Genomic DNA, 71,358 nt, shown 5'->3' with positions numbered 1-71,358 from the left:
ATTGTTAGCATTAATTATGCAATTTCCAACTAAAAGCTACTCCAAAATCAACTAGGCAAAGCAGTATGTTTGAGTCCCACATGATATGGGAGTTTAACACAACAGCGTGTAACTTGGATTTCTCAGAACTTCCAGCAGAACCAGCTTAACTATTCACCCCAGGTGGCATCAGGAATAAACCAATGGGAATACAACAAATTCATCCAATCTTATTTGGATGAAGCATGATTATCAGTTACTCACCTGCCAAAGACACAAGGCACCTGGAAAAACATATCTCAAAGTGGTATCCAAAGGCTGCTTCAGAGTTCCCTGCCTTAGCTAGTCTTTCATAACTTCTTCAAAACATTTAGATCACAGTGTCTTTGCTGTGACATCACTTGGATAACTTTCAATAAACTTCTAATGTCAAAGCTGTCCAGACTCAAGTTGTCCATCCTCTCCTCCCATTTCGAGAAGCAGAAACTGTCAACTAGATTTCCACATTGCGCCTAAAAGACTGCTTTCAAATTAATCATTAGCTATTGAGCATTGTATTACAATTATTCACGGTGAGTGCAATCAAATCATGGGATTGCAATTAGCTTGATTACATCCTGGGGTACACAGCCCACGAATCCAGGGTCACACAGTCCAATTCTCAGTAACCACATATGTCATGTGGTTTTATAGTCAGGGACATCAGTTGAGCATCTTTTGCCGATGAATGCAACCACTTTATCACGAAGCTCTTTGGTTTTGACCCCGTACACGATAGGGTTGAGCATGGGGGGCATGAGGTAAGTGAGGTTGGCTAAAATGATGTGCACATAAGGTGTGATGCCTTCACTGAACCGGTGTGCCAGAATGTAGAAGAGGCCAGGGGGATAAGCCATGAGTATCACAAGGATGTGGGCGGTACAGGTGCTGAGGGCTTTCTGGTGGGCTTTCTTGGAGGAGATTTGGAGGACGGCCCTGGCGATTAGCATATAGGACGTGGCAATGACCGTCAAGTCAAACCCAGTGACTACAAATGCCAATGCCAAACCGTACATTTTGCTTCCTGTGATGTCCCCACAGGACAACTTTGCCACAACCATGGTGTCGCAGTATGTGTGGGGCATAATGCGATTGGCACAGAACGGCAGCCGGCTTAGGAGCACAGGCTCAGGCAGAATGAAGAGAACAGCTCTTACCACACACACTAGCCCTAGCTTAGCAATTCGTGCATTAGTGAGGATGCTGGTGTATCTCAGAGGGTTACATATGGCCACATAGCGATCAATGGCCATTATCATTAGAACACCTGAGTGCACAGTAGCACTTGCCAAAAAGAAGAAGACCTGGGTGAGGCAGCCAGCCAGAGTGATGCTTTTCAGATTGAACCAAAATATACCCAGGGCCTTTGGGATGAAGGAGGTAGATGTGACAATGTCTGAGAGCGCCAGCATGCAGATCAGCAGATACATCGGTTTGTGCAAGCTCTGCTCTTTGGCCACAATAGACAGTACTGTGAAATTTGCCAACAGAGCTGTCATGTAGAATGCAGCAAAAGGGATGGAAATCCAGATATGGGCATCTTCCAGGCCAGGGATGCCCGTCAGGATGAATGTTGGTGAGTCATCTTGGGTGAAGTTGGAAGCTGCCATGAAAGAGTTGATGCATCAGTGGGGCACAGAGATGCACAAGGTTTCTGTGAAGGGACAGAAACACAGAAAAGTGGATTAGACACTTTTTAAAATAGTATGCTAAATATGGTAGCGCTATTAACAGTCTCCAAAGGGGAATGGCAATTGAGGTGATATTTACAGCCATTTTTAGATTTTGTAGGTCATAGTCAAGTTGAGAGAATTCCTCAGCAAGGCCACGTCCACACTCAGGGGTCCTTTCGAAAAAAGTACCCTTTTTTCGAAAGAACTTCCCCTGCATCCAGACTCAAGCCGCGTTCTTTCGAAATTATTTCGAAAGAACGCGGCTTTTCTTTCGATGGCGGTAAACCTCGTTTCACGAGGAAGAACGCCTTCCTTCGAAAGTTCCTCTTTCGAAGGAAGGCGTTCTTCAATGTAAAGAGGCCGTCTTCGAAAGAGAGCATCCAGACTCGCTGGGTGCTCTGTTTCGAAAAAGCGGATTTCCTCTATCGAAAGATCCGCCTGCAGTCTAGACGCGATCTTTCGAAAGAGGCTCTTTCGAAAGATGCTTTCGAAAGAGCCTCTTTCGAAAGAAGCCTGCAGTCTAGACACAGCCCAAGCTAGGTGAATGGGCAGTAGGCTGGCAGAGGAATTTCAATCTCAGTAAGTTTAATGTGTCAGATCTTGTGATGGAAAAGCATGAACTCAAATGCCTCAGCAAGGTTCCAATTTATGTGTATAAACTCAGGACAGGGACTTGGGCATCACGGTGGGAAACCCAGGTCACAGTGCCAACATGGACCCAAACTAAGCAAAACCTTGCAATCCAGGAGGAGAGGGATTGTAAATCTGACTTTTATGTTTAAGGTAGAGTTCTCACAAATTCTCCTGTCAATTCTTCTTTGGGCCAAAGAAGTATATAAGGTTCATGCTGAGTGTCAATCAATTCTATTATATAGTCCCCTACAGGTGGGTTTGGGATGATCTCATTGCGGCCAGACCTTTCCTCTTTAACCTCCAGTTCTGGATACTTGCCCATGTGTAACCCCACACACTGCGAAATGCCCAGTCCTGCCACACAGTGGTCCCCACACCCAGATCTAAAACTGAACCCAGGGGCCAGACTTCACAGTGAGAGCTCATAGAAACAACTCACGAGTCTGGGTGAAACTCAGTGTATGCCTGCACTGGGAAAATAAATACATATATGGAGATGTACCTAACTCATAGAATTGGAAGGGATGAATCCAGTCCCCTGCCCTCACAGCAGGACCAGGTACCATCCCTGATAAATTTTTGCCCCAGATCCCTAAAAGATCTCTCAAGGATTAAACTCACAACCCTGGGTCCAGCAGGCCACAGCTCAAACCACTGAGCTATCCTTCCCCTGTAAAAACCAGCCTGAACTATTTCTCTGGGGTCAAAGGGAACCTCAGCAGCTGCTCAGCATGGGCAGGAACGGTGAGAGGGGCAGATGCAGGGGGAAGGAGAGAGGATGCAGAGACTTAAAGGAGCCAGTATGACTCACTTTCCTCACAAGGACACACAGCTTTCATGTACTGCAGCCTGTCAGACACCCGACAGAGCTTCCTGAGGCTGCTTCTCCGTGCTGGGAATTGCTGCCATGGCTACGAGCCTCTAGTGGGGTTGTTCGTGGAAGGGGGACGGTCAGCTTGGGAGATAGTGTCAGAGACAGTCTGCTACAGTGTTGTAAATGTACCATTACAGTCTCAGACACTGCCTTGTGGCAGGAGGAAATGGCGTGTCTCTTTGGTTGGTACGAAAAGCAGGATGCCCGTTCTCTAGCTCACCCTCTCTCACAGCTCCGTGCTATGGTGATCCAGAAATTTTATTCCTCTCCTTCCCCCCTATGCTAGCACACACCCTGTGTACCCCTGGATTCCACCCCAATCCCCAGTTGAGATTCCAACGCTGCTTGTGCCCCAGTCACCATAATTTGTAACCTTGAGTGGACTAGACTTCACTGGCCTTCTCCAGTGTCTAAAAGAAACCCCCATTCCCACAGCAGTACTGGAGACCCAGGCTACGTCTAGACTGGCCCCTTCTCCGGAAGAGGCATGCAAAGCAGGCAAGTCAGAATAGGGAAATCCGCGGGGGATTTAAATACCCCCCGTGGGATTTAAATAAACATGGCCACCGCTTTTTTTACAGCTTGGGGAAAAGCCGGAAGAGAGCGTCTAGACTGGCGCGATCCTCCGGAATAAAGCCCTTTTCCGGAGGATCTCTTATTCCTACTTGCAAGTAGTCAACCGAAAGTGCTGCCACAGCAAAAAGCGGTGGTCATTTTTATGCAAATGAAGCGTGAGATATTTAAATACCCGCTTCATCTGCAAAGTCAACCTGCCTAATCTGCATCCCTCTGCCGACAGAGGGATACAGTCTAGACATACCCTCACTGATTAACTGGTCAGTTAGCTCACAAGTGAACAGATTTAAAGAAAATCTGCTGCAAAGTGAGGAACAGCAGCCAAGTGCGGAACAGTTCTCTGCTCCTGGCTTAGCTCCTTCCAGCGCACACAGGCCTTAGAAAAGTCTCTGCCCTACCCGCTTGCTCACAAAGTCTGACCCCAAACTACTGGACCCAACTCCAGAAGCTTCTGGGGGAAGTGCCAAATCTCCCAGCAACAGTAACACTCAACTCAGTCCTACCTCCCCCACAGGGGTCTCTTAAAGAGATCGCTCCCTATTAAGTGCCTGGGTTACACTTGCTTTCCTGGAAGCTAGAAATATGGTTTTATTTGTACTGACTTTTGGATTTTTTTTGTAGCAGAAGGATTTTTCTTTTCAGAAGCAGAGATTCAGGGGCACAGAGAGCAAACCCCCTCCCTCCATTGAAATGTTTTATCCTAATAATTTTGAATCTTTAAACTCTAAATTTGATATTTAAGTAATTTCCCAGACAACTCTACTTTGGTCCAAACAAGTTTAAATCTCCTAAGAGGTCACAGCATGTCCCCAGCTGAAGTCACAGGAGGCTCGTGGTAAGTGTAAACCAAAACATTTACATAAGCCCCGGCAGATGGTTTTAGGGTGATCTCAATGTGGTTTATCCTTAGAGTTTTTATTTTGACTCCACATTTCTCAAATCCCAGCTTTTGCTCCTGCTACTCAGAGCGCTGTTCAGGCAGAGTGCTGAGGGAGTGTGAGGAAAACTCCCAGTGTACATGGCATTTTGACACAGGCACAAAAAATGGGGATCTCAAGGCACCAGGACCCTGATTTTGCTCTTAGGAAGGCCAACGACCATTTTGAGTGGCCCACAGCAAGTAGAGTGGGAGAGCAGAAACCGGCCAGTGTGGGTCCCATGCTTGTTGTGAGCCCTCTGGTCACACAGAGACTCACTGTAGCAGCTTTGGCTGCAAATCCTAACAGAGCAGTGAGATTGCTGAATGGGAACATTTCAGCGAACAAAAGTAAAAGCCATGCTCCCTCTTTCTCCCAGGAAAGAAGTGACTGAGACCGATCGAAGGACAGAGTAAGAGACACGGAACTGATCTTAAAACCAATTTCCCCCCAACTATTTCCAATACACTTGTACTCCCAATCTGAGTGGGGCAATCCCTTCATTTTCTGACAAGACTAAAGAGTTCAAATCTCTCTGCTGGAAAATCCCTGTTCAGATTGGTCATGACCGGAGCTGCGGAACCACTCCTGAGCCCTTAGCACTAACCGCAACGCAGAAAAAGGCAACTTACCGAACTCCCACTTGGCAGAGAGAGGAGATTCCCTTCCTGCTACAGAGCCCCCGGAGTCAGCGTCTGAGTCACACATGTCTGACACTCCCCAAACTGGACAGTCCCATTTATCATTCCTGTGAACCGTCTCTGTGGACCCTCAGGTTGGCAGGACTCCCAGACAATTCTCTCAGGTCCATGAGCAGCAGGATAGAAGAAAATAGACCCTAGAGATCTGCAGCTTGAGAGCATCCCCTGGGAGTGAAGAAATAATTTGCTGAGACCAGAGCACAGATTCTCAGGGGAACAGGAATTATCCAGGCTTCTCAGTCTAGTAATTGATGATGGTTGGTTTTCTCTGTGCAGTGCACTTCCAGGCGCACTGTGTGGAATTGTTGGCACCAGACAGGGCTGAAAAAAATCATCCTTTTTTGATTGACCATAGCAGCTTAAGTATCAGAGGGGTAGCCATGCTATTCTGAATCTGAAGAACAACGAGAAGTCCTGTGGCAACTTACAGACTAACAGATATATTGGAGCACAAGCTTTCATGGGCAAAGACCCACTTCGTCAAATGCATTTAGGGAATTTCCATGACATGCATCTGACGAAGTGGGTCTTTGCCTATGAAAGCTTATGCTCCAATACATCTGTTAGTCTATAAGGTACCACGGGACTTCTTGTTGATTTTTCATAGCAGCTTAAGGCTACACACCTCCATCGAGTCTCGAATCTCCAGTCCCTTGATCTCTGTACCGTCATTTCTGCCCTGTGGGGGTGAAATGACATGATCCTGAACTGATGCAAAACCAACAGTGCAGGAAGGGTTTTCGTCTCCCTCTGATCAATCCCCCTGTTGCTGGCTCACAGTCTCTAGGCACATGCCAGAATGTGGTTTTGCCTTCCTCTCCTCTTGTTTAACAGTAGAATTGCTGAAATGGTAGAATGTTTTGAACCTCAGAGTCTCAGTGTCAGCTTTCTGGCTGTTGCTAGCATGTTCAGGGTGTTATGCGCAATGTGGGAGTTCTCCGGTGAGATATTTTCATTTAAAAAAAATGGAGTCTGTGCCGAGGCAGGAGCATGTTGGCCTGTAACAAGTCAAAATCGGTCTTTATGACCCCTTGGTGTTATGTGAGGTGAAAGGGTTGGTTTTTGGAAGCTGATCCGCAGGTCCAGTTCTATGAAGGAGTCTGCTGGAGTCTGGAAGCAGCCTGAGAGGCCTTCTTGAAGGAGCAAGCTATGAGGAGACAAATCATCTAGGCAGCAGTAAGTCGTGACTCCCTGAAGTCATAGGTGAACCTGGGAGAGTACAAGGAAATGGGTGGATCTAGCTAACATCAGAAGGTGGTGATCTGATACATCAAGAGTGATGTACAACTTGTTTATACCTGTGTATAAAGTGAGGTCCAAAGAATACTCTTTGACTGGCCTGGGGGCAGCCTCTCATCCTTGGCACTGCCCGAGTCAATTATTCATAGAATCATAGAATAATAGGACTGGAAGGGACCTCGAGAGGTCATCGAGTCCAGCCCCCCGCCCTCAAGGCAGGATCAAGCTCCGTCTACACCATCCCTGACAGATGTCTATCTAACCTGTTCTTAAATATCTCCAGAGAGGGAGATTCCACCACCTCCCTTGGCAATTTATTCCAATATTTGACCACCCTGACAGTTAGGAATTTTTTCCTAATGTCCAATCTAAACCTCCCCTGCTGCACTTTAAGCCCATTACTCCTTGTCCTGTCCTCAGAAACCAAGAGGAACAAATTTTCGCCTTCCTCCTTGTGACACCCTTTTAGATATTTGAAAACCGCTATCATGTCCCCCCTTAATCTTCTTTTTTCCAAACTAAACAAGCCCAGTTCATGAAGCCTGGCTTCATAGGTCATGTTCTCTAAACCTTTAATCATTCTTGTCGCTCTTCTCTGTACCCTTTCCAATTTCTCCACATCTTTCTTGAAATGTGGCGCCCAGAACTGGACACAGTACTCCAGCTGAGGCCTAACTAGTGCAGAATAGAGCGGCAGAATGACTTCACGAGTTTTGCTTACAACACACCTGTTGATACAACCTAGAATCATATTTGCTTTTTTTGCAACAGCATCACACTGTTGACTCATATTCAACTTGTGGTCCACTATGACCCCTAGATCCCTTTCCGCCATGCTCCTTCCCAGACAGTCGCTTCCCATCTTGTATGTATGGAACTGATTGTTCCTTCCTAAGTGGAGCACTCTGCATTTCTCCTTATTAAACCTCATCCTGTTTACCTCTGACCATTTCTCTAACTTGCTAAGGTCATTTTGAATTATGTCCCTATCCTCCAAAGAAGTTGCAACCCCACCCAGTTTGGTATCATCTGCAAACTTAATAAGAGTACTCTCTATCCCAATATCTACATCATTGATGAAGATATTGAATAGTACGGGTCCCAAAACAGACCCTTGAGGAACTCCACTTGTTATCCCTTTCCAGCAGGATTTAGAACCGTTAACAACAACTCTCTGACTACGGTTATCCAGCCAATTATGCACCCACCTTATCGTGGCCCTATCTAAGTTATATTTGCCTAGTTTATCAATAAGAATATCATGCGAGACCGTATCAAATGCCTTACTAAAGTCTAGATATATGACATCCACCGCTTCTCCCTTATCCACAAGGCTCGTTATCTTTTCAAAGAAAGCTATCAGATTAGTTTGGCATGACTTGTTCTTCACAAACCCATGCTGGCTATTCCCTATCACTTTATTACTTTCCAAGTGTTTGCATACGATTTCCTTAATTACCTGCTCCATTATCTTCCCTGGGACAGACGTTAAACTGACCGGTCTATAATTTCCTGGGTTGTTCTTATTCCCCTTTTTATAGATGGGCACAATATTTGCCCTTTTCCAGTCTTCTGGAATCTCCCCTGTCTGCCATGATTTTTCAAAGATCATAGCTAAAGGCTCAGATACCTCCTCTATCAGCTCCTTGAGTATCCTGGGATGCATTTCATCAGGACCTGGTGACTTGCTGACATCTAACTTTCCTAAGTGATTTTTAACTTGTTCTTTGTGTATCCTATCTTCTAAACTTACCCTCTCTCTGCTTGTATTCACTACGTTAGGCACACCTCCAGACTTCTCGGTGAAGACCGAAACAAAGAAGTCATATATTGTAATGGGCATATATGTGTTAGCCTAATTGTTTACTCTTTGGTCTGTGGAAGCTAGGATCAAGCCTCATCTACAATATACCTGGCTGCGTGCCTTCAATCCTTATCTGGTAGTGTGTTTATTTGGGGGCCCTCTCAGAGTCTGCTGTGTTGGCTTATTTTACATGGTCTGCTCTACTCTGCACTGATTAGGCCTCAGTTGGCATATTGTGTCCAATTCTGGGCACCACATTTCAAGAAAGATGCGGAAAAACGAGAAGGTCCAGAGAAGAGCAAGAAACGTGATTAAAGGTCTAGAAAACACGATGGAAGACTGAAATAATTGGGCTTCGTTAGCTTAGAAAAGAGAAGACTGAAAGGGGACATGATAGCAGTTTTCAAATATCTAAAAGGGTGTTGCAGGGAGGAGGGAGAAAAATTATTCTCCTTGGCCTCTGAGTATAGGACAAGAAGCAATGGGCTTAAATCGCAGTAAGGGAGGTTTAGGTTGGACATTAGGAAAAACTTCCTACCTGTCAGGGTGGTTACACACTGGAATAAATTACCTACGGAAGTTGTGGAATCTCCATCACTGGAAATATTTAAGAGCAGGAAAGACAGACACCTGTCAGGGATGAGCTAGGGGTCAGGACTTGATGACATCTTGAGGTCCCTTCCAGTTCTATGATTATATGGCCAACTTAATAAAACAGTGAAGCAAACTCATGAACACACATAGCCGAATGGTTATCATCATAGATGGAGCAGAGGACCTGTCAGGATGCCACCCCAATGAGTCCTGACGACTACATCTGGCACCTTTTAAGGACTATATCTCCCTACCGCCTCTTGGCTGGGATGCCACTTTCATAATATGTTACACTGACATTGTTATATCTGACGCATTTTCAGTAGGGAATGTTTCCCTTTCTATTTATTTATTTCTCCTCTTATTAATGGTGAATTGTCTTTTTCTTACAGGTCAGTATTATTACTGATCTTAACTTATTATCGTATGTGCCAATTTATGACCATGGTCCCTTTTATGGTTCTGTATTACATTGGTTATTTCTGTCCTACCTGATTATTCTATCTGGTTTTAGCCAGTTAGTTTGGGTTTTTTTCTCCAAATTATGGTACCTGTTCAGTTTGAAGGTATTTGTGGAAGTGCCCTAAGCTATTCAAGGTTCCATTATCTTATCCCAATCGATCTAGGTAAAAGGGCCCAAATATATGCAAATTGACTTTGCTATCTAAATCAAGGAGCCCAGACATGGGTTGGCTAACTTTGCCTTAGCTCAGCATACAGGGTGTGGCCTATAGGTCCCTCATATTACAGCCAAACTACTTCAATATAAATCTCTTGCAATCTATTATAATTTACTATGTATTTTAGAGAGTTTGTTTGTCTGATTAAGAACTCCTAAAAGGTAAGAGCTAGGACCACCAAATTCAGTATACAGCTTCCTCTTATTATAACTTAAAATGACACAAGGGTTTGATTGTGCCAGGAAAATGTGCCTGGGTTGGGATGGTTTCTCATAAAGCCAAACAGAAAAGGCACAGAAACACCACATTAAGTACAGTCCTCAAAATCGACATAATTGCGTGAATGTGGACAGAGACCTAAACAAGATGAGCCAGAAACATAGGATGCTTCTGGAATAGGATTGCTTTTCAATAAACTGGGCAGAAAAGAGATCAAATGGAGAAGTGTGGCACAGGGCTCAGTTTTGACACAGCTAAATCAATACATAAGGCCTGAAAATTAGCAGGCAATGTTATTAGAAGCCAAATTGACTCTAGCCCTTTTTTGTTAAAATATACTGAATGATGCGGGTTTACAGACATGAAGAAAACATGCATTTGATGTAATTTTAATTTTTTTTTTAATTACTAAGAAAATGAAATGGTCAAATTTTTCTCATCCTGTTTATAAGAAACCCAAAATGAAATTTCGTTTTATAAAAATAACACTGTAATTTTTAAATATACAATCATTTAACTAAAATGTGTACATTTTCCAAAAAAAATACCCCGTGTTTTGGACCTGAGCAATGCCAAGTAAATCTGCGAGTAATTATATCATCAAACCTTAAGTGAATAAGAAATCTATGAGGAAATATACATATATAGTCAAGCAAACCTGTTAGCCCTATAGGCTGTAAGATATTGTGGTGAAAAAGGAATTACTGCTTTAAGAGCCCAATATGTTAAATCACAAAACACAAGATTCCACCAATAACCAAAAGTCTGTAATTGACATTTGTGAATATCTGTGCTGTAGTTCATCTGGGAAAACAGTCTATCTGCAGCAGCATTGCTAAAAGAACAGAAACAAAAGAGGTAGGAAGACAAGCTCACTACTGTCTTTTCCCCAGCAGCATCCATGGTTTTGGGACCTTTAACACAAAACTGCTCAATTTGGCTCGCCTGAGTGGAAGGCCAGCAAGCCAGATCCAAAACTCCCCAGTGTTGTTCCAATGGTCCAAGGTCTTCACAAAGTAAGGCAACAATGAGGTATCGAGCGATGTAGGTCACGCAGGCCTGAGAGCAGCAGAAGGACTTAGTACCACAAACAAGTCAATCATCTGGATATTTGGGGGAAAACTTTGTTTCACAAACACCAACACACAATCTCAACATCTATTCTGACGACTTTGACAATGTAGTAAGAGGAGGGCCTGAAACATAAGCCAACATTTTACAGGCTAGGTGTGAGGCCTGAGGCCTAGACTGCAGTAGTCAAAACTGCTCCTGTAAAGCAAAGTAAAGCTGTGAGCCAGAGACAGGGCCCTGTTCACAGAAGTTGGCAAGAACAGGACTGATAATACAGAAACATTCAGACCTCTAAGGTACTAGGCACAGGCCGTGAGCACATTCCAGAGATAACAGAGCAACCTTGATTAATGAGGAGACATCCTTTCTCATTCTTGTCATGCAAGATTCCAATTAATGTTTCCAGGTGATCACCTCCTGCACATGTATTTCCTCACTTTGTCTCGAAGCTCTTTTGTTTTGACCCCATAAATAATAGGGTTGAGCATGGGGGGGAGGAGGAAACAGAGGTTGGCCAAAATGATGTGAACATGTGGAGCGATTCCCTGGCCAAACCGATGTGTTAGAGAGGAGAAGAGTGAGGGTGTATAAGACGTCAGTATCACACATAGGTGGGCTGTGCAGGTGTTGAGGGCTTTCTGGTGGGCTGTCTTGGAGGAGAGACTGAGGACTGCCCTGAGGATCAGACCATAGGAAAAGGCAATGAGAATAAGGTCTAACCCATTGACTACAATTGCTATCACCAAACCATACATCCTGTTCACTGTTGTGTCTCCATTTGACATCTTTATCACAGCCATGTGGTCACAGAAACTATGGTGGATAATGCAGTTGGTACAAAATGTCTGCCTACTCAGGAGCAGGGGCATGGGCAGGATGAAGAGAACAGCTCTTATCAAACCCACTAGCCCTAGCTTGGCTATTCGTGCATTGCTGAGGATGGTGCCATAATTCAGAGGGTTACATATGGCCACGTAGCGATCAAAGGCCATTATCACAAGGACAGCTGAGTGCATCACGGAAGCCGAATGAAGGAAGAACATCTGGGTGAGGCAGCCATCCACTGCAATGCCTTTCAATTTGAACCAAAATATACTGAGTGCCTTCGGCACGATGGAGGTAGACGTCCCAATATCTGTTACTGCCAACATGCAAAGCAGCAGGTACATCGGCTTGTGCAGGGTCTGCTCTTTGCTCACAACAAAGAGAACTGTGAAATTTCCCAACAGGCCAATAATGTAGAACACAGAAAAAGGGATGGAAATCCAGACATGGGCATGTTCCAGACCAGGGATGCCCATAAGGATGAATGTTGAAGGTCCTGAGAAGGTGAGGTTGAGAGGTGCCAGGAAGTGGTCCATTTGTCTATTGATGCTCCACGTATCTGTGAAAGGAGACAGGCACAGTGAGGGGAATGACACAATTTATAACAAAACATATGAAATGTATATATAGAAAGAGGGTGAGCTTTGAGGTGGTAACAAAACAGAAGGCACCATCTCGTTAAATTCATTGTTAAGTCCAGAGTACTCCATACAGGGAGCAAACCAAGTCAGGTGAATGGACACAATGGGCACGTCTACACAGCAGAGCAAAGCTCAAGGTGTGTAGCTTAATTTGATTTATGTCAATTGAGTAGCTTGAGTTGAAATGGCTTATTTCAGCTTTTGGCGCTGTCTCCACAGCAGGAAGTCTGAGAAAGAGCACTCTTCCTCCGACTTCTTTTACTCTTCATAAAATGAGGGTTACAGGAGTCAGAGTAAGCAACTCTCCAGCTCGACATTATTTTGACATCATGTCGAAATAACTGCTTGTAGTGTAGTCATGGACTATTTTATTTCGGAATAACGCCACTTATTCTGAAATAACGCCGTTGTGTAGAAGTACCCCATGAGAGTAGATGAAATTCAGTGTCAATAACTGAAGTGGGTTGTAATATTGGATGGAAAATCTTGAATTCCTCACACACCTAATAAGGCCCTAATTTAACTATATGAATTTGGGACAGGGACCTCGGGATCATGGTACACAGCTTCTGAAACCTTGGAGACTATGGAAGCAGAGAAAGAAACTAAGAAAAAAATTGGATCCAGGAGGAGTGGGATGGGGAATCATAAAAAAATAACCATGCCATAAGATTCATCAGTCAGTGTTCCACCCTTCTTGGGATTCCTCCATGAAGTGCTTGGCATCATTCTCACTGCAGATATTGAAGAACTAGAGTGGTTCAAGCAAATGGAATGGGAATAATCCAGAGGCCAGGAAACTCTCAAGTAGAAAGAGACTGGAAGGATTGGGATTATGAATGTACAAATGAGATAAACAAGGGTATGTCTACACTACAACGTTAATTCTAACTAACTTAGTTCAAATTAGTTAATTCGAATTAATCTAATTCGAACTAACGGATCCAGACTAAAAAACTAGTTCGAATTAGCGTTTTGCTAATTCGAACTAGCATGTCCACATTAAGTGGACCCTGAAGTGGGGTTAAGGATGGCCAGAAGCAGTGCCGGCAGGGCATCAGAGGAGGACTTAGAGCGTGGAGATGCTGTCTCAGGCTAGCTGATGGCTGTGCTTAAAGGGTCCCGACCCCCACCCCGGACAGACAGTTCTCAGGGGTGCCCCGCTTGCAAAGCAGTCCTGGCTTGGATTGCCCGGACTACCCACACTGGGCACATCACACCACTCAGCCATCAGCCCGGCTGCACTTGCCGCAGGCTGCCATCTGGGGAGAGGGGTCAATTGGGGGGCTGCAGGAGAGCTTCCACCCCCAGAAGCCCGCAGAGCCAGCCCAGTCCTCCTCATCGGGGGCTCGTGCCCCATTCCTCCCTCACCTCCTTCCACTTACCCTTCCCTAGCCCCTCTTCTTGATGTACAAAATAAAGATAACGTGTCTTCCAAAATGGAATCTGTCTTTATTGAACAAAACTGGGGGAGACTGGGAAAAGGAGGTGGGAGAGGGGAAGAGAGAGGGTGGAAGAGGGGAGGGCAACTAAAATGATCAGGGGTTGGGAACAGGTCCCATATGAAGAGAGGCTAAAGAGACTGGGACTTCTCAGCTTAGAAAAGAGGAGATGGAGGGGGGAAAGGATAGAGGTCTCTAAAAGCAGGAGTTGGGTGGAGAGGGTGCATACAGAAAAGTTCTTCATTAGAATCATAGAATCATAGAATAATAGGACTGGAAGGGACCTCGAGAGGTCATCGAGTCCAGCCTCCCGCCCTCAAGGCAGGATCAAGCTCCGTCTACACCATCCCTGACAGATGTCTATCTAACCTGTTCTTAAATATCTCTAGCGAGATTCCACCATCTCCCTTGCCAATTTATTCCGATATTTGACCACCCTGACAGTTAGGAATTTTTTCCTAATGTCCAATCTAAACCTCCCCTGCTGCACTTTAAGCCCATTACTCCTTGTCCTGTCCACAGAAACCAAGAGAAACAAATTTTCTCCTTCCTCCTTGTGACACCCTTTTAGATATTTGAAAACCGCTATCATGTCCCCACTTAATCTTCTTTTTTCCAAACTAAACAAGCCCAGTTCATGAAGCCTGGCTTCATAGGTCATATTCTCTAAACCTTTAATCATTCTTGTCGCTCTTCTCTGTACCCTTTCCAATTTCTCCACATCTTTCTTGAAATGTGGTGCCCAGAACTGGACACAGTACTCCAGCTGAGGCCTAACTAGTGCAGAGTAGAGCGGCAGAATGACTTCACGAGTTTTGCTTACAACACACCTGTTGATACAACCTAGAATCATATTTGCTTTTTTTGCAACAGTATCACACTGTTGACTCATATTCAACTTATGGTCCACTATGACCCCTAGATCCCTTTCCGCCATGCTCCTTCCTAGACAGTCGCTTCCCATCTTGTACGTATGGAACTGATTGTTCCTTCCTAAGTGGAGCACTTTGCATTTCTCTTTATTAAACCTCATCCTGTTTACCTCTGACCATTTCTCTAACTTGCTAAGGTCATTTTGAATTATGTCCCTATCCTCCAAAGAAGTTGCAACCCCACCCAGTTTGGTATCATCTGCAAACTTAATAAGCGTACTCTCTATCCCAATATCTACATCATCGATGAAGATATTGAACAGTACGGGTCCCAGCAGGATTTAGAACCGTTAACAACAACTCTCTGACTACGGTTATCCAGCCAATTATGCACCCACCTTATCGTGGCCCTATCTAAGTTATATTTGCCTAGTTTATCAATAAGAATATCATGCGAGACCGTATCAAATGCCTTACTAAAGTCTAGGTATATGACATCCACCGCTTCTCCCTTATCCACAAGGCTCGTTATCCTATCAAAGAAAGCTATCAGATTAGTTTGGCATGACTTGTTCTTCACAAACCCATGCTGGCTATTTCCTATCACTTTATTACCTTCCAAGTGTTTGCATATGATTTCCTTAATTACCTGCTCCATTATCTTCCCTGGGACAGATGTTAAACTGACCGGTCTGTAGTTTCCTGGGTTGTTCTTATTCCCCTTTTTATAGATGGGCACAATATTTGCCCTTTTCCAGTCTTCTGGAATCTCCCCTGTCTGCCATGATTTTTCAAAAATCAAAGCTAAAGGCTCAGATACCTCCTCTATCAGCTCCTTGAGTATCCTGGGATGCATTTCATCAGGACCTGGTGACTTGCTGACATCTAACTTTCCTAAGTGATTTTTAACTTTTTCTTTGTGTATCCTATCTTCTAAACTTACCCTCTCTCTGCTTGTATTCACTACGTTAGGCACACCTCCAGACTTCTCGGTGAAGACCGAAACAAAGAAGTCATTGAGCATCTCCGCCATTTCCAAGTTTCCTGTTACTGCTTCTCTCTCCTCACTAAGCAGTGGGCGTACCCTGTCCTTGGTCTTCCTCTTGCTTTTAATGTATTTATAAAAGGTCTTCTTGTTTCCCTTTATGCCTGTAGCTAGTTTGATCTCATTTTGTACCTTTGCCTTTCTAATCTTGCCCCTGCATTCCCGTGTTGCTTGCCTATATTCATCCTTTGTTATTTGTCCTAGTTTCCATTTTTATATGACTCCTTTTTATTTTGAGATCATGCATGAGATCATTAGTTCCCATAAAGAAGGACTAGAGGACACCAAAGGAAAGGAATGGGTAGCAGGCTTCAAACTAGTAACAGAAAGTTGTTCTTCACAAAGCAAAGAGTCAACCTGTGGAACTCCTTGCTGCAGGAGGCTGTGAAGGCTAGAACTAGAACAGAGTTTAAAGGGAAGTGAGATCAAGTCATGGAGGTTGGGTCCATGGAGTGGTATTAGCCAGGGGGTAGGAGTGGTGTCCCTGCCCAAGGTTTGTGGAAGGCTGGAGAGGGATGGCACGAGACAAATGGCTTGGTCACTGTCTTCGGTCCATCCACTCCAGGGACCCTAGGGTTGGCCGCTGTCGGCAGACAGGCTACTGGGCTAGATGGACCTTTGTTCTGACCTAGGACGGCCATTGTAAGCTCAGGGCTCAGGGTCGGAGGTCTCAGTGGACCCCCTTGATTCTCTTGCACACCTGCTCCTGGGTGTCCAGGCTGGCAGCTCTCCTGCCCTAACCGGCCACTTTCCTGTGCCTAATGCGGAGATTGTGGACGAGGTCTACGAAGTCCGCACTAGCCCAGGCGGGTGCCCGCCTCTTGCGTTCCTGGGTAAACTCCCGAGAGCCACCAGTCTGGTCATGGGAAGAGGGGGAGGGCTGGGGGGCATCGGGTGGGTGGCTCGAGCCGTGCCAGGTGTAGGGTCTGCTGGCTGGGTGCTGGCAGGCTTGCACCTGGCACGGGCACCGTAGCCAGCCCGTGCCCCTTTAAGGGGTCCGGGGCCGGGAGGGGGGCAATAGAGTTTCCCTGGTGTTGGCCAGAGTGGCCACCAGGGAAAGCTGGGGAGAGCTAGCCTCCCACTAGTTCGAATTAAGGGGCTACACAGCCCTTAATTCAAACTAGCTAGTTCGAACTAGGCTTAATCCTCGTGGAATGAGGTTTACCTAGTTCGAACTAAACGCTCCACTAGTTCGAATTAAGTTCAAACTAGCGGAGCGCTAGTGTAGTGCCTATCAAAGTTAATTCAAACTAACATCCGTTAGTTCGAATTAACTTTGTAGTGTAGACATACCCTAAGAGAGCAGTGAAACTGCTGAATTTGAAACTGAAGAAACTTGTTGTGAAACCTCTGATGACACGGAAACTCTACTGTGGAAGCTGCACTTCAGAACAGCAGAATGAAATTGCTGATTTGGAAGATAAAGCAGAGCAAAAAACACACAGCCCCCAGAAAGGAAGCTACTAAGATGGGGAGAAGAACAGAGAAAGAGATAAAGAACTGATCATGAACCCTTTCGATATATTTGTAGTTCCAATGTTAACCATACAAATCCCTTATTGTTTCTGTCAATGCTTAACAGATGAAGGGTCTGCACTGGTGAATTCCTGCCCAAACTCTATTTGACTTGAGCCCTGGAACCTTTCCTCAGCCCTCAGCACTAACATTATTGCAGGAAGAGGCAACTCACCACAATCCTGCTCAGCAGAGAGAAGAAATCTCCTTCCTATGACAGGAACACAGAGCCCTGAGAAGCAACGTCTGGATCTCACAGGTATGGCATCCACTGTGCTGGGCAGTGACATATATGCTTCCTGATGACAGACCCCATGGTCTCACAGATTGGTCAGAATGCCCAGACAATTCCCTCTGTTATGTGAGCAGCTGGAAGAGCAGAAAAATGGACCCTGGAGATGTACAGCTTGAGAGGCTTCTCCTAGGAGTGAAGAAATGATTCACCAACACCAGGGGCTCAGAGAGTCAGGGAAAACTGAGTCTTGGGGGATGACTAGACTACATCCTTCTGTTGCCAGAGGGATGTAAATTAGACATACCAAAATTGCTAATGAAGCGGGGATTTAAATATCCCGCACTTCATTAGAATAAAAATGGCCACCGCTTTTTGCCAATGCGGCACTTTGCCGGCAAAAAGCGGCAGTCTAGACGGGGATCAGTTGACAAGGAAAGCCTTTTCCGACTGATCCCCTATGGCTCTGCAAAGGATACTGTCCTGATATTCAAGAAATTGATTCAGAAACAGGTTCTGTTGTCCTGCATCAGTGCTAGTACCACAGGACTTCTCCCTCTTACTGAGGGTCCGTCTACACTGGTCTGTAGGTCGAAAGAAGATACGCAATTTGAGCTACGCAAATTGCATAGCTTATTCTGATCTTATTTCAAAATAGCTTATTTCGAAATTTGGCACTGTCTACACAGCACTAATTTCAAAATAAACTGCTATTCCGAAACGTCCCTTACTTCTTGTGGAATGAGGTTTACAGAGATGTCAGAATAATGAGCCCGTTATATTTCAAAATAACAGGCACACTCAAAAGACACAGAATATCTATTTTGAGATACCTCCGGTGTCCCAAAATAGCGCTGCAGTGTGGATGGAGCCCGAGTGGTTCCTTCTCCATTCCCAGGACCAAAAATGACCAGGATTTCATATCACATGGTATTCCCCATTTTACGAGAATCAACCAACTGCTCCATCTGGAGCTTTTCATCTGGTGACCGTTGCTCCCTCATGCTTTTGTCACAGGAGCCTCTGGGCCTAATTTGGGCTCCAGAGGCTGTGAGTTTGATGGGTTGTCACCCTCATGGTGAAGTCCTAGATCCATGGAATGGCTGCACCCCGTAAACGCCAAGATGTGTTTGCCCTTCTCCACGCTGCTGTGTTGGAGATACAGCCTCTCCTGGGGTTGCCGCTCAACATGACAGCAGATGGTGCTACACACCCAAGCCCTGGTCTACACAAAGGAGTTATTTCCCTTATTTTGAAATGACAAGCCGAGTGCCTTCAGTACCAAGCCTGTTATTTTGAAATTACAGGCCTGGTTATTTCAGAATAACCGAATAAGCCTGTTTTTTTCCCGAAATTATTACTCCTGCTTTTCACGAGGAATAACTCTTATTTCGAAACAGTGATAGTCTGGATGTTCCACAGTGGTTTCAAAATAACTACTCCCCCGAGTCATTCAAAGTAATTACCCCCAATGCTTCCTGGAGCTCTTAGTCGTGGTAGCACATCCAAACTCAGGAGCCTGCCTTGGACTAATTTTGAGGCTTCTCTGTAGAGTGGAGACACTATTTCAAAATTGTTCTTTTGGGAGTCATTTCAAAATAAACTATTTTGAAATAATTTCCTAGTGTAGCCATACCCCAAATGAGGTACCTGAGGGCTTCCCTAAGCCACCAAAGCACAACCAGCAGATACCCACCAACTTCCCATCTCCCCACATTCATGCCTCCCCCCCCAGAGTATAAATCCCAAATTAGAAGCTTTTGCACAGCACAGGGATCTGTACAATTGAAGCTCCTTAATCTTATTTTTACAACGCTGAGCTTTTTCCCAGACACTTCACTCAAAGGCACACTGGTTTCAATAAATAACAAACAAAACAAGTTTGGTAAGAAAAAGAGTATAAGTGATAGCAAACAGATCAAAGCTGATTGCCTAGCCAATAAAAAAAACTAGACACCAACCCTCAGGTACTAGAAGGGTTCAATGTGAATTAGCAATTCCTTACCCTGACGGGTGATACAAGCAGTCTACGAGGATTCCATCGACTAGAAATCCTTTTAGCCTGGGACCAGTCCTTCCCCCAGTTTTGTCTTTGCTCAAGAGGGGTAAGGAAATTGGTCTCAAGTTGTAGTGCGAGAGGTCTAGGTTGGATATTAGGAAGAACTATTTCTCTAGGAGGGTGGTGAAGCACTGGGATGGGTTCCCTAGGGAGTGGGGTGGAATCTCCACCCCTAGAGGTTTTTAAGTCCCAGCTTGACAAAGCCCTGGCTGGGATGATTGAGTTGGGATTGGTCCTGCTTTGGGCAGGGGGCTGGACTCAACACCTGAGGTCTCTTCCAGCCCTGGGATTCTCTGATTCTATGATAAGAAAAAACTGTGTAAAAGCAACCCTTGACATTTTTGCTGTTTAGAAGAATATCAAACCAGGGTCAAACCAATGTCCCATCTAGCCAAGTTTCCTGCCCTCCAATAGTGGCCAATGCCAATTATTTCAAAGGGAATGAACAAAACTGGTAATCATGAAGTCATCCATCCCCTGTTGCCCCTTCCTAGCTTCTGGAAAGCAAAAGTGGTTGGGGACACTTCAGGGAATTATTCTGAGTCCTTGAATGTCCTGGTTAATGAACCTATCTTCCCTATATATAGAAGGGAGTTACAAGGAGGAGGGAGAAAAATTGTTCTCCTTGGCCTCTGAGGACAGGACAGGAAGCCATGGGCTTAAACTGCAGCAAGGGAAGTTTAGTTTGGACTTTAGGAAAAAAACTTCCTACCTGTCAGGGTGGTTAAAAACTGGAATAAGTTAAAAAAATTCAAAATTAATGGAGATTGCCTATCTCCTAGAACTGGAAGGGACCTTGAAGGGTCATTGAGTTCAGTCCCCTGCCTTAACAGCAGGACCAAGTACCATCTCTGATGAAATTTTGCCCCAAATGGCCTCCACAAGGATTGAATTCACAACCCTGGGTTTAGCAAGCCAGTGCTCAAACGACTGAACTATCCCGCCTACCCCCTCCCAAGCTGCCTAGGGAGGTCCTGGAAGATCCATCCCTGGAGATACTTAAGAGCAGGTCAGAGAGATATCTATCGGGGTGATCTAGATGGTGCTTGGTCCTGCTGTGAGGACAGGGGATGCTCTTGATGACTTCTCAAGGTCCCTTCCATTTCTAGGATTCTATTATGCCATAATTCTAGTTCTTTTTTTTTATTCAATTTTCTTTTTGTCTTTGACTTGAGAACACCCTGTGGCAAAAGGTTGCACATGCTCACTGTGGCTTGTGTGAAGAAATGTTCCCTTATCTTTGTTTGCTGGATGTGCTTTGGTGGCTTTGTTTTAAATCTTCTATTACTTTCATTTGGTAATTAACAGTTTCTTGTTTAATTTTCATCACCCATCATCAATTTATAAACCTGTGTAGTATCCCCCCCGATTCATCTCTTTTTTCCAACTGGTAATGTACAAGGCGTATTAATCTCTTTACATATGGAAGCTGTTCCATGTCCCTATTCAATGCAGTTGCTATTCTCTGTTCCTTTCCCACTTCCTTTCAGGGTGAGAAATTGCTAATTCATATCATAGAATCATAGAACCATAGAGCTGGAAAAGATCTCAGAAGGTCATCAGGTCAAGCTCCCTGCTCTAGGCAGGACCAATCTCAACTAAATCAACCTAGCCAGGGCTTTGTCAAGCCGAGACTTAAACACCGCTAGGGATGGAGACTCCACTACTTCCCTAGGTAACCCATTCCAGTGCTTCACCACCCTCCTAGTGAACTAGTTTTTCCTAATATCCAACCTGGACATCTCCCACCCCAACTTGAGACCATGCTCCTTGTTCTGCCATCTGTCACTACTGAGAACAGCCTTTTTTCCATCCTTTTTGGAACCCAGGAATCAGAAAGCTTTTATCAAATCCCTCCTCACTCATCGCTTCTGCAGACTAAACAGGCCCAACTCCCTCAGCCTCTTCTCATAGGTCATATGCTCCAGCTCCCTAATCATTTTGGTTGCCCTCCGCTGGACCCTGTCCAATGCGTCCACATCATTTTTGTAGTGGAGGGTCCAGAACTGGGCACAATACTCCAGATGTGGCCTCACCAGAGCCGAATAAAGGGGAATAATGACATCTCTGGATCTGCTGGCAATGCTCCTCTTAAAGCAACCCAATATACCATTAGCCTTCTTGGCTACAAGGGCACACTGTTGACTCATATTCAGCTTCTCATCCACTGTAACCCCCAGGTCCTTTTCTGCAGAATTACTACTTAGCTGGTTGGTCCCGAGCCTGTCACAATGCTTGGGATTCTTCTGTCCCAAGTGCAGGACTCTGCACTTGTCCTTGTTGAACCTCATCAGATTTCTTGTGACCCAATCCTCCAATTTGTCTAAGTCACTCTGGACCCTATCTCTCCCCTCAAGCATATCTACCTCTCCCCCTAGCTTAGTGTCATCCGCAAACTTGCTGAGGGTGTAATCCATCCCCTCATCCAGGTCATTAATAAAGATATTGAACAAAACGGGTCCTAGAACCGAACCTTGGGGCACTCCACTAGAAACCAACCGCCATCCTGACATCGAGCCATTGATCACTACCTGCTAGGATCTAGGATCTTCCTCTTAGCTTGTGGTTTTATTTCTCTGCTAGGTTATTTTCTTTGATCCATTCACGATCACTTATGATAATTTAAAATATTTTTTTCAATTAAACTTTTTAAATTATTATTATTTTTCAACTAACGTGCCTTTGAGGCAAATGTGTGAGGAAAATCTCAGCTTGGTTTGTACCAGGGCTGGGGAACCTCAAATCTGGGAGCTGGATGTGGCCCCTGACTTGTCTGGATCCGGCCCCCAAAGCTCAGGGCCCTCCCCACATTGGGGGGCCCATACTGCTGCCCCACCATGGGGCTGGAGCACACAAAATCTACTAGGTTGGGCCCCCCAGGCTCTGGTGTGCAAGGGGAATGTAGGGAGTGTCTTTCTCCTCAGTTGAGGGTCTGGGAGCCATGTCAATGAGGGTTGGGTTTTTTTCTTTGGTTTTCACTTATTTGTGGCTCCCAACTGATTTTTCTGTGGGTCAGCAGCTCCCGACCCAAAACAAGGTTCCCCAGCCCAGGTTTCTACATTCCTTTTGCATATTTTTCCCACCTCAAATGATGCATTATACAGCACTCTGTACAGGGCAAGGTGTGAAAGACTGAGAAGCTGAGAAATTGGCTGTTGTCTGTTATATACACTTGGGTGCCTTGGGTAAGCCCTCAGGTAGCTCAGGTTAGGTGTGTGTTGCTATCGGTTGTCGTGTTGTGTAATGACAAGCCTGGAGGGGCTGACCTATTCCAAGGCAGTGTGAAAAGTGGCCATCCTAACTGGATAGCTAGAAGGGTGCAATATTTCCTCTTGCTCACAGACTGCACCCTGGAGATGAGAACGCATCAGTATGGGCACATCTATACAACAAGGCAAAAGTAGCTGAAGTCGAAATAGCATACTTTGGCTTTTGGTGCCATCTACACAGCAGTTGAAGGGAGAACACTCTTTCTTTGACTTCTCTTACTCCTCAAAAGCAAGGGTTACAGGAGTTGGAGTAAGAAGTTCTCCAGTTTGACATTATTTCAAAATAAAGGCTTGCTGTGCAGACACACACTATGTTATTTCAGAATAAAGTCAGTGTAGATGTAACCTACTGCTGTGTAGACGCAAGGGATGATGTGCACTGGAGACCAAATTAGGCTAGCAAAAACATGGCAGAGGATCGGTTGCCCGAAAACAGATCAAGAAGTAGCAATTGTTTACTTCTTTTACCACCGTGGTCTCACCTCAGAAGAGCACACCTACCTAAAATACCACTGTATTGCCAGGGTGGTTAAATGCTGGAATAAATTCCCCAGGAAGATTGTGAAATCTTGTGAAATCTCCATCACCAGAGATATTGAAGAGCAGGTTGGATAGACATCTGTCAGGGATGATCTGGATAATGCGTGGTCCTTCTATGAGGGCAGGGGACTGGACTTGATGACCTCTTGAGGTCCCTTCCAGTTCTGGTGTTCTATGATTCATACTGAAATGGCCCCAAGGTAACAGACCAGGGAAACTTCATTCATGGTACCTTGTGAAATGCGGGACACCACATGAGATGAACTCCAGTTCATTTTGGCCCTGGGAGTGCTGGTGGGCTCACACAGTGAACGGGGAGTCCCAGCATACTAGTTTTGACCTGCTGATGGATTTATTTCAAAGGGTCAACACAGCATTGAAATGTGATGCTTACTCACTGCAGCGAGTAGAGGAAGTCTGAGAACTGTGGAGAGCTGTAGGACACATTGCCACCTTAGACCTCACAGAGGGATACTGAAAAACACGTTTGATGCCAGAAACCTGGGAGAAGAAAGCTCTTGCATCACTTCTGCATCGTGTCATTTGGCCTCCTCATGGTGGCAGTGCTTTTCAGAGGCTAATGGACTAGCAGGGGTCAAGAATGAGAGTGGGGGGTGCTGACCCACAGGAAAATCAGTCGGGGGCCACACACACAAGAGAGAAGCAAAAAAAGAAAACAAACCCTCAATGATGTGGCCTCCAACAGAGAAGACTCTCCCCATATTTCCCTCACACACCAGAGCCTAGAGAGAGCCAGGATAGTAGATTTTTGTGTGCTCCAGCCCCGGAGGGTTGGGGGCTGGAGTGCCAGCAGGGGCTCCCCAGTGCTGGGGGGCCTAAGCCTGAGGGGCTGGATCCAGGCAAGCCAGGGTCCAGCCTTAGGTTCCCTGTCCCAGACCAGATATTACAACCGCATGGGTGGTTAGCTGCAGTACGCTGCTATGATCGAATGAAAACCATTTTTCACCCTCACGCTGTGACAGCTTTCCTACGCATAGTGTAGATGGCTGTCCACCACACATGGGAAAAAAAAGCCATGAGCAAATGCTAGGCTGAACAGTCGGCAAGACTGACAACGTGAGCTCCTGGTATGGGGGAATCATTTCTTTACTCCCAGGAGGGGCTCTTGAGCTGTAGTTCTCCAGGGTTTATTTTCTGCTCATTTCTAGGCTGAGGGAATTGTCTGGGACTGCAGGCCAAGGTCGGAATCCACAGGGACTGTGCAGGGGAATTATAAAAGAGGCTGTCCAACACACAGAGTATCAGATATGTGAGAGTCTCAAGGCTGGGCCTTCCTGTCACAGGATTTCTTGTCTCTGCTAAGAGAGAGTTTGGTGAGCTGCTTCTTTCTGCATTACAGTTAGGTCTACAGGCTTAGAAAGAGTACCTTCATCCTGCCTACCCCCATGCCTCTTGACCCACCTCCTGACCTGACCCCAGTGGGCCCGGACCCATGACCCTGTCCTCCCCAAGTAGCAGCCCTATCCACTAGGCCACACAGAAACCTGCCCCGCCACCCACTATTCAAGTGGGATTGGCCACTGTCTGGGCTAGATGGACCTTTGGTCTGACCTAGTGCGACCGTTCTTATGTTCTTAAGTCAAGAACCATCTGGGCAGGAATTCATCAGCACAGTGACTTGCATTGTTTAGTTTTGTTGGAAACATCAAGATATTTGCCTTGTTGAATGGTTGGGGGAAGTCTAGGTTGGATTTTAGGACAATCTATTTCCCTAGGAGGGTGGGGAAGCACTGGGATGGGTTACTTCGGGAGGTGGTAGTATCTCCATCCCTAGAGGTTTTTAACTTTTGGCTTGACACAGCTCTGTCTGGGTTGATTTCGTTGGAGATTGGTCCTGCTTTGGACAGGGGGCTGGACTCGATGACCTCCTGAGGTGTCTTCTAGCCCTAGGATTTTCTGATTCCATGAGCTAGAACAACAAATGTATTAGAAATCATTTAGACAAATATATTTGTTTTTAAGATCAGTTACGTGTCATTTACTATGTTCTTCTGTGTCCATTCGGGGAGCGAGAGGGGGGAAGGGAAAGGACTGGGGGAGGAGGGTTGGTTTGTTTGTTTTCTGATTTATTCAAGTTTTCCAGGTCTGCATCTTTGCTGCCTTATTAGGAAGTGCAACCAAAGCCCCTTCAGTGTGGCTGTGTTACCAGAGAGTTCACAACAAGAATTGGCCACAGTGGCCTGATTCTACGCCCACATTTTGCCTTGACTGGGTCCCTGTCAACTGAGACAGGCCTCTCTGGCTACATTTACATTACAATATTATTTTGGGATACTAGAGTATCCTGAAATAGTGATCCTGTGTCTTAACAGCAAGCTTGTTACTTTGGGCTCTCTGTTCTGATGTCCTTGTAAACCTCATTCCACGAGGAGTAAGGGATATTTCGGAATAGCGGGTTATTTTGCAATTTGGCACGGTATAGACAACCAAAGTATGAAATAAGCTATTTCTAAATAAGACCAAAATAAGATATGCAATTTGGATATTAGGACAAACTATTACACTAGGGCTATGTCTACACTGGCATGATTTTCCGGAAATGCTTTTAACGGAAAAGGTTTTCCGTTAAAAGTATTTCCGGAAAAGCGCGTCTAGATTGGCAGGATGCTTTTCCAGAAAAGCACTTTTTCCGGAAAAGCGTCTGTGGCCAATCTAGACGCGCTTTTCCGCAAAAAAGCCCCGATCATTATTCTCACGTTTGGGGTTTTTTTGCGGAAAACACTACTGTGCTATCTACACTGGCCCTTTTCTGGAACAGTTTTCTGGAAAAAGACTTTTGCCCAAACGGGAGCAGCATAGTTTTTCCGGAACAGCACTGATGATTTTACATTAGATCGTCAGTGCTTTTCCGGAAATTCAAGAGGTCAGTGTAGACAGCTGGCAAGTTTTCCAGAAAAGTGGCTGATTTTCCGGAATAACTTGCCAGTATAGACACAGCCTAGGAGGGTGGGGAAGCATTGAGGGTATGTCTACAACATAGAGATTTTTTGGAAAAAAGTCTGTTTTTACGAAAAACGTCACTTACATCCACACTGCAATTGCGTTCTTTCGGAAAAAATCAAAAGTACAAAGGTGTTTTTCTGACATTGGTAAACCTCTCTCTACGAGGAAGAAGCCTTTTTCTGAAAGAGCTCCGTCGGAAGGAGGTGTGTGTGAATGGGGAAGAGGGAGTTCTTTTGAAGAGGAAAGAGGGAAAAGCACAGGTGCCATGGTGGCCACTCCGCCCACAGTAATCACAGCTTACATGCGAGATAGTGTCCAGTCAGTGGGGATGTTATCTTTTTAAAAAGCAGATCGCTTTTTTGATGCATTTTTGCTGTGCAGACGCTATTTTTTGGAAGAAGTTTTTTTGGAAGATCTCTTCCAGAAAAGCTTCTGCCGAAAGAAGCCTGTAGTCTAGACATAGCTGGGATGGATTACCTAGGGAGGTTTTAAGGTCCCAGCTTGACAAAACTCTGTACAGGTTTTAAAGTCCCAGCTTGACAAAATCCTGGCTGAGATGGTTTAGTTGAGGTGGGTCCTGCATTGGACTCGATGACCTCCTGAGGTCTCTTTCAGCCCTATGAGTCTATGATTCTATGGCTGTGTCTACATTGGCACGATCTTGCACAAAAGCGTTCGCTTTTACACCAAAACTTGCTGCCTGTCTATACTGGCCACGAGTTCTTGCGCAATAACACTGACATTCTAATGTATGAAATCAGTGCTTCTCGCACAAGAACTCTGATGCTCCCGCTCAGGAATAAGCCCTCTTGTGCAACTGTTCTTGCGCAAGAGGCCAGTGTAGACAGGCAACATGAATTTCTTGCACAAGAAAGCCCTGTGGTTAAAATGGCCATCAGAGCTTTCTTGCGCAAGAGAGCATCTACACTGGCATGGATGCTCTTGCGCAAAAGCACAGCTCTTACACAAAGGCACATGCCAGTGTAGACGCTCTCTTCTGGAACAGTTTTTGCACAAGAACTTTTCCGCAAAGGAGTTCTTGTGCAAAATCATGCTGGTGTAGACGTAGCCTATATGTCTGTGAATTCACTCTGGGGAATGGTGCCTGATGTTGGTCCTGGGTGAGGTGTATCAATGTGTGGCAGAGCTGGAGGCTCAGGGGGGACTAGTGGCCAGCACTGGGAGGATGTGGGGCAGGAAGTAGGATGTCCACGGGCAGGTTGTCAGTGTGAAAATCAGGGAGTGTACAAGGAGAGGTGGGTATCACTGGGGGCATGAACATGGATGGGAAAGAGGAACCGCTGAACTTTTTTTATCTTTTTGATTGTTGCTCCAACGCCAGTGCTGGGACCTTTCCTGGTGCTGAAAGCATCTGGGGAGTTTCCTGGTCTCTTTGCCCTGGCAAGCCATGCAACTGCAGCTTGGATGTCACAGTCAACGTCAATGTGTTTGCAATCATTGTTCTTGCACCTTTTATGTAACTTCAGGCATTACAACAGAAGAAGCAGCCATTGATCAGTGTGCGACACTACACCCCATATTCTTCACAGTGGTGTTATTATGATATGAGTATATGGTTATACAGGCTGAACCTCTCTAGTCCAGCACCCTCGGGACCTGACCAGTGCTGAACCAGAAAATTTTCCAGACTACAGGAGGTCAATGTTGTTTATCAACATTATCAACACTTCCACTGCTTACTGGGCTCTTAGAAGACGTTTAGGGGCAAAACAGAGCTAAATAACAGCACAGATCACTGAGAGCCAGGACTGGTGGCTGTAAACAAAATTTATGGGACTGCAGGAAACTTAGCCACACCTATGATAAGTGAAGCAAAATACAGGACTATGTAGCACTTTAAAGACTAACAAGATGGTTTATTAGATGATGAGCTTTCGTGGGCCAAACCCACTTCCTCAGATCAAATAGTGGAAGAAAATAGTCACAACCATATATACCAAAGGATACAATTTTTAAAAAAGTGAACACATATGAAAAGGACAAATCAAATTTCAGAACAGAAGGGGGATGTGGGGGGGGAGGTAAATGTCTGTGAGCTAATGATATTAGAGGTGATAATTGGGGAAGCTATCTTTGTAATGGGTAAGATAACTAGAGTGTTTGTTGAGACCCAGGCGTAAAGTGTCGAATTTTAGCATGAATGACAGTTCAGAGGATTCCCTTTCAAGTGCAGATTTAAAAGGTCTTTGAAGATCTTTGAAGTTATAAGATCAAGTACACATATTCCTGCGCATCCAGAAATATAATTTATGCTATCATGTGCCGAAAGTGTCCGTCTGCTATGTACATTGGACAAACATCTCAGATACTTCGCAAAAGGATCAATGCCCACAAAACAGATATTAGACAGGATCACAAAGAAAAAACAGTTTCTTGCCATTTCAGCCAGAAAGGACACTGTCTCAATGACTTAATTACATGCATCCTGCTTCAAAGACCTTTTAAATCTGCACTTTAAAGTGCTACATAGTCCTGTAATTTTGCTTCAGCTGCACCAGACTAACACGGCTACGTTTCTAATACTATTCTATGATAAGTGGACATCCAGCTAACTAAAATCTTGCTAGACCAGGGATGTTGCTGGACCAGAGAGTGCCAGACTAGAGAGATTCAATCTGTAGCATAATTCAGACACTTTAGTACAAGATGCATTGTGTAAGGTGGTACATTTGAATGTTTATACTTTCCTTCAAAGCATTCACTGCCCGTTGTAGTGCTTTCACTCTTGTTGTTTTCCACTATTTTATCATGGACTCAGCTGGTTGTCCTTGTACTGTCCTGGTGGAATTTAATTACGTATTTCATGTGCTTTTTAACAGTACTAGCAGTTCTAGCACCAAGAGATTCAAGCACCAGGCCCAGGCCTAAGGCTCTTTCTTTCTCCTACAGGCAACTCTGGGACATTTGAGGGACTAGATAAATAAATCGGAGCTTTGTTAGGTGTTGGAGTAGTTATAACTTTTTTTCTCCCAAATGCACATATACATTGCACTTGTTGAAAGCTAAGTTCATCTTCCATTCTGCTGCCCATTCACCTGGCTTACTTAGCTCCCTCTGAGGTACCCCAGTCATCTGGTACCATCTGCAAACGTTGCCACCTCCCTGCTCAGCCTCCTTTTTAGTTGACCCACACTAATAAAATATGTATTTTCCCATTTGTTGTAAAGCAGATGATCACCCCCCATGTGCTTCTCTCTCTTCACAGACACCCTGAGCAGTTCTGACCCCAAGCAACTCATCTACCCCCTCATGGCAGCTTTCAACGTGACTCATGCTGGTCCTTCAACATTCATCCTCGTGGGCCTCCCTGGCCTGGAGGCTGCCCACATCTGGATTGCCATCCCTTTCTCAGTGTTCTACCTTATTGGCCTGTTGGGGAATTTCATGATTCTGTTGATTGTAGGCAAAGAGCAGACCTTGCACAAGCCGATGTACCTGCTGCTCTGTATGCTGGCGCTCTCAGACATCGCCACACCTACCTTTGTTGTGCCGAAGGCCCTGTGTATATTTTGGTTCAGTTTGAAAGACATTACTCTGTCTGGATGCCTCACCCAGATGTTCTTCCTTCACATGGTTTCTCTCATGCACTCAGCCATACTCGTGACGATGGCCTTCGATCGCTACGTTGCCATATGTAACCCTCTGAGATACACCACCATCCTCAGCAACGCACAAATCGCTAAGCTAGGGGTGGTAGGTTTAGCAAGAGCTGTTCTCTTCATTTTGCCCCTGCCCCTGCTCCTGAGCAGGCTGCCGTTCTGTGCCAACCGCCTCATCCCCCATATGCAATGTGAGCACACAGCTGTGGCAAAGATGTCGTGTGGGGATATTTCAGTAAATAGGACATACGGTTTAGTGCTATTCTTTATAGTCAATGGGTTGGACCTAACACTTATTGCCCTGTCGTACGGTTTCATCATCAGGGCCATCTTCAGAATCTCCTCCAAGGAAGCCCACCAAAAAACCCTCAATACTTGCACAGCCCACCTCTGTGTGATGCTGATGTATTACACCCCCAGCCTCTTTTCCAACCTAACACACCGGTTCGGTCAGGGCATTGCACCTTATGTTCACATCATCTTAGGCAACCTCTATCTCCTCCTCCCTCCCATGCTCAACCCGATCATTTATGGGGTTAAAACCAAAGAGCTTCGTGACAAAATGGGCAAATACACCTGCATAATGTGATCGCCTGGGGCCACCGACTTTAAACATTCATGACAAGAGGGAGAAAGGACAGTGCCTCTTTAATCAAGGTTGCTCTGTCCCAGTTTGGCTGAGTTCAAAAAGGTCAAAATTCACAGTCTGAGACGTTCCTCATGCCTAGCCCTGGTCTACACTAACTCCCCTTATTTCGAACTAGCAAGCAGAGTATCCATCCTACCAAGCCCATTATTTCAAAATAATGGGCTGGTTATTTCAAAATCTTAACTCCTGCTTTCCACAAGGAATAATGCTTTTTTAAAAATAAGTTATTTCGAAATAGCGATAGTGTGGATGCTCCACTGCTGTTCTTTCAAAATCACTACTCCCCAGAGTAAATACTCCTCAGTGATTTCTGGGACTCTAAGGGTGTGTCTAGACTACTGAGTTTTGTCGACAAAAGTGAACTTTTGTCGACAAAACTATACCTGCGTCTACACTACTGCTGAGTTCTGTCGACATAACGTCGACAGAACTCAGCAGTTTTGTCGACGCTGGTAAACCTCATTTTACGAGGCATAACACCTTCTGTCGACAGAGTTCTGTTGACAGAAGGTGTTATTGCCTGTAGGGTTACATCTAGACTACAGGGTTTTGTCGACAAAGCAGCTTGCTTTGTCGACAGAACTGAATGTGTCTAGATGCTCTATGTCGACAGAAGTTTTGTCGACAGTATCTGTCGACAAAACTTCCGTCGACAAAACCCTGTAGTCTAGACGTACCCTAAGGGTGCATCTACAAAACAGCGTAATGGCCATTATTCTGAAATAACAATGTGAGCGTCTACACAGCAATTCCGTTATTTCGAAATACATATGAAATAATGGACAGCTTATTCCAACTTCTGTAAACCTCATTCCTCTAGAAATAACACCTCTTCCAAAATAGCTATTTCAGAATAGCAGTAGTGTGGACACTCCACTGCTTCTATTTCAAAATAGCTCCTTCCCTGGGCCATTCAAAGTAATAATTCCCCAATGACTGCTGAGGCTCTAAATTGAGGTAACGCATCCACATTAGAGAAGCCTGCCTTGGACTAATTTTGTGGTTTCCCTGTAGTGTAGACGTGTTATTTCAAAACAAGCTATTTTGGAATATTAGTTTTCTAAATAAGCATGCGGAGTAGACATACCCTAAGTGGTGATAGTGTGACTACATTCAGGGAGCCTGCCTCAGACTAATTTAAAGGCTTCCCTGATATGTGGACATGCTGTTTCAAAATACTTATTACAAAACTTATTATTTTGAAATAAGTTATTTCAAAATAATTTTCTAGTGTAGACATGCCCCTGAGGTACGTCTAGACTACCGGCTTTTGTCGATAGAAGCTTTGTTGACAGAAAGGGTACATCTAGACTACAAGCTTTTGTTGACAGAGGCATTGTCGACAGATACGGTCAACAAAGCTTCCGTTGACAAAGAGTGTCTAGACTACATCCAGTTCTGTCGACAAAACAAGCCGCTTTGTCAACATGAGAGTGTAGACGCAAAGGACAGTGTAGATGCAATAACGCCTTCTGTCGACAGAACTCTGTCAACAAAAGGCGTTATTCCTCATAGAATGAGGTTTACCACCATTGACAAAACTGCCGAGTTCTGTTGTCATTATGTCGACAGAACTCGGTGGCAGTATAGATCCAGGTATAGTTTTGTCGACAAAAGTGGACTTTTGTCGACAAAACCCTGTAGTCTAGACACACCCTTAAAGTCCTATCACTCCATTACTAAGCACTGCCTTCTGTTGTTGACTTCTTTCTCTCTGGCCATCACCTGATCTCTTTCATGGTTACCCATCATCCCCCAACCCCACAAATCCTGTCACCTGGCTCCACCATGACTCTAAGACTACCAGAATAGACTTGAGTATTCTGGAGCAAATTATCCCAGCAGGCCCCCAAATCTTTTTCAGAGTCATTGTGCTTCCTGTGATAGTCCCCCACCCTTTGAGCCTTACATACATTCTTTGTTCCCCGAGGTACATATCTACACAGCTATATTAGAACACACATTGTTTTATTTGACACAGATTGCCAGCCAATCTGGATTTCTCTGAGTCAATGGCCAGTAATAAGAACATAAGAATGGTCATACTGGGTCAGACTAAAGGTCCATCTAGCCCAGTATCCTGTCTGCTGACAGTGGCCAATGCCAGATGCCCCAGAGGGAGGGAACAAAATAGGTAATCCTCATGTGATCCCTCCCCTGTCACTCATTTCCAGACAAACAGAGGCTAGGGACACCATTCCTACCCATCCTGGCTCATAGCCATCGATGGACCGAACCTCCATGAATCTACCTAGCTCTTTTTCGAACCCTGTTCAAGTCCTAGCCTTCAGTACATCCTCTGGCAAGGAGTTCCACAGGTTGAACTCCTCTTTATTATTTATGATACACCAATTTTTGGGTCCTCAGAAAACTTCAGCAATATTCAGGCATGAGAAGGTTGAGCAGCTTAGCGGCCGACACGTCTGTCTTCGCACTTCTAAGTTACCAACTGCAACCTGAGGAAAAGCTGGGAATCTGCAAGAAAGTGGGTCACCAAAAGCAAAGATACAAAGGAAAATAAATAAATAAAGGAAATGCTAAAGGCACTGGCCTGTAGCCCTAAATACCAAAGATCTCTGACCCTTCCTGCCCATTCTTTTGAGCATAGTCTTTTGAGCTCAGCATGATAATGTCTTTTCCCAAGGGGGAATCCTATCTCCTTTCCTGTAACTCAGACACGTCACAGCTGCTCTTATCTCAGCCCTCACATGCCCCAGAATTGCCTTCTCTCCTTACATAATGGGCAAACATCTCAAATTGTGAGTTATTCCCGTATAGCTGTCCTTGAATCACCGCATGGAGTGTATGTGGGTAACAAGAGCAGCAGACCAGCTGCTTGCCATGGAATTTGCCCATGAGATTTGTTACCAGTGAGATACGGTCCCTGGTCTTCCCCTAGCTAAGCTTGCAGATATGATGGGAGCTATCTCACCCGCTGCAACGGAAGAGCTGTGGGGAGTCAGCAGTCAGGGGGTCCTCCACATGGTAGCTGTGTTTATGTCGGCCCTCACCTGTTCCAGAAAGGCTCCTCCCTGGCATTCACCACTCCATGTGTGAGATTTGTCACTGGTGAGACACAATCACGGATCACCCCTCTGCCACAGGAGCAGGTGTGCGGGAGGCAGCTCACCCGTTGCAGGGAAGGAGTTATAGGGAGCGTTCTGGGAGCCAGGCATGACTTTAGAGCATGGAGAAGGCCCTGAAAACCAGCGTGTTGTTGGAACTGGAGCAGCCAGGGATGTGACAGTAGAGTGGGGTCAGAGTGTGCTCGGAGAAGGAACCATCTGAGGTACAAAAATCAAGGTGTTTTTTTTTTCCCCAACTAGGGAAATGCCTGAAAGTTACTCAATTAACAGTTAACACCAATGACTGGACACAAACAATGGAGAAAAGATTGTGATACCCAGGCTGCGGTTCTGTGGCTTGCCAGGGCAAAAAGATCCTGAACACTGTCCAGGAACACTCTGGGGCTACGTCTACACTGGCATGATTTTCCGAAAATGCTTTCAAAGGAAAACTTTTGCGTTAAAAGCATTTTCGGAAAAGCGCGTCTAGATTGGCAGGATGCTTTTCCCCAAAGCACTTTTTACGGAAAAGCGTCCATGGCCAATGTAGACGCGGTTTTCCGCAAAAAAGCCCCGATCACCGTTCTCGCGATCGGGGCTTTTTTGCGGAAAACAGTACTGTGCTGTCTACACTGGCCCTTTTGCGCAAAAGTCTTTTGAAAAAAGACTTTTGCCCAAACGGGAGCAGCACAGTATTTCCGGAAAAGCACTGACAATCTTACATGAAATCGTCAGTGCTTTTGTGGAAATTCAAGCGGCCAGTGTAGACAGCTGGCAAGTTTTTCCGCAAAAGCAGATGATTTTGTGGAAAAACTTGCCGGTCTAGACACAACCTGGGCCAGGGAAAGGCTCAGCTCCAGCCTGGGTGCAAAAATCCCAAAGAAAATGTGATTGTCAAAAGCGCTGCCCACCTGTATGTCTACATGGTGCTTGTTTCACCCACAATCCCTTGCACTTCTCCCCTGTCCCTGTACTTCCACTGTCTGTCTCAACAGCCCTTAGCACCGTCCACATGCCCATGTACCTGCCCCACTTCTCCAGAAAGGTCCCCCACCCCACAATTTCTAACGCTGCCACTGAGTGATAGCCCTCAACCAGGACCACAACCAGGTGCTAGATCCCACAGCAACAGCTCACAGAAATATCTCCTCAGACAAGGGTGGAATTTTGGGCAGGTTGGAGCTGTGTGCTCTGGGATGTGGCTGGCTTTTCATCCCGTTCCCCAGATGCTAAGAGAATGAGGGGAAAGTACTTGGATTCTGTGCCCACCTCTCATACCTGGCTGGTGAAAGGGAAACAGGATGAAATGCAAGTCCCGACGCAGAGTGCACAGCTGATGCCCTTCCTACCCGCCCAAAATTCCACCTTTGTCCTCTGACCAACGTCTGACTAAACTGAGGTTATCAGGGGAAATCAGCCTGAACTGCCTGTCTGGGGGCGAAGGGAACCCCAATAGCAGCTCAGCCTGTGCAGGAAAGGAGAAAGGGACGGGGCCTGTAGGAAGGAGAGGGGAAGCAGAGACTGTCTGTGTTGTGCTAATGTGGCAGTAGGCTTGCTCAAAGTAGAAGGGATAGATTGGATGGGGATGGGAGGAGGTATCAAAGCTAATCTGCTGCCGTGATGTCCACAATATGTTACAGTCTGAGGCAAGCCCCTGTCCCAGGAATCCTCGTTAGGCCTTTTTGGTGTGTATATTAGGCAGAAGCAAAATGCAGGACAATGTAGCACTTTAAAGACTAACAAGATGGTTTATTAGATGATGAGCTTTCGTGGGCCAGACCCACTTCCTCAGATCAAATAGTGGAAGAAAATAGTCACAACCATATATATCAAAGGATACAATTAAAAAAAATGAACAAATATGAAAAGGACAAATCACATTTCAGAACAGGAGAGGGATGCAGGGGGGGGGAGGAAGGAAGGTAAGTGTTTGTGAATTGATGATATTAGAGGTGGGGAGAGTGGGATGTTTGTGAGTTAATGGTATTAGAGGTGATAATTGGGGAAGCTATCTTGGTAATGGGTAAGATAGCCTGAGTGTTTGTTCATTCCTTTTCTCTGGCAAAACCCTGAGCCGGAAAAAAGTGGCAGCCATGTTCATGCAAATTCCGCGGGGGATATTTAAATCCCCCGCGGAATTTGCAATTCCGAAGTGTCTCATTAGCATCCCTTTTCCGGAAAGGGGTGCCAATGTAGACACAGGGGGGGTCTATCACAATATATGTAGGAGAAAGAAAGATCCTGAAGCATGGGCTTGGTGTTTGAACCAAAGTCAGCAAGAGTTATACTATGAGTATTAGACAGGCTGTGTCAAAAGCAAATGTTTGCCTGCAAGTCAGTGTCTTTTGGTGCTAGAACTGCTTGCACTGTTAAAAGTGCATGAAATGGATAGATAGATTCCACCAGGACAGTACAAGGACACCCCAACTCAGTACATGATAAAATAGTTTGAAACAACAGGAGTGAAAACATAACACTGGGTGGGGAATAGGCATGCTCTGGAGGAAAGTACAAGGGGGCGTACCAAATATGTCATCAATATGTAAGATGATACGTATGGTGCGTATCACAGATTTTTTATCTCTGTCAATAAATGTTGGGGTACCTCAACTTAACTCTTTGGCTGGCCTAGAGGACAATAGTGAAATAAGAACATAAGAACATAAGAACATAAGAACAGCCGTACTAGGTCAGACCAAAGATCCATCTAGCCCAGTATCCTTTCTGCCGACAGTGGCCAGCACTAGGTGCCCTAGAGAGGGTGGACCGAAGACAATGATCGAGCGATTTGTCTCCTGCCATCCCTCTCCAGCCTCTGACAAACAGAGGCCAAATCCATACTATTGACTGAGCTGAGTCCATTGTCATGGGTACAAACACGTAGGAGCTCGGGGGGGCCATCTGGTTACCAAAGACTATTATTGTACTTTGTTCGACAATAAACATGACTCTGGTACCTTCGTAACTTATCTGAGGGTACGTCTACACTACAGCGCTAGTTCATAGAATCATAGAATCATAGAATAATAGGACTGGAAGGGACCTCGAGAGGTCATCGAGTCCAGCCCCCCGCCCTCAAGGCAGGATCAAGCTCCGTCTACACCATCCCTGACAGATGTCTATCTAACCTGTTCTTAAATATCTCCAGAGAGGGAGATTCCACCACCTCCCTTGGCAATTTATTCCAATATTTGACGACCCTGACAGTTAGGAATTTTTTCCTAATGTCCAATCTAAACCTCCCCTGCTGCACTTTAAGCCCATTACTCCTTGTCCTGTCCTCAGAAACCAAGAGGAACAAATTTTCTCCTTCCTCCTTGTGACACCCTTTTAGATATTTGAAAACCGCTATCATGTCCCCCCTTAATCTTCTTTTTTCCAAACTAAACAAGCCCAGTTCATGAAGCCTGGCTTCATAGGTCATGTTCTCTAAACCTTTAATCATTCTTGTCGCTCTTCTCTGTACCCTTTCCAATTTCTCCACATCTTTCTTGAAATGTGGCGCCCAGAACTGGACACAGTACTCCAGCTGAGGCCTACCTAGTGCAGAGTAGAGCGGCAGAATGACTTCACGAGTTTTGCTTACAACACACCTGTTGATACAACCTAGAATCATATTTGCTTTTTTTGCAACAGCATCACACTGTTGGCTCATATTCAACTTGTGGTCCACTATGACCCCTAGATCCCTTTCCGCCATGCTCCTTCCTAGACAGTCGCTTCCCATCTTGTATGTATGGAACTGATTGTTCCTTCCTAAGTGGAGCACTTTGCATTTCTCCTTATTAAACCTCATCCTGTTTACCTCTGACCATTTCTCTAACTTGCTAAGGTCATTTTGAATTATGTCCCTATCCTCCAAAGAAGTTGCAACCCCACCCAGTTTGGTATCATCTGCAAACTTAATAAGCGTACTCTCTATCCCAATATCTACATCATTGATGAAGATATTGAACAGTACGGGTCCCAAAACAGACCCTTGAGGAACCCCACTTGTTATCCCTTTCCAGCAGGATTTAGAACCGTTAACAACAACTCTCTGACTACGGTTATCCAGCCAATTATGCACCCACCTTATCGTGGCCCTATCTAAGTTATATTTGCCTAGTTTATCAATAAGAATATCATGCGAGACCGTATCAAATGCCTTACTAAAGTCTAGGTATATGACATCCACCGCTTCTCCCTTATCCACAAGGCTCGTTATCTTATCAAAGAAAGCTATCAGATTAGTTTGGCATGACTTGTTCTTCACAAACCCATGCTGGCTATTCCCTATCACTTTATTACCTTCCAAGTGTTTGCATGTGATTTCCTTAATTACCTGCTCCATTATCTTCCCTGGGACAGACGTTAAACTGACCGGTCTGTAGTTTCCTGGGTTGTTCTTATTCCCCTTTTTATAGATGGGCACAATATTTGCCCTTTTCCAGTCTTCTGGAATTTCCCCTGTCTGCCATGATTTTTCAAAGATCATAGCTAAAGGCTCAGATACCTCCTCTATCAGCTCCTTGAGTATCCTGGGATGCATTTCATCAGGACCTGGTGACTTGCTGACATCTAACTTTCCTAAGTGATTTTTAACTTGTTCTTTGTGTATCCTATCTTCTAAACTTACCTTCTCTCTGCTTGTATTCACTACGTTAGGCACACCTCCAGACTTCTCGGTGAAGACCGAAACAAAGAAGTCATTGAGCATCTCCGCCATTTCCAAGTTCCCTGTTACTGCTTCTCCCTCCTCACTAAGCAGTGGGCCTACCCTGTCCTTGGTCTTCCTCTTGCTTTTAATGTATTTATAAAAGGTCTTCTTGTTTCCCTTTATGCCTGTAGCTAGTTTGATCTCATTTTGTGCCTTTGCCTTTCTAATCTTGCCCCTGCATTCCCGTGTTGCTTGCCTATATTCCTCCTTTGTTAGTTGTCCTAGTTTCCATTTTTTATATGACTCCTTTTTTATTTTGAGATCGTGCAAGATCTCCTTGTTAAGCCAAGCTGGTCTTTTGCCATATTTTCTATCTTTCCTACACAGCGGAATTGTTTGCTTTTGGGCCCTTAACAACGTCTCTTTGAAATACTTCCAACTCTCCTCAGTTGTTTTTCCCTTCAGTCTTGCTTCCCATGGGACCTTACCTACAAGTTCTCTGAGCTTATCAAAATCTGCCTTCCTGAAATCCATTACCTCAATTGTGCTGGTCTCCCTTCTACCTTTCCTTAAGATCATGAACTCTATTATTTCGTGATCACTGTCCCCTATACTGTCTTCCACTTTCAAGTTCTCAACTAGTTCCTCCCTATTTGTTAAAACCAAATCCAGAACAGCTTCTCCTCTGGTAGCTTTTTCAACCTTCTGAAACAGAAAGTTGTCTCCAATGCAGTCCAGAAACTTATTGGATAGCCTGTGCCTCGCTGTGTTAGTTTCCCAACATATGTCTGGATAGTTGAAGTCCCCCATCACCACCAAATCTTGGGCTTTGGATAGTTTTGTTAATTGTTTAAAAAAGGCCTCATCCACCTCTTCCACCTGGCTAGGTGGCCTGTAGTAGACTCCTAGCATGATATCACCCTCGTTTTTTACCCCTTTTAGCTTAACCCAGTTCGAACTAACTTAGTTCGAATTAGTTAATTCGAACTAAGCTAATTCAAACTAACGCGTCTAGAACTAAAAACTAGTTCGAATTAGCGTTTTGCTAATTCGAACTAGCAAGTCCACATTGAGTGGACTCTGAACAGGGCTTAAGGCTGGCCCTGAACAGGGCTTAAAGCAGTGCCAGCAGGGCATCAGAGGAGGACTTAGAGTGTGGAGATGCTGTCTCAGGCTAGCCGAGGGCTGCGCTTAAAGGGTCCCGACCCCCACCCCGGACAGACAGTTCTAAGGGGTTCCTCGCTTGCAAAGCAGTCCTGGCTTGGAGTGCCCGGAGTACCCACACTGGGCACATCACAGCACTCGGCCATCAGCCCGGCTGCACTTGCCGCAGGCTGCCATCTGGGGAGAGGAGGCAATTGGGGGGCTGCAGGAGAGCTTCCACCCCCAGAAGCCCGCAGAGCCAGCCCAGTCCTCCCCATCAGGGGCTCGTACCCCATTCCTCCCTCACCTCCTTCCACTTACCCTTCCCTGGCCCCCCTTCTTATTGATGTACAAAATAAAGATAACGTTTCTTCCAACATTGACTCTGTCTTTATTGAACAAAACTGGGGGAGACTGGGAAAAGGAGGTGGGAGAGGGGAAGAGAAAGGCTGGGAGAAGGGAGGGCAACTAACATGATCAGGGGTTGGGAACAGGTCCCAGATGAAGAAAGGCTACAGAGACTGGGACTGTTCAGCTTAGAAAAGAGGAGACGGAGGGGGGACAGGATAGAGGTCTCTAAAAGCAGGAGTTGGGTGGAGAGGGTGCATTCAGAAAAGTTCTTCCTGAGTTCCCATAAAGAAGGACTAGAGGACACCAAAGGAAAGGAATGGGTAGCAGGCTTCAAACTAGTAAGAGAAAGTTGTTGTTCACAAAGCAAATAGTTAACCTGCGGAACCCCTTGCTGCAGGAGGCTGTGAAGGCTACAACTAGAACAGAGTTGAAAGGGAAGTGAGATCAAGTCATGGAGGTTGGGTCCATCGATTAGTCTTAGCCAGGAGGTAGGAGTGGTGTCCCTGCCCAAAGTTTGTGGAAGGCTGGAGAGGGATGGCACGAGACAAATGGCTTGGTCACTGTCTTCGGTCCATCCCCTCCAGGGTCCCTAGGGTTGGCCGCTGTCAGCAGACAGGCTACTGGGCTAGATGGACCTTTGGTCTGACCCAGGACGGCCATTGTAAGCTCAGGGCTCAGGGTCGGGGGTCTCAGTGGACCCCCTTGATTTTCATGCACACCTGCTCCTGGGTGGCCAGGCTGGCAGCTCTCCTGCCCTAGATGGCCACTTTCCTGTGCCTAGTGTGGAGATCGTGGACGAGGTCCACGATGTCCACACTAGCCCAGGAAGGTGCCCGCCTCTTGCAGTCCAGGGCAAGCTCCCGGGAGCCGCCAGCCTGGTCCCGGCAAGAGGGGGTGGGCTGGGGGGCATCGGGTGGGTGGCTCTGTGCCGTGCCAGGTGCAGGGTCTGCTAGCTGGGTGCTGGCAGGCTTGCACCTGGCACGGGCACCGTAGCCAGCCCGTGCCCCTTTAAGGGGTCCGGGGCCGGGAGGGAGGCATAGAGTTTCCCTGGTGTTGGCCAGAGTGGCCACCAGGGAAAGCTGGGGAGGGCTAGCCTCCCACTAGTTCGAACTAAAGGGCTACACAGCCCTTAGTTCGAACTAGCTAGTTCGAACTAGGCGTTAGTCCTCGTAAAATGAGGTTTACCTAGTTCGAACTAAGCGCTCCGTTAGTTCGAATTAAGTTCGAACTAACGGAGCGCTAGTGTAGCGCCTAGGAAAGTTAGTTCGAACTAACGTCTGTTAGTTTGAACTAACTTTGTAGTGTAGACATACCCTGAGTCTGTGGTCTTAGGGGGCTCTCATGAAGTCTATTATGCTGGCTACCTGCACAGAGCTAGCACGATATACTGAGGGAGCCTACAAAAACACACACAGCTGACCTTTAATTTTCACTGACAGAGCAGGAATCTTGAATTTACGACATTGCTTTCCTGACCCACTGCAATGTATGCCCATGAGAATGGACACAGCTCAGTGAATGGAAGGGCATTCCATCCCTTTCCTTGGCTGAAGAAAGATACACCCTCTGAGACGCATTTGTATGCTGTGATATAAGCAAGTTAGTCTTGCCTGATGACATCACCTTCTACATGTTGGTTGGATCAGAGTCGTCCCGATCTCACTCTTTAGGAGACTCCAGTGTGCTCCTGTTACCCTGGTGGAATATTTTAGTAGACTCGTTGACATGGGGATGTTTAGGTACCACCAATTATTGGAATGTGTCTGCATGAGTGCTCTGTGAGTAGCGCTCCTTAGGATTAAATGGTTCTGCAATATTGGCCCTCTTCTTGTATGACTCTGTGACCAGCTTCAGCATCCTAGCAGACTTTTGATACCATGGCTTATATCTCAGGCTTTCTCCTTACTCCAGTTACTACTGCAAGTGATCCCATCACCTGGACATTTGGTGTCAGTCTCTGTTTCATAGAAACATACGAACAGCCAGACTGCATCAGAACAAAGGTCCATCTAGCCTAGTGTCCTGTCTTCCAACAGTGTCCAATGACAGATGCCCCAGAGGGAGTGAACAGAACAGGTAGTCATCAAGTGATCCCTCTCCTGTCATCCATTCACAGCCTCTGACAAACAGAGGCTAGGGACACTATTCCTACCCATCCTGGCTAATAGCCATTGATAGACCTAACCTCCATGAATCGAGCTAGTTCTTTTTTGAACCCTGTTAAAGTCCTGGTCCTCACAATGTCCTCTGGCATGTAGTTCCACAGGTTAACTGCACAGTGTAAAGAAAAACTTCCTTTTGTTTGTTTTAAACCTGCTACCTATCACTTTCATTTGGTGACCCTAGTCATTATGTTATGTGAACAAGTAAAAGCCTTTCCTTATTCACTTTCTCCACACCTGTCATGATTTTACAGACCTCTATCATATCACCTCTTAGTCTCCTCTTTTCCAAAATGAAAAGTCCCAGTCTTTTAGACTCTTTTCAAATAGCACCTGTTCCAAATCCCTAATCATTTTTGTTGCCCTTTTCTGAACCTTTTCCAATGCCAATGTGTCTTTTTTTTTAGATGGGGTGATCACATCTCATCTGTCTCACAAACTCCACGATGGAATCTCAACACCTATTTTTGATGTCTTTGAAAACCAGAAAGGTTGATGTGGATTTGGAATGTTCCAGATGAAAGCAAAGCCAAAATCAGTTCCACAAAGCAGTAAGTTACTTGACTCCAAGGCGATGTTAAAGTTAAACGTAGAAGTCTCTAAACCGGGTGGCTTTTTGATACTCCCTGACAGAGCAGCTTAACAATTTCACTTCAGGCAGTGTCAGGAATAAATCAGAGATTAAATGCAAGTCAGCATGTTCTCATCTAACACTGCACTTTATTAGATTTAATCACACACGGACATAAGGAATGGTCTTAGGAAATCCCAGATATTTTCCTAACATCTGTAATGGTATTGCAAGAGCCTCACGGTGGCTAGTTGTTCACCTGCTGGGGAGAAATGGGTGCCAAGAAAAAAAAATGTCTCTCAAGATGACTTCAGAGGGTTACTCCAAAGTACATTGTATTATAACATCTTCAAAACACATACATCACACACATACATCTCATAAAATTTTACTATTGAAGATAGCTACACTTAACATTTACATCCCCTCACATCTTTCGTTATCACTTAATGTTTCTTCTGTACACTCTTCCAATTCTAATCAGTAAAAGGGCCAGTTATATTTTCACCTGTTAATTATGTAAGAATATTTTTAGTACTTCATAGTGGAGGTATGTAAATCATGTTTGGAATTAACTCAACCCCATTCTTAGGTACTTACCCATCATATTCAGGGTAAAGTGGAACAGCTCTGAAAAAAACTTACTTTTCAGGCACATTTAAACTCAGTGGCAATAGTCGATCCCATTCTGAAGATGTATTTGCCCACTTTGTCACGAAGCTCTTTGGTTTTGACCCCATAAATGATGGGGTTCAGCAGTGGGGGTATGAGGATATGGAGGCTGGCCAAGATGATGTGCACATAGGGAGCAATATCCTGACCGTACCGGTGTGTTAGAGTGGAGAAGAGTCCTACAGGATAAGCCATCATGATCACACATATGTGGGCTGTGCAAGTGTTGAGGGCTTTCTGGTGGGCCTTTTTGGAAGAGATTCTGAGGACGGCCCTGAGGATCAGACCATAGGACAGAGCAATGAGTGTCAGGTCGAAACCCATGACTGCAAATGCCATTAACAATCCATATATCTTATTCACTGTGATATCCCCACACAACATCTTTGCCACAGCCATGTGGTCACAGTACGTGTGGGGGATTATGCGGCTGGCACAGAATGGAAGCCTTCTTAGGAGAAAGGGCAGGGGCAGAATGAAGAGAACAGCTCTTACCAAACCCACCAGCCCTAGCTTAGCTATTCGTGCATTGCTGAGGATGGTGGTGTATCTGAGAGGATTACATATGGCCACGTAGCGATCAAAGGCCATTGTCACAAGGATGGCTGAGTGCATAATGGAAACCACATGAAAGAAGAACATCTGGGTGAGGCAGCCATCCACAGAAATGTCTTTTAATTTGAACCAAAAAATACACAGGGCTTTTGGTACGATGGAGGTAGACACGCCAATATCGGTGAGCGCCAGCATGCAGAGCAGCAGGAACATCGGCTTGTGCAGAGTCTGCTCTTTGCCTACAACAAAGAGAACTGTGAAATTTCCCAACAGGGTGATAATGTAGAATATAGATATTGGGATGGAAATCCAGACGTGGGCATCTTCCAGGCCAGGGATGCCTGTAAGTATGAATGTTGAAGGGTTTGAGGGGGTGACATTGAAGTCCACCATGAGATGGTTGATGTCTTAGTCTGGCTGAGAAATGTTCAAGGTGCCTGTGAAAAGAGAGAATCATAGGGTGGGGGAGTAACATTGTAATGGAGATACGTTATAACTCTTATGAATCTAGAAAGGTGTCAACATTTACAAATGGAAGCAACTGTCTAGGAAGAGGTACTGCAGAAAGGGATCTAGGGGTCATAGTGGACCACTATCTAAATATGAGTCAACAGAGTAACACTGTTAAAGGTTTAGAAAACATGACCTATGAGGGGAGACTGAAAGAATTGGGCTTGTTCCATTTGGAAAAGAGAAGACTGAGGGGGGATATGATAGTGGTTTTCAAGTATCTAAAAGAGTGTTACAAGGAGGAGAAAGAAAAATTGTTCTCCTTGGCCTCTGAGGATAGGACAAGAAGCAATGGGCTTAAACTGCAGCAAGGGAGGTTTAGGTTGGACATTCAGAAAAAACTTCCCACCTATCAGGCTGGTTAAACCCTGGAATAAGTTGCCTAGGGAAGTTGTCGTAGGGAGCTTGTGGAATCTCCATCTCTGGAGATATTTAAGAGCAGGTTAGACAGACACCTGTCAGGGATGATCTAGACGGTGATTGGTCCTGCCATGAGGGCAAGGGACTGGACTCAATGACCTCTCGAGGTCCCTTCCAGTTCTAGCATTCTATGATTCTATGATTCTCTTTAGGTCACTGTGAAATCCAGAGAAGTCCTCTGAGGGAGCTAACCAAGCCAGGGAGACTGGTCCATAATAGCAGTTCAACTTCAATGTTAATAACTGCAGCATGTCTGCTCATTGCAAGGAAAAGTCTGAACTCCTCACACACCTCACAAGGGCACCGCATTTCAAGAAGGATGTAGAGAAATTGGAGAGGGTCCAGAGAAGAGCAACAAGAAAGATTAAAGGTCTAGAGAACATGACCTATGAGGGAAGGCTGAAGGAATTGGGTTTGTTTAGTTTAGAAAAGAGAAGACTGAGGAGGGACATGGTAGCTGTTTTCAGGTATCTAAAAGGGTGTCATAAGGAGGAGGGAGAAAACTTGTTCACCTTGGCCTCTGGGGATAGAGCAAGAAGCGATGGGCTTAAACTGCAGCAAGAGAGGTTTAGGTTGGACATTAGGAAAAAGTTCCTAACTGTCAGGGTAGTCAAACACTGGAATAAATTGCCCAGGGAGGTTGTGGAATCTCCATCTCTGGAGATATTTAAGAGTAGGTTAGATAACTGTCTATCAGGGATGGTCTAGACAGTACTGGGTCCTGCCATGAGGACAGGGACTGGACTCGATGACCTCTCGAGGTCCCTTCCTGTCCTAGTATTCTATGATTCTATGATTCTAAGGTTCTAATTTACCTGCATGAACTCAGGGCAGGACCTGGGCATCAGGGTACAGCTCTGTGAAATCCCGTTCACAGTGCAAGTGTGGTCAAACTAAGAAAACATTGGGATCCAGGAGGAATTGGGTGGGGAGTCATAAACAAAATATAATGCCATGAGATCAGTCAGACAATGTTTTACTCCTTTGTGTAGTACCAGGCAGCTTTCTCACACAGGCTGTGTCTAGACTGGCAAGTTTTTCTGCAAAATCAGCCACTTTTCCGGAAAAACTTGCCAGCTGTCTGCACTGGCCGTTTGAATTTCCGGAAAAGCACTGATGATCTCATGTAAGATCGTCAGTGATTTTCCGGAAATACTATGCTGCTCCCGTTCGGGCAAAAGTCTTTTTCCGAAAGACTTTTGCGCAAAAGGGACAGGGTAGACAGCACAGTACTGTTTTCCGCAAAAAAGCCCCGATCACGAGAATGGCAATCGGGGCTTTTTTGCGGAAAAGCGCGTCTAGATTGGCCACGGACGCTTTTCCGCAAAAAGTGCTTTTGCGGAAAAGCATCCTGCCAATCTAGACGCGCTTTTCTGAAAATGCTTTTAACAGAAAACTTTTCCGTTAAAAGCATTTCCGGAAAATCATGCCAGTGTATAGCAGAAGTAGAGGGATTCAGGGAAGTGAAATAAGAATGGGCCACAGGGAAACTTTCATATTGGGAGAGATTGGAAAGACTGTGATTGAGACATTACGAAGACAATGAAAATGAAGGGACAGGACCTGACTCTATGAATTTGTGACGGGTGGAGAGTAGATCAAGCATGGTTTCTCCAAGATCTTGAGGACATTCAATTAAATGTGGCAAGTTCAAAACAGATGAAAATAATGCTTTTTTCACTCCGGGTGCGTCTACACTGGACTGCAACTCGAAAAAAGATACACAATTTGATCTAGGCAAGGTAGCTACTGGGAGAGATGGCAGGACAGGACAAGAGACAAAGCCCTGATCTTAAAAAACAATTTTTTGTCTACACTATCTCTGATACATGGTAGTTCCGGTTTTAGCAGGCACATTCAACACAGTTTCTAACCATAACAAACAACTGAAGTCACCATCTTGGTGAATCGTGGGAGCCCTTACTGAGCTCTCACCGCTCACATTAATGCAGAAACAGACAACTCACCACAAATCTACTCAGCAGAGAGAGGAAATCTCCTTACAGCAACAAGAAGTCAGAGCCCTGAGAACCAGTGGGTGAATCTCACATATCTGAACCTTTCCATGCTCAGCAGCAACCTTTATAATTCTCCTGTAGAGTCTCTGTGGATATTCACGTGGCCCAGCCCCAAGCGAAAATTCCCTCAAGTTTGTGAGCAGCAGGAAGAGCAGAAAATAGACCCTGGGCAGCAACAGCTTGAGATGCATCTGCGGGAGAGAAGAAATGATTAGCCAATCAGCGACTTAACTATCAAAGGCAATTAGAATGGATTTCCTACAATGTACTGCCATCTGCACCATGTGAAGGATTATTGCCACGAGATGCAGGACCAAAACTAATCTTCGGTTCATCATAGCAGCATACCCTAGAATACCACCCAAGCAGCTGTAACAGCTCTTAAAAGTCACTGCCACCCAATGGAGGCCAAAAAACATGATCCAGAATTGATGTATGCAGAAAGGTGTAGAAAAGGCTTTCTTCTCCTAGCTTTATGGTGTGAAAGGCATTTGGCATGACCCCTGTGTGTGGCCTAAAGTGGATCTATATCTAGCAGTGCACACTCTTCTAAAGGTTCATCTATTCTCGGCATTGGGTCAGCATCCAATTTCAATGCTGAGCTGATCTTTCAGAAATCGATGCAGAAATGATCCTGCATCAGAACTGGGTGCAATGGGACTTCTCCAGTCACTGAATGATTCCTTCTCCAATCCCAGGGTCAAAATGACCTGGAGATGGTCTCGCATGGTGTCCCACATTTTCCCAGGGAACAGCCTTGATGTTTGCCTGATGTGTGGTATTGCAGACAGGTGTGCTCTGTTGTGAGGAGAACTTCAAGTTAAAGGAATCCAACAACTGCTACATCTGGGTCTTTTCTTCAGGCTATACTCCCTCCCCCATGCTTGTGTCACAGAGGGCTTCCCAAAGTCACCCATCCACAAACAGCAGACACCAGCCAATTTCCCAACTTCTCAGCTTACAGCCCCTACAGGAGTATAAACCCATAGGCAGACTGTCTTGCAGTGCATGTGGGTATGTACGATATGAGCTCATTCACAGAGTTCACCGTTCCATTGACATGGGAAGAATATGCAACAAACAGACATACATAATGGGAAGCGACTGTCTAGGGAGGAGTACTGCAGAAAGGAATCTAGGGGTCACAGTGGACCACAAGCTAAATATGAGTCAATGGTGTGACACTGTTGCAAAAAAAGTAAACATGATTATGAGATGCATTAACACGAGTGTTATCAGCAGACATGAGAAGTCATTCTTCAGCTCTACTCCGCACCGATTAGGCCTCAGTTGGATAATTGTGTCCAGTTCTGGACACCACATTTCAAGACAGATGTGGAGAAATTGGAGAAGGTCCAGAGAAGAGCAACAATAATGATTAAAGGTCTAGAGAACATGAGCTATGAGGAAAGGCTGAAAGAATCGGGCTTGTTTAGTTTAGAAAAGAGAAGACTGAGAGGGGGCATGATAGTAGTTTTCACTTATCTAAAAGGGAGTATGTGGTGGAAGAATTGTTCTCCTTGGCCACTAATAATAGGACATGAAGCAATGGGCTGAAACTGCAGAAAGGGAGGTTTAGTTTGGGCTAGTTTTTGACTTTGCATCTGCTTCTCAATTAATCCTTACCTACTTGGCGTTATATTTGATTAATCCATAGTGATCGAGTGTACATCATACAGATGAAATTGGCAGGATCACATTTAGAGCTACACATCCTTAAAATCTGGGGTAACACAATCCAGTTTTCCAAAAAAACACCGTTTCATAACTGTCACCAACAAGGAAAGGTAGAAGGCCATCAATCCTTAGCAAAATGCAGGACAATGTAGCACTTTAAAGACTAACAAGATGGTTTATTAGATGATGAGCTTTCGTGGGCCAGACCCACTTCCTCAGATCAAATAGTGGAAGAAAGTAGTCACAGCCATATATACCAAAGGATACAATTTAAAAAAATGAACAATTATGAAAAGGACAAATCACATTGCAGAACAGGAGGAGGATGCAGGGCGGGGGGGGGGGGAGGAAGGAAGGTAAGTGTCTGTGAATTGATATTAGAGGTGGGGAGAGTGGGATGTTTGTGAGTTAATGGTATTAGAGGTGATAATTGGGGAAACTGTCTTGGTAATGGGTGAGATAGTTCAAATGTTTGTTAAGTCCTTTTTGTAAAGTGTCGAATTTTAACATGAATGACAGTTCAGAGGATTCCCTTTCAAGTGCAGATGTAAAAGGTCTTTGTAGCAGAATGCAGGTGGTTAAGTCATTGCGAGAGTGTCCTTTCTGGTTAAAATGGCAAGAAACTGTTTTCTCTTTGTGATCTTGTCTGATATCTGTTTTGTGGGCATTAATCCTTTGGCGAAGTGTCTGAGATGTTTGTCCAATGTACATAGCAGACGGACACTTTCGGGACATGATAGCATAAATTATATTTCTGGATGCGCAGGAATATGTATTCTTGATCTTATAACTCACTTGGTTAGGTCCAATAATGGTATCAGCAGAATGAATATGTGGACAAAGCTGGCAACGGGGTTTGTTGCAAGGGAAGGTACCAGGGTTGGTATTAGTGTGGTATGTCCTGTGGTCCTTACAGCATCTTTGTATGGTTTCCTGTCACATGGTGATGGATATCCTGCTGCATGTGAGTGTTTGCTGTGCTGTCCAAATATCTGGCACAGGAGACATCAAGTGAATTCCACACAAGACTTCGCTTAGCGCCCAGCGATGTTTATTGTCAATGAAGTACTAGTACCAGTGTAGACTTTATTAGATTGATAACACAAGTAGGCATTTGACAATGGATGTTGCTCAGTCACTGCTGAAACTTTTCTATGCACCATAGCTGGATAAAGATACTCTCTCTGAGATACATCTTTATTCACCAATACAAGCAAGTTATATATCATTCCTGATGCATCTAAGTGGAGGACTTCTTACTCTGATTCCTGTAACCCTCATTATACGAGGAGTAAGGGAAGTCAAAGGATGAATGTTCCTTCCACTTCCTGCTGTATGGAGATAGTGCCAAAAGCTGAATTAAACTACTTCAACTTAAGCTGCGCTATAGATATAGCTCAAGTTGTGTAGCTTAATTCAAGTTTTTCCCTGCTGTGTAGACGGGCCCAGAAAGAGCACTGCTTGGTGCAGGAACAATAAAGGGCTAAGTTTGGGGAACAGCTCACTCTATAAAATCCGTGGCCCCAGGAGATCATGTTCTGCACATGTATTTGCCCACTTTTCCCTGAAGCTCTTTGGTTTTGACTCCATAAATGATGGGGTTGAGCATGGAGGGGAGGAGGAAATAGAGGTTGGCCAAGATGATGTGAACATGAGGAGCAATGTCCTGATTGAATCGGTGTGCCAGGTTGGAGAAGAGGCAGGAGGTATAGGATGTCAGAATCACACAGAGGTGGGCGGTGCAGGTATTGAGGACTTTCTGGTGAGCTTTATTTTAGGAGATTCTGAGAACAGACCTGGTGATCAGACCATAGGACAGGGCAATGAGACTCAAGTCTAACCCAATGACTACAAACCCTAGCCCCAAGCCATATGTCTTATTCACTGTGATATCCCCACACGACACCTTTGCCACAGTCATGTGGTCGCAGTATGTGTGGAGGATCATGCAGTTGGCACAGAACGGCAGCCTGTTCAGGAGCAGGGGCAAGAGCAGAATGGAGAGAACAGCTCTTACCAAACCCTCCAGCCCTAGCTTAGCTATTCGAGTGTTGGTGAGGATGGTGTTGTATCTCAGAGGGTCACATCCTCCTCCCACACTCCAATTCCCTGCCCTGGGCCCCTGATGGAGTGGGCTGAAACGCCTGTAGTCAGGTTCCCTGGGCCCTGAATGTAGGAGAAGAGGCTGACGCATGGGCCCGGTGCTTGAACCAAAGGCAGCAAGATTATACGATGAGTCACAGACAGGCCTTGACAAAAGCAGATGTTTGCCTGCCAGTCAGTGTCTCTCGGTGCTGGAACTGCTAGCTCTGCTTAAGCACATGAAGTATGGAAATAGATACCACCAGGACGGTACAAGGACACCCCAACTCAGTATATGATTGTGGTGGGAGAGGTCCAGGTTGGATATTAGGAAAAACTATTTCACTAGGAGGGTGGTGAAGCACTGGAATGGGTTACCTAGGGAAGTAGTGGAGTTTCCATCCCTAGAGGTGTTTAAGTCTCGGCTTGACAAAGCCCTGGCCGGGTTGATTTAGTTGGAATTGGTCCTGCCTAGAGCAGGGGGCTGGACTTGATGACCTTCTGAGATCTCTTCCAGTTCTATGATTCTATGATAAAATATCTTGAAACAACAGGCATGAAAGCATGATAATGGGTGGGGAATAGGAGAGGTCTGGAGGAAAGGACAAGGGGAGGTACCAAATGTATCATTAATGCATAAGTTGATAGGTACGGTGTGTATCACAGATTGTTTATCTCTGTCTATAAATGTTGGGGTACCGCGACTTAACTCTTTGGCCAGCATAGAGGACAATAGTGAAACCCATACTACTGACTGAGCTGAGTCCATCGTCATGGGTACAAACTCATAGGGGCTCGGAGGCCATCTAGCTACCAATGACTATGAATGTACTTTGTTCAACAATAAACCTGACTCGGGTGCCTTCAGATCTTATAACAAAATACAGGACTATGTAGCACTTTAAAGACTAACAAGATGGTTTATTAGGTGATGAGCTTTCGTGGGCCAGACCCACTTCCTCAGATCAAATAGTGGAAGAAAATTGTCGCAACCATATATACCAAAGGATACAATTAAAAAAAGTGAACACATATGAAAAGGACAAATCAAATTTCAGAACAGAAGGAGGATGGGGGGGAAGGTAAATGTCTGTGAGCTAATGATATTAGAGGTGATAATTGGGAAAGCTATCTTTGTAACGGGTAAGATAATTAGATTCTTTATTCAGACTCAGGTGTAACTGTTATTCATGCTTAAATTTGACACTTTACACCTGAATCTGAATAAAGAATCTAATTATCTTACCCATTACAAAGATAGCTTCTCCAATTATCTTCTCTAATATCATTAGCTCACAGACATTTACCTTCCCCCCCCCAAACCCCTTCTGTTCTGAAATTTGATTTGTCCTTTTCATATGTGTTCACTTTTTTTAATTGTATCCTTTGGTATATATGGTTGCGACAATTTTCTTCCACTATTTGATCTGAGGAAGTGGGTCTGGCCCACGAAAGCTCATTACCTAATAAACCATCTTGTTAGTCTTCGAAGTGCTACATAGTCCTGTATTTTGTTTCAGCTACACCAGATTAACACAGATATATTTCTATCACTATTCATATCTTATGTGAGTCTGTGGTCTTTGGGGGCTCTCGAAAAGTATGTTATTCTAGTTACCTGCGCAGAGCTGGCATGATATACAGAGGGAACCCGCAAAAATGCACACAGCCAAACTTTTATCACCCCTGATGAAACAGGAGACCTGTCAGGATGCCACAGCAGTGAATCCTGAACTTACTACACTGCTGTCCTAACCTATCACACTGCTGTACAATGTAACCTTAGGCTACGTCTACACTGCAGGCTTCTTGCGCAATAATTGTTTTGCGCAAGAGTTCTTGTGCAAAAGGTCTTCCACAAGAACGTGTCCACACTGCCATGTGCTTTTGTGCAAGAGAAGTGCTTTTCCGCATGAGCGTCCATGGCAGTGTAGACTCTCTCTTGCGCAAGAAAGCTTTGATGGCCATTTTAGCCATAGGGCTTTCTTGCTCAAGAAATTCAAGTTACCTGTCTACACTGCCTTCTTGTGGAAGAGCTCTTGCACAAGACGGCTTATTCCTCGTGAGGAGAGGAATAACTCTTCCGGAAGAAGCCCTGTTTTCTGATGCTGTACTATAAATTTACTTGCGCAAGAATGCATGTGCAGTGCAGACGCTCTGCAAGTTTTTGCAAAAAGCCTGCAGACATAGCCCATAGGTTTAAGCATTTGAGTTATACCAATGACCAGCATCAGCCTGGAGGTCTGAGCTCCCTTTCAGCACTGTGCAGGCAAGAAGGGTGATGTGACCCTGCATACACCCCCCTATTGCCTCAGAAAGATGCAGAGACAAAGATACAGAGAAAGGCAGGGCTGTCCTGGGGAGCCAGATAAAGTATGGAGGGTGGAGAGCATGGGCCAGGAAGGATCCAGTCAGTTAGGCTATGTCTAGACTACACTCTTCAATTGGAAAAAGATACACAATTTGTGCTAATTGCGTATCTTTTTTCGATTTAATTTTGAAAGAGGCTTTTTCGAAATTTGGTACATCTACTCAGTGCCACATTTCAGAAAAAAGTGTTCTTTTGAGTCATCCCTTACTCCTTGTAGAATGAGGTTTACAGGGACCGCCAAAGAGCACTTCTGTTCTTTTGCATTTTTTTTTTTTCGAAAAAGCAGATGCGTTCCTTGGATGCAAAGTTGCTTTTTCAGGAAACTTCTAGTATCCTGAAAAAGCAATGCAGTCTAGATGTAGCCTTAGTTACACACACATATCCTGTGTGGGAGAGGTCTATCAAAGGGTGTTTGTGTCTCTTCTCTCCACTGTGAATGGGAGCTTGGAGATTGGGGGTGTCATTCCTCCTCCTGTGAACCCTAAAGCCTTAATGATAAGAAGGGAATAAAATAATTCAGCTACATAGTATTTCTCAATGGGGGCTCAGTGAACCTGAAGTTAATTTGAACAATTGTACTGCACAGACCTGATTGCTTGATATTAAACATACTGGAATAGGAGTAAGTATGCTAGGAGAACATCTACACAGCAAAATGATTTTGAAATACCTGCATCTACACAGCTGGCAGTGTTTTCAAAATGATGTTGAAATACTGCCAAGCTGGAGGACTTCTTCCTCTAAGTCCTGTAACCCTCATTGTATGAGGAATAAGGGAAGTCGGAGGATGCTCTATTTCAAAATAAGTGCTGTGTAGACAGCACCAAAACTCGAAATAATCTATTTTGAAATAAGCTATGGAGATGACATAACTCAATTTGCATAGCTTATTTCATGTTAAGCCCTGGTGTAAATGCATTCTACATGTCACATATTCATCAGAGGGAAATATGGTCAACCTAAGCAAAATTCTTCTAGCAATTAGCCAGGAAGTCTTGAGAAGACTTTTCTTAGTTAAAAAATGTATTGGACTATCTTTGTTGCATGGTGTCTTTGTTTTAAGCAGGTCTGAGAAGGCTTGGGGCTTCTTCATGATAGCAGTTTTCAAGTATCTAAAAGAGTGTTACAAGGAGGAGGGAGAAAAATTGTTCTCCCTGTTGGAGAAGATCCAGAAGATAGCAATAAGAATGATTAAAGGTCTTGAGAACATGATCTATGAAGGAAGGCTGAAAGAACTGGGCTTCTTTAGTTTGGAAAGGAAAAGATTGAGAGGGGACATGATAGTAGTTTTCAGGTATCTAAATGGGTGTCACAAGGAGGAGGGAGAAAAATCATTCAGCTTGGCCTTTGATGAAAGGACAAGAAGCAATGGGCTTACATTGCAGCAAAGGAGGTTTAGGTTGGACATTAGGAAAAACTCCCAAACTGTCAAGGTGGTTAAACACTGGAATAAATTGCCTAGGGAGGTTGTGGCAACTCCATCACTGGAGATATTCAAGAGCAGGTAGACAGTGCTTGGCCCTGCCATGAGGGCAGGAGACTGGACTGGATGACCTCTGGAGGTCCCTTCCAGTTCTAGTATTCAGTGACTCTATGATTCTTTGTTTCTTCTCAGACATCAGTTCAAAGGCAGAAAACTTGTAAGCTTCAGACACAAAAATAGGTGGGGGAAAGAACTGGTCCCCGTGTTTGCAATCCAGGGCTAAACATTTCTTGAATATCACCATGCAAAGTTCAGTTAAATGACTTCTACCAACCCATTAGTTTGGATACAAAGTTCTTACTGTCTTTACTCTTAGGAGATCAACCATCTTTCCAATTACTCTATATTTGGGAGTGTTTGTCTGTCTGTTTGTCTGTTTGTTCAGGAACTCCTCCTAAACAGTAAGAGCTAGGGCTACCAAATTCAGTATGCATCTTCCTCTTATCAAAACTTAAAGAAACACAAAGGTTTGGGTGTGCCAGGAAAATGGGAGGTGCCAGGAATGGGATTGCTTCTCAGAAAACCATACAGAAAAGAGATAGAATCACCAGGCAGATAAAAGGGGCTGGCTGGGTCCCAACCTCCCCCCCCCATCTGGGACTACCTTGGCCCTGAGCCTCTTACTCCCCAGCACACTTTAGGGAGGAGGGACTGATTGCACTTCCCCCCAATCCATACAAGGACATTTCTGGCTGTTCCCCTTTCCTCAGGGAGTGAGGGAAACGTGCACAGTTTGGATGGGAAGTTCAAGGGGCAGAAGAACTCCTTGACCTGCCCCATGCAGAGGACATGCACCCCTCTCCCGTTTGTACCTGCTGGACTTGCAGCCACCATGGAGAGGTGCTTCTCACCTGGACGTAAGGTGCTGCTGTGAGAGAGGGCTGTGGATCCCTGGGGCAGGCTGCATACTGACCCCTGCATTGCTACCCCCACCTCAGAGCAATGATTTATCAAAAGCATGGACATTGTCATTTTATTTCCCTCCCCCAAAATGAATTAAGTTAAGAATCTGAGCCCCACCAAATAAATCTTCTAGTTAATTATTAAGTGAACATAAGTTCTTGATTGGTAAGAATGTCTTGGGATACAACTATCAAGAAAGGAATTTTATACGTTAATTTGCTCACTTGGGTCATATCCAGTATGCTGGAATGATGCCTCAAGGACAATGAACCTGTTCAAGTGCCATTTTCCCCAAATTGTGTTTGTTGCCTTTATTTATTCGTAATGTTGAGGTCTATTGAATACTGACAACACTGGGGCTCCAAGACAGATCCACTGAGCAACCTGGACAACATGACTGAGGTGATGACATTCCAGTCCTCAACACTTAACTACAGTCGGTTGACGCTCTATCTCCTGGGATGAATAACGCTACAATCTGGTTATGGGGGTTTCATCACTTCCTCATTCGGCACTGAGAGTTGTTCATAGGCATGGCTTAAGATTATGTCATACAACTCAGCAACGAAGGGAGAAGCACTTAGTGAGAAGACATTATATTTGGGGATCTTTTTCCAATTTATAGTTGACCCAAACTGGCACATAAAACTCTTGATTAATGAGGAGATATCCTTCCCCCTCTTCTCACACATGTTTAAAGTAAGTACCTCCAGGTGATCACTTCCTACAACTGTATTTGCCCACTTTCTCCCAAAGCTCTTTGGTTTTGATCCCATAAATGATGGGGTTGAGCATGGGAGGGATGAGGAGATAGAGGTCAGCCAATATAATATCAATATAGGGAGCAATATAGTGACTGAACCGGCGTGTCAGGTTGGAGAAGAGGCTGGGAGTATAATATGTGAGCATCACACAGAGGTGGGCTGTGCAGGTGTTGAGGGCTTTCTGGTGGGTTTTTCTGGAGGAGATTTTGAGGACAGCCTTGATGATCAGACCATAGGACAAGGCAATGAGTGTCAGATCGAATCCAATGAGTACAAACAATAGCATTAAGCCATACGTCCTATTGATGGTGATGTCCCCACACAACATCTTTGCCACAGCTATATGCTCGCATTGTGTATGGGGGATAATGCGGTTGGCACAAAATGATTGCCGGCTCATGAGCAGGGTCAGAGGTAGAATTAACAGAACAGCCCTTATCAAACCCAATAGTCCTAGCTTAGCTACTCGAGCATTGGTGAGGATGGAGGCATATCTCAGAGGGTTACATATGGCAACATAGCGATCAAAGGCCATTGTCACAAGGACAGCTGAGTGCATAACAGAAACTGTGTGAAGGAAGAACATCTGTGTGAGGCAACCAGCCACAGAAATTCCTTTCAAATTCAACCAAAATATACACAGGGCTTTTGGCACTACAAAGGTAGGTGTGGCGATGTCTGTGAGCGCCAGCATGCAGAGCAGCAGGTACATCGGCTTATGCAGGGTATGCTCTTTGCCTACAATAAACAGTAGCATGAAATTTCCCAACAGGCCAATAATATAGAATGTAGAGAAAGGGATGGAAATCCAGACATGGGCAGCTTCCAGGCCAGGGATGCCTGTTAGAATGAATGATGAAGGGTCAGATGGAGTGAGGTTGAAAACTGCCATGAGGTGTTAGATACGTCAGTTGGGTTCAGAAGTGCTGAAGCTGCCTATGAAGGGAGAGAAGCACAATGAGTGGGGTTACATGCTTTATAACAAATAGTATGGGAAATAGTGTACCATTATTAACAATCTAGAAAGGGGGGGGTGAGCAGTGAGGTGGCAACGTGTACAGATGGCACCAAATTATTTAGGTCATGGTCAAGTCTAGAGACATCCTTAGAGGAAGCTAAGTTAGGAGAATGGATAGCATTGAAGGTGTCCTTCAATATCCATAAACTGCCATCTGTATGCCCATTGTAAGGAAAAAACTGAGGTCCACAAACACTTAAGAAGGTTCTAATTTAACTGTATGAAGTTAGGACAGCAAACTTCACATCATGGTTCATAGCTGTGTGAAACATTCTGCGCAGTGCAAGCTCGGAGACAAACTAAGCAAAACCTTGGTCTCCCGGAAGAACGAAATGGGGAATAATAAAAGAAATACAATGCCACGAGATTTCTTAGTCAATGTTTCACTGTCCTGTCAACTCCTCGGTGTAGTTCTGGGAACCCTTCTCAGATAGGATATTGCACAAATAGAACGATTCAGGAAATCATAGTGAGAATGTTGAAAGGCACAGGGAAACTCACATGTAGAGGTTGAAAAGAGTACGATTGCTACCTTATAAAGGAAATGAATATGAGGGGCTATGAAAAAAACTATAAAACACTTACTGATAGAAGTAAAGTTGAGGACTTAAAAAAGGAAGAATCAGGAAGTGGTTGGATATTTACTCCCATGGATAATGGGAGTATCCAGTTACAATGTTTTCAGCTACATACATATTTTGGAAAGCCAATCGTCCTGTGTTTTTAGGCTATTAGGCAGTAGGGTGACACTTTCATCATGATCAAGAGGTCAACCTATCAATGGATTTCTTACACCCCTTCTTCAGTTGTACTTTGGTCTTTTACTGTAAGACACAGATGGTGCTTGGTCCTGCCATGAGGACAGGGGACTGGACTCAATGACCTCTCTAGGTCCCTTCCAGTTCTGTGATTTTATTATTCTACTTCAGATGCGAAAATGATTCATGTGCATAAATATAATCATTATGCTCATAAAACCAGAACTTCTGAAGGCTCTTTGACCATATCTGTCTTGCACAAAATATATCACTGTTATGCTATAATCAAATGATCATATCACAATATGCTCACTATGCAGAATGGGGGGAGGCAGTGTCACACAAAGAGCAATGATTCTTTACCCTGGTGAAATGCCCTAGGTTAGACAACAATAATAACAATGGGAAACAAACCCAAGTAATGCTTGTGATGCCCAAGCTGCAGTTCTGTGGCGTGCCAGGGCAAAGAGCCCACAAGACTTTCCAAATCCACCTGGTGCCAGGAAAGGTCCCAGTGCTGGCATTTTGACCAGCAATGACAAAGGGCATTTTAATTCCAGCATCACTGCTCACCTGTCCCTGTTTATGCTGCTCTGCACCCTCAACACCATAAGCTACTCATCTGACACTCTACATCCCTTGCATGTTCCCTCAACTCTCAACACTCCATTGCCATGTGTATCCTCCTTAGAGGATAAGAATGGCCACACTGGGTCAGACCAAAGGTCCATCTAGCCCAGCATCCTCCATTTATTTATCTACTTCTTTTTTAACCCTATTAATGTCGTGGTCTTCACAACATCCTCTGGCAAGGAGTTCCACAGATTTACTGTGTGTTGCATGAAGAAAAACTTCCTTTTTGTTTGTTTGTTTGCCTGATCCCACAGTGCTGAGGATTTCCAACCTACCAATTTATGCTGTGCTCCCTGCCTCACAACCCCTTTTTTCTGGCCATTTGTGCATGAAGGTCCACCACAGCTTCCAGCCCTGTCACATAGTGACATCCCTCATCTAGGAAGCAAGTCTGGTGCCACCCCCACACAGCGACAGTTCACACAAATGCCACCTCAGGCCAGGTGACACTCGGCTACACCTAGGCTGTGTCTAGACTGGCAGGTTTTTCTGCAAAATCAGATGATTTTGTGGAAAAACTTGCCAGCTGTCTACACTGGACGTTTGAATTTCCGGAAAAGCACTGACAATCTCATGTAAGATTGTCAGTGATTTTCCAGAAAAACTATGCTGCTCCCATTTGGGCAAAAGTCTTTTTCCGAAAGACTTTTGCCCAAAAGGGCCAGTGTAGACAGCATAGTACTGTTTTCCAAAAAAAAGCCCCGATCGCGAAAATGGCGATCGGGGCTTTTTTGCGGAAAACCGCGTCTAGATTGGCCACGGACGCTTTTCCACAAAAAGTGCTTTTGCGGAAAAGCATCCTGCCAATCTAGACGTGCTTTTCCGAAAATGCTTTTAACGGAAATCTTTTCTGTTAAAAGCATTTTCGGAAATTCATGCCAGTCTAGACGTAGCCCTACATTGCTTGTTTTTTGTGGAAGAGGAAATGCAAATGAAGCGCTCATTTGCAAATTTCATGCTTTCATTTTCATATTCTCTTCTGATCTTTTTTGTGAAAGAGGTTTTTGCAAAAAAAACCTGCAGTGTCGGTGGGACCATTTTTTGGGAGGGAAAAAAAAACCCTTTTGCACAAGATCCCTTATTCCTCAAAAAATGAGGTTTACAGGATCTTGCACAAAAGGCTTTTTTTTTCCCGAGAAATGGCCCCATCTACACTGCAGGTTTTTTTGCATAAACCTGTTCCGCAAAAAGGATCAGAAGAGAATATGCAAATGAGAGTGTGATATTTGCAAATGAGCACTTCATTTGCATTTCCTTTTCCGCAAAAAACAAACAGTGTAGAGGGAGCCTGTCAGTGTCTGTCTGCACTAGGGAAAAGGGGGAGATCAGCCTGAGCTGCCTTTCAAGGGCAAAAGGGAACCCCAGTAGCCACTCAGCCTGGGCAAGGAAAATGTGTGGAATAGACCTACCGGGAGGGAGAGAGGACGTGGAGATGAACAGGAGCCAGCCTGAGTAACTTCCTCACAACAACTCAAAGTTTTGACACATTACAGCCCATTAGAAACCCAGACTGACCTTGCTGAGGCTGCCTTCTATCATAGCAATTGCTGGTGCTGCAACAAAACTCTAGTGATTTTGCTGAGGGGAGGAAGGACAGTCCAGATGGAGTCAAAAACAATCTGCTCTGGAGTGGTCCATATACTTTAACAGCCTGAGACTCCCCTCCCCCACCAGGAGGCCTCGTTACACCTCTTTGATCTGTGCATTCGGCAGGGTGCCCGTTTCCTATTTCACCTCATTTCAGGACTCGGTACAACTCCCATCTGGACACTAGATGCTCCACTCATCTCCCCCATGTACACAGACACACACTTTGCATTCCTGAATCTCCTCAGGTGAGATTTCTAACCCCTCCTCTAAGCCCGGAACATTCTTTAATGATGACTGCCTTGTTTTGCTTTGGTCTTCTCCAGAGGTTCAGGGGCACAGAGGGCGAAGAACCTTCTCCCACCTGCAAAAACAATGTGACCCTATTTGTTTGGAACCTTAGAGCCTGCAAGTTTGAGTTTTCAGCAACTCTCCAGTTAGTTCTTTGGTCCAAACACACTCACCCCTCCTTAGAGGCCCCAGGATGACTCCAATTGAAGTTCCTGGAGGCTCATCGCCAGTGTAAATCACTCCATTGATTTAAGTCCCTGCATGTGGATTTAGAGTGAACTGCTGGACATGTCCAGAAATTTGTCATTGATCTCAATGGGACCAAATTCAATCTTAGTGTTTCACTTTCAGCTCCTGGCTGTGCAAATTGGAGCTTTGGGTCCTGCTATAGACACCAGCGAGGCCTGCTGAAAGAGTCTGAAGGAAGCCACCACTTCAGGAGGCAAAATAACTCACGTTATTTCGAAATACCAGAGTGCGTGTCTACACAGCAAGCCCGTTATTTCGAAATAATTTAAAAATAATGGGCTTCATACCCTGACTCCTGTAACCCTCATTTCACGAGGAGGAAGGGAAGTCGAAGGAGGAGTGTGTAGACAGCGCCAAACACCGAGTTAAGCTATTTCAATTTCAGCTACACAATTAATCTAGCTGCATAGCTTAATTTAACTTTAGCCCACTGTGTAGACGTACCCAATGAGACCAGTGTCAATCTGGAGTGACCCAATGAAGGCAGAATGGAAGAGTTTAATCTGGCCAGCGTTCACCCTGTTCTTACTGACAACCCTCCAGTAACACAGTAAGTAAGAGCAGCATTGCCAGCAGATTCAGAGATGTCATTATTCCCCTTTATTCGGCTTTGGTGAGGCCACATCTGGAGTATTGTGCCCAGTTCTGGGACCCCCACTACAAAAAGGATGTGGACGCATTGGAGAGGGTCCAGCGGAGGGCAACCAAAATGATTAGGAGGCTGGAGCATATGACTTATGAGGAGAGGCTGAGGGACTTGGGTCTGTTTAGTCTGCAGAAGAGAAGAGTGAGGGGGGATTTGATAGCAGCCATCAACTTCCTGAAGGGAGGTTCCAAAGAGGATGGAGAGAGGCTGTTCTCAGGAGTGACAGATGGCAGAACAAGGAGCAATGGTCTCAAGTTGTGGTGGGAGAGGTCCAGGTTGGATATTAGGAAAAACTATTTCACTAGGAGGGTGGTGAAGCACTGGAATGGGTTCCCTAGGGAAGTAGTGGAGTCTTCATCCCTAGAGGTGTTTAAGTCTTGGCTTGACAAAGCCCTGGCCGGGTTGATTTAGTTGGAATTGGTCCTGCCTAGAGCAGGGGGCTGGACTTGATGACCTTCGGAGGTGTCTTCCAGTTCTATGATTCTATGAACACAGATACTAACTGCAGAGGCTTTGCTGCACTTCCTACCACGGGAGTGAAATTGGAAAATGTGTGAGAACCAGAGGAAAAAACCCCACACACTGCCCCCCAAAATGGAAGCTACCAAGACAGACAGGAGGACACAGTAAGATGCAAGGAACTGAAATTTCAAACAAATATTTCTCTAAACTTTTTTCAAAGTATTTATAGTTCCAAGTTACCCAGAAAAAAACAGCTGGGTGTTTCTGAGAATCCCAACTATTTCAAGGCTCTGTGCTGATGAAATCCTGCCCAGGTGGTTTTTGACTTGAACCCTGGAACCCTTCGTGCGGCTTAAGTGCTAAATGTAATGCAGAAAAAGGAAACTCACCGAAATGATGCTGAGTAGAGAGAGGAAATGTCCTTCCTGTAAGAGAAGGCAGAGCCCTGAGAATCAGCGTGTGACTCTCACACGTCTGAAACTTATCGTGTCTTTTATGATCCCCTGCACAGTCCCTGCAGACTTGCGGTTGTCCAGGACTCCCGGAGAAGTCCCTGGGCTGGGTGAGCAGAAAATAGATCCTGGAGAACGTCAGCTTCACCATCTCCCCTGAGCATGGAAAAATGCTTCCCCAGTAACAGGGGCTCAGGTTGTCAAGGGAAACCGAGTCTGGTGATTTGCTCAGATTATATCCCTTTCTTTCCTTTCTCAGTGACGTGGACTGCCTGGCTACACTATGTGAGGGAATGCTGCCACAAAAGCCTTTCTCAACAGATCTGTATACTGCCCAGGGAGTTTTCATATCCAGTCACCTAGCCTCTCAAATGTCACTGCTGCCCTGTACAGGCGAAAAATATGTCGTCCTGAATTGTTGGAAACTGGAAGCCATAATGCATTTTTGACAGGGATGAGTGGCAGACAAAACTATCTGCTAAGTTCTCTCTCCTTGAAACTGAGTGGGAATTAGTATCTTCTGTTTGTCAGGAGTTTACACACAATATCCCCCAGGTTTCACTCTATGAAATACTTTCTAAAAAGTCCAGAAAAGACAGAGTGGTGGCAAAGAGTGAAGCTGAGGTGCCGGACAAGGGAGAGGGTAAGAGAGTTGTACATAATATTACCTCAGAATCCCCCCTGTGGTATAGTTGGCCATCACAGCATCTACCTGAGATGGGTAGTGCTATGAAAAGCAACCAAAATTCTTTGTCACCCAGAGGCACTGAAAAGGGAGAATGAAGTCTGCTCTATGGCTTAAGCTAAGAGGCAGTTGGTTTTTCAGCTCATGTGGTAGAAGCACATGGCTTTAGCCCCTGAAGCCTAAGTTCAATTTCTCCTGCTGACAGCCAGGGTCTGTCGGCTTTACGATAGAACGCAGGAACTGCCTCAGCCCCTCAAAGTCACAGGTGAGCGTCTCAAACCCAGGGCTGCTTCTCCAAGACTCTCTGATGCTTCAATGGGTGTTTTGCTGGTGAGGAGTAAAACAAGGAGCATTTGGGCTCCTCCAGCGTTAGCTCGACCGAAGTGGCACAAGGTGAATTGAAGGTGGGGATCAGCAGTGATAGTCCTTGCTTCCTCTTTTGTGTGTCTACTCCAGCCCCAGCACTCTTACAGATGAAACCTTTTAGGCTAGCAGATTTTTAGGTAAAATGTAGAAACAATTCTCCCCACAGTGATGGCCTGAGGCTGCCCTCTTTGGAACAATTTCTTTTGTCAGCCTGTCAGGGTTGTCAGGGTCTGGTATTGTAGGTTTGTCAGGTGTCTGGTATTGGCCCAGATAGTCTGATATTTGCAGCCTGCATCGGGTAAAAAATCCCAAATGTCTGGTATTTTCTGTTTTTTTCAGACAGAATGTCACTTGGGACATTCTCCTTCTTCCGCGTCTGGCAAGGGCAAGGGCAGTGGTGAGTGTTCGGTATTTTTTTTAAAGTATCTGGCAACCATAGGCCCATGTGTCACCGCAGTGTATGGGATGGTGTGTGTGGAAAGGATTCATGAAAAGATTCACCGAGAAGACACACAAGATCAATGGTGGCAGTTGCCAAGGGATTTGATGCCGTGTCGATATTTTGAGCCCTGTGCATCCCATTCACCGATTCCAAGTTCTGTAGCTGAAGACTCCAGTTGGGCCCATTTGTTGTGCCTTGGTGAGCTCATCCATTCTGTGGAAGCTGAAAGTTGTGCACTACTGACCAATGTTGGCTGCATGCCTGTGTTCTTTCTGCAGACTATGTGGACTATTGCCAGGTAGCCCATAATCAAACCACCCAATAAATCCACAGACTTGGTACATAGAGAAGTAACTTAGTCATGGTCCAGTGCCCCAGCTTAGGGGTTACAGGTACAGTAACACATGTATGACTCTTGCTTTACACATGCTTAGTAGCAGGACTTTGTGTAATCCACACACTTTGTGTGGGTCAATATTCCATCAAGTGGCACTTAGACCACTTACAGGGAGCGATAAGAACAAGGAAGCTCTGCAGCCTCAGTTCAGAGTCAGCTGGCTTCATAGCTCAAGTTGTAGCAGCTCCTACATGTGAAGACCTAGGTTCAAATTTGCCCAGTAGTGGTTACATTTGCACTAGTACAAACAAGATACTTATTGCTCCTTATATCCAAGGGTATGTTTATACAGCAGTGTTATTTCACAATAGCTGGCATTATTTTGAAAGAATGCAGAGTGTGTCAACACACCAATCAATTACTTTGAAATAATGCCGAGCTGGACGACTTCTTACTCCGACTTCTGTAACCCTCATTACACGTGGGGTATGTCTACACTACAGAGTTTTGTTGGAAAAACGGCTCTTTTTCCAACAAAACCTGAGTTGCGTCCACATTGCAATCACATTCTTCCAAAAGTAAATCGAAAGAACAGAGGGAGTTTTCTGACATTGGTAATCCTCTTTCTACAAGGAAGAAGTCTTTCTCTGAAAGAGCTTTTTCGGAAAAAGGCGTGTGTGGATGAAGAAGAGGGAGTTCTTTCGAAAGAAGAGGAAAGAGGAAAAAGCACAGGTGCCCTGGTAGCCACTCCATCCACAGTAATGAGAGATTAAATGCAAGATAGCATCCATTCAGTGTGGACGCTATCTTTTGAAAAAGCGGATCACTTTTTCGATCTACTTTTGTGTGTGGATGCTCACTTTCGGAAGAAGTTTTTTCAGAAGATCTCTTCCGAAAAAAGGTTCTTCCAAAAGAAGCCTGCAGTCTAAACATAGCCCAGGAGTAAGGGAAGTCAAAGGGAGAGTATTCTTCAACTTCCTGCTGTGTAGACAGCACCAAAAGCCTAGTTAAGCTATTTCGATCTCAGCTACACCATTGACGTAGCTGAAGTTGCCTAGCTTAATTTGACTTTTGCCCTGCTGTGTAGACATGCCCTGGGGTGCCACCCTCTGACATATTAGAGTAACACCCATTGATGTATCCAGAGACCACATGTAACCTGGAACATGTTCATTCAATGAAAACATCTCTATCCATCATGCTGTTACTCTGACCTTATCTTTAAAAAGGATCACTGTGTTCCTGTTGTCTTTGGAGAACATGTTTAGTATTGAGGTGTTCTAGCAACAGCTTTCTGTAATGTGTTTGCATACATACTCTGAGGCCTAATAGTACATAGGAATGTGTCTTTCTATAATAGCATCCCGTTCTTGACAGAGTCTGTGAGCCGGGCCTACCCCTGCTTACACTTAGCTTTGCTTCATAGCTTCAGAGTTCTGATTAATTTAACCCAGGCTTCGGGCCCAACACCAGGCCTGTGCTCCAAGGGCTTATGCTTCCAGGCCTCTTCATACTCCATCGCTGCAAACTCCAAAACAATGTCCCCAGTCAAGGGCTGTGTCATGGACAAAATTATGTAATAGTTTAGAAATCTCTTCAGTATTTTCTCGTGTGTGGATGGAGGGCAAAAGACAATTCCTCTTTTAATTTTATTGCAGTAGCAAAATGAGTATATTCCAGCAGCTGTGCAGTAGAACCTCTGAGGTATGACTACTTTGGGGATGGAGGTTGTTTGTACCTATGAAATATTCACAACTCTGACAAAACATTATGGTTCTTCTTTCAAAACTTCACTTTTCTAGCCTCTGCTATCCTGCTACCAGCTGAGCTGTAGATGGAGGTTTCAGACATTTCTACTGCATTAATAGCCCCATATCTCTTAAAAACTCACCTAAAACTAGCCCAGTCTGTTTCTGGAAACAAAAGTGTTTTTTTTAATTAACCTGTTAGTCTCTACACCAAATAACAAATTAAAGCTTGTGTTAGACACCTAGTACAGATTTGATTGCAAACAAGTAAAGAAAACTACAAGCCATAGCAGGAGTGCATATGAAACAAGTCTGAGATTAAAATCAAATTTAAAATTAAAAACCCCAGTACTGATACTGATATCTGAACTGATGGTTGGATGGTGTTTCAAATGAAAAACAAAAAATAACAGTGTTAAGGAATAGCCTCAAAGGACTTCAAAACATATGTCATGTAAAAATGAAAATAACATTTTTATTATGTTTATTTTTAATTGCATTCAATGATAAAGTTAATGTTCATACTTTGGGTTGAATGAGTGTGTTACTCTAAATCTGTAAAAGACAACATTTCACCATTGCAGTCTTCATCAGATGCAGAATGCTGCTGATGATGGTCATATATATCAACAGTGACAAATGAAAGAATTTCTTTCCTTGGCACAAACACTTTACAACAGATTTTATGGCATTACATATATGTCCTAACATGATGATTTTCTTTCTAAAAGTTTCTCTTGCATCTTGTTGGATTGTTGTTTTTTTAAGTGCATGTGAGAAAAAGAATAGTGATAGATATGTAGCCGTGTTAGTCTGGTGTAGCTGAAACAAAATACAAGACTATGTAGCACTTTAAAGACTAACAAGATGGTTTATTAGGTGATGAGCTTTCATAGGCCAGACCCACTTCCTAAGATCAACCAGTGGAAGAAAATAGTCACAACCATATATACCAAAGGATACAATTTAAAAAAATGAACACATATGAAAAGGACAAATCACATTTCAGAACAGAAGGGGGATGCGGGGGGTGGGGGGAAGGTAAATGTCTGTGAGCTAATGGTGTTAGAGGTGATAATTGGGGAAGCTATCTTTGTAATGGGTAAGATAGTTAGTGTATTTGTGGAGACTGACGCGTAGAGTGTCGAATGGTCTCGACAAAGACACTAACTATCTTACCCATTACGAAGATAGCTTCCCCAATTATCACCTCTAATACCATTAGCTCACAGACATTTACCTTCCCCCCCCTCATCCCCCTTCTGTTCTGAAATGTGATTTGTCCTTTTCATATATGTTCCTTTTTTTTAATTGTATCCTTTGGTATATATGGTTGTGACTATTTTCTTCCGCTATTTGATCTGAGGAAGTGGGTCTGGCCCACGAAAGCTCATCATCTAATAAACCATCTTGTTAGTCTTTAAAGTGCTACATAGTCCTGTATTTTGTGAGAAAAAGGTCTTTCATTTAAACGGTAGCAATGTCATTGAAAATGCAAACAAGGCAAGTTCACTGAAGACTTTATCCCCAAAGGCCTCCATGCCTTTGAGAACTTCAACCCAATACTGCTCTACTTGTTTGTTCTGAGTATGACACCAGTAAGCCATAGGCAAAATGATCCACTGCTGCTCCAAGGCCTCCACAAAACAATGGCAAAAAGGAGATATTAGCCAATCTAGTTTGTGAAGGAGTGGATACTGGAAGGGACTCAATCATCTGGACATTTGGTGGCAACCTTTGTTTCCTCTGTTTCTGTCCAAGATGAACTCTCAACACCTACTTCTGATGTTTTGGCTAACAGAGATGGTGTTTTGTATTTTAAGAATTTTAGCTGAAAGTGACTCCAAAGTCAACTGCACAGAGTGGTAAGTTATTGGACTCCAACAGGTGTTATAACGTAAGATTGCTGTCTATTTTCAGAACCCCAGATGGGGCTAATTCAGGAGCTGTTAAGTCAATGAGAACACAGAAATTCTGTGTGAACAAATACTGTGGGCTCTTCTCTAAGACTGTATGAGTTCCCACCACCTTGTAGCTCATAGGTTCCCAAACTGGGGAGCGTGCCTCCTTGGGGAGGGGGGCGTGAAGAAATTCCAGGGGGAGTTCAATTTCTCTCTCCCCCCCTCCCCCGTCAATCCACCTCCAAGAAAGAGCCCAGTCCATCCAGTAAATAAATTCAGAAAATACCATGTGAAATGTCCGGTATTTTCTGTTTTTTCCTGGTTCGGGCGTCAGCTGGAACACATGCAGCTCAGGCTGGCTAGGTAGGTGGAGCATGTAGTATCCCAGGCAGTCTTCAAAATGGCCACCTTAAAAGAGCAATGCCTGCTCTGAAAAGGGCAACTATTTTTTTTTTTGCTCAACAAGTTTTGATGCATTTTTTTTTTGTTTTGGTGGGGAGCATGAGGGTTTCTCAAAAATCAAAAAGAAGGTGTGATGCTGAAAAGTCTGGTGTCAGGGGGTCCGCACCCCCGTGCGCCTCAGTGCCCCCTGACTGTCTTCATATAGCCCATCTCAGGGCAGAATACAGTCTGTATGGGTTGCTCATCATAGGCATCTGGGCTTATCTCCGTGGCCCCGCTTACCTAAGCCAGGCTGCCACCTGTCTCCCCGCCCGGGCCTTTCCTCCGGCCCCTCATCAGGGTAGCCTTAGCTGGCCTTCTCCCAGCTCTCGCTGGCTAGCCCCAGCAGGTCTCCCTCCTGGGAACTCCTGCTTCCTCCACAGCCAGCCCCTCACTGGCCTCTCCCCTCCTGAGCAACCTGGGCTTCTCTATATATACACACACAAGCCAGCTGTGCTCCTGCTCGCCCTAACGGGTTCAGCTGGCTTCTCTCAGCCCTGCATGCATTCCTGGATCTTTGCCAGCTGGGCTCTCCCCTGCCCTAATAGGTTCAGCTGGCTTCTACCAGCCATTCGTGCAGTTCTGGATCTTTGCCAGCTGGGCCCTCTCTAGCCCTAATTAGCTCCCGCTGGCCTTCTCTGCTAGCCCCGGCTCCGGGCCGGAGTCCGAGTATTAAAGGGCCAGTGCAGGGCAGGCGCCCTGTCACATCTGGGAACCACGGTTGTAGCTTAAGGCTTACTCCCTACATGACTACTAGCTTCTGCAGCCATCTAGAGAGTTGTTTCTAACTCCCTGGCTCCTCCCTTTCCTCTTCCTTGGCTTCCTTCCTGATAGCCTTTCTGTAGCCCCTGGCTAATGAGGCTGATAGCTGTTCTTTACCTGGCATGTAGATTTGGGCTTATTTAGCCAGCTCCAATTCCTCTGTCCTGATTGAAGCTTTTCTAATAGGTCTGGCTCAGGATTTCTGTCACACATAAACAATAGATTTAGAACATCCCAGATATTTATGTAGAATCTGAAATGGTAACTGACATCAGGTTTGCACTGGCCAGTTGCTGATCTGTTGTGGACAAGGAGTGTAAGGGAAAAAAAATATCGCTCCAGAAGACTTCCAAGGATTCAAAAAAGAACTAGATAGTTTCATGAAGGATAGGTCCATCAATGGCTATTAGCCAGGATGGGTGGGAATGGTGTCCCTAGCCTCTGTTTATCTGTAAATGAGTGATGGGTAGGGATCACGTGAGGATTACCTGTTGTGTTCCCTCCCTCTGGGGCACCTGGCATTGGCCACTGTCAGCAGACAGGATACTGGGCTAGATAGACCTTTGGTCTGATTCACTCTGGCTGTTCTTATGTTCCCATGTTCTTCATATGAGGACCGTTCCAAAATATGCTGTTGAACCTAATCTTTTACAACGTCTACAAAACACATAAAGACTTCTATTGGATGATCACTTTTAATAAAGTTATTTAATCATAGGGGTCTAGTCTCAAAATATTCCACTGCTTTTTCTCTCTCATTTATTTCCTTACCTCTCCACTCCTCACATTCTGATGAGCAGGAACTGCTATCTAACTTTTGGCCTTCACTATATGGTGCTCTATTTTATGAATACATAGTGTCTCGCTGCCCACCTTCTCTTTCCAATTGGCTCAGTCATAGAAAGGGGTACACACCCCTCAAATCCAGGGCAACAAATTTGATTTTCACAACGGTCACTGCTAATTTTTAGTAGACCTCCCTCAATTCCTGCAGAAGCTTTCCAGTTGGAACTGTGTCCAGCTTTCCAGACTTCCTGAAGGACTGGATGCAGAAAAAAATCAGGTATGTTTTGCTCACAGGAGCACTGTACCTGAGGTAAAATGTTCAGTACTGTGGTGGCTTTCTGGCTCTTTGGCTGTCAGGAAGCATAGTTTCAGTTTGCCAAAATGACCAAGAATCCCATTGATATAGGCTTTGTCTACTCTACAAGGTTTTTGCAGAAAAACAACTGTTTTTGCACAAAAATTGGCGGAGCGGCCACAACTCAAGCGTGTTTTTACGCAAGAAAAACAACAACAACAAAAAAAAACAGTAAATCGACAGGACAGAGAACTTTTCCTGGTAGAGTTATTCCTTTCCTCACAAGGAATAACTCCTTCTTGTGCTACACCTCTTGAACAAAAAGGCATGGGTGGACACTCCGCAGGGGTTTCTTGTGCAAAAAGAGCCTATCAGAAAAAACACAGGTGCTCTGGTGGCCATTCTGTGAATGGCCATCAGTGCTTTCTTGCACAAGAGTATCCATGCAGTGTGGACGCTCTCTTGTGCAAAAATACATCGCTTTTGAGATGTGCTTTTGAGGTGTGGACATACTTTTGTACAAGAAGTTTTTGCAGACGATATCTTCTGCTAAAAGTTTCTGGCACAAAAACCCTACAGTGTAGAGAAAGCCATAGATTCTAGCAGGAAACCTTGCTTCAGAAAAATGCAGTATCTTCTGGAGCTTGGGAAGTCATGGAAAGGCTGCGTGACAGGCTGTGTGGTGGTAGAGACTGATGGGGTTACACTGAAAGAGAACAGGCAATGGTCACAGTGAGGGAATGCAGCAACAGCCAGAGCAGTGCTTGGTGTTGGAACGGTGTTCGTGTGAGGAGTTGTTCACACTCTGAATTTCCACAGTGATGGGCCCACTTGACAGAGCACACTTGATGAATGAGGAGATATTCCTTTCAGGTCTGTTCACACAGGTTTAAAATTGATAGCCACAGTCGATCACATGATGCAGGCATATTTGCCCAATTTTTCACGCAGATCTTTAGTTTTGGCCCCATACACAATAGGGTTGAGCATGGGGAGGAGGAGGAAATAGAGGTTGGACAAGAGGATGTGAACGTGGGGACCAATTTCCCTGATCAAACCGGTATGTCAGAGTGGAGAAGAGGAAGGAAGGATAAGAAATAAGCATCACACAGATGTGGGCTGTGCAGGTGTTGAGGGCTTTCTGGTGGGCTTTCCTGGAGGAGATTCTCAGGATGGTTCTGATGATCAAGCCATAGGACAGAGCAATGAGCATCAGGTCTGATCCCGTAACTACAAATGCTATCACCAAGCCGTACGTCCTGTTCACTGTGATGTCCCCACATGATGTCTTTGCCACCGCCATGTGGTCGCAGTGCGTGTGGGGGATGATGCGGTTGTCACAGAATGGCAGCCTGCTCAGAAGCAGGGGTATGGGCAGAATGAAGAGAACAGCTCTTATCAAACCCACCAGCCCAAACTTAGCAATTCGTACATTGGTGAG

General features: G+C 45.0%; 6 protein-coding genes across 6 annotated transcripts in view; 1 reads left to right on the top strand and 5 right to left on the bottom strand.

Annotated features, from left to right (window-relative positions):
• Positions 1-238: 238 nt before the first annotated feature.
• LOC102463500 (olfactory receptor 52N4-like) lies at positions 239-1,631 on the bottom strand. Its single transcript, XM_006110230.2, has one exon. The coding sequence runs from the start codon at positions 1,626-1,628 to the stop codon at positions 657-659; it is 972 nt and encodes a 323-aa protein (XP_006110292.2). The 5' UTR covers positions 1,629-1,631; the 3' UTR covers positions 239-656.
• Positions 1,632-11,409: 9,778 nt separating this feature from the next.
• Positions 11,410-12,360, bottom strand: LOC102464017 (olfactory receptor 52K1-like). The gene has a single exon (XM_014571611.2). It carries the CDS (start codon positions 12,358-12,360, stop codon positions 11,410-11,412), a length of 951 nt encoding a protein of 316 aa, XP_014427097.2.
• A 17,313-nt stretch (positions 12,361-29,673) lies between these two features.
• On the top strand, positions 29,674-30,612 carry LOC102443522 (olfactory receptor 52D1-like). The gene has a single exon (XM_006110233.3). The coding sequence runs from the start codon at positions 29,674-29,676 to the stop codon at positions 30,610-30,612; it is 939 nt and encodes a 312-aa protein (XP_006110295.3).
• Positions 30,613-43,251: 12,639 nt separating this feature from the next.
• On the bottom strand, positions 43,252-44,223 carry LOC102443766 (olfactory receptor 52N4-like). The gene has a single exon (XM_006110234.2). It carries the CDS (start codon positions 44,221-44,223, stop codon positions 43,252-43,254), a length of 972 nt encoding a protein of 323 aa, XP_006110296.2.
• Positions 44,224-56,011: 11,788 nt separating this feature from the next.
• On the bottom strand, positions 56,012-56,950 carry LOC112545131 (olfactory receptor 52E2-like). Its single transcript, XM_025182661.2, has one exon. The coding sequence runs from the start codon at positions 56,948-56,950 to the stop codon at positions 56,012-56,014; it is 939 nt and encodes a 312-aa protein (XP_025038446.2).
• A 13,879-nt stretch (positions 56,951-70,829) lies between these two features.
• The window catches only part of LOC142827302 (olfactory receptor 52P1-like), a 940-nt gene continuing 411 nt past the window's right edge, over positions 70,830-71,358 (bottom strand). Inside the window, 2 exon segments of the mRNA XM_075922089.1 lie at positions 70,830-70,961; positions 70,963-71,358. The exon segment at positions 70,963-71,358 is cut by the window's right edge and continues 411 nt beyond it. Coding sequence (XP_075778204.1) covers positions 70,830-70,961; positions 70,963-71,358 — 528 coding nt within the window.

This window comes from Pelodiscus sinensis, chromosome 1, assembly GCF_049634645.1.
Source record: "Pelodiscus sinensis isolate JC-2024 chromosome 1, ASM4963464v1, whole genome shotgun sequence".
Classification (NCBI taxonomy): domain Eukaryota; kingdom Metazoa; phylum Chordata; order Testudines; family Trionychidae; genus Pelodiscus; species Pelodiscus sinensis.
The sequence above is the reverse complement of the archived record's forward strand: the minus strand, read 5'-3'. Positions and strand labels throughout refer to the sequence as shown.

Coding starts and splice junctions, on each gene's coding strand:
- LOC102463500 (XM_006110230.2), bottom strand. CDS start 1,628: ATGGCAGCTTCCAACTTCACCCAAGATGACTCACCAACATTCATCCTG.
- LOC102464017 (XM_014571611.2), bottom strand. CDS start 12,360: ATGGACCACTTCCTGGCACCTCTCAACCTCACCTTCTCAGGACCTTCA.
- LOC102443522 (XM_006110233.3), top strand. CDS start 29,674: ATGGCAGCTTTCAACGTGACTCATGCTGGTCCTTCAACATTCATCCTC.
- LOC102443766 (XM_006110234.2), bottom strand. CDS start 44,223: ATGGTGGACTTCAATGTCACCCCCTCAAACCCTTCAACATTCATACTT.
- LOC112545131 (XM_025182661.2), bottom strand. CDS start 56,950: ATGGCAGTTTTCAACCTCACTCCATCTGACCCTTCATCATTCATTCTA.